General features: G+C 36.7%; 1 protein-coding gene across 1 annotated transcript; it reads left to right on the forward strand.

Moving 5' to 3' along the window:
• Positions 1-565: 565 nt before the first annotated feature.
• On the forward strand, positions 566-46,283 carry ERG28 (ergosterol biosynthesis protein). The gene is made up of 3 exons (XM_089810515.1): positions 566-828; positions 16,893-17,099; positions 45,889-46,283. Exons 1-3 carry the CDS (start codon positions 645-647, stop codon positions 45,966-45,968), a joined length of 471 nt encoding a protein of 156 aa, XP_089666641.1. The 5' UTR covers positions 566-644; the 3' UTR covers positions 45,969-46,283.
• The last annotated feature ends 25,806 nt before the right edge of the window (positions 46,284-72,089 follow it).

A 72,089-nucleotide genomic window follows, 5' to 3' on the forward strand; every position in this document is an offset into this window, starting at 1 on the left:
ATTAAGTTAGTAAAAAACTAAATAAATAGAAATAAAAGAAATATAAATAATTTTAGATGTAGTAAATTAAATTATAATTATTTTGTAGTAGATATTTATTAATTTTATATTTATGAAGAAGAATTTTTAAATTTTTTTAATATTAATATTTTAATATTTTAAATTTATTTTGTACATCATTTAACTTCAAATGTATAATTCACAATTGTACTATTATTTTAAATTAAGTTAATATTAAAAAAAAAACTATTCTTTCATTTGAAATATCATTAAAATAATAAAAAATCTAAGTTACTAAAAGAAAGCTAAAAACCTAAAATTATTTAAAAAGATAATATAAAAATATAATTTTTTAAAACTAATTGAAGATAGTTTTTAGTCAAAAACTACTATATTTTTTATTAATAAAAACTAATATACCTATTTTGCATTTCAAATCAAAATATTAAAAATATTAATTTCGTAATAAATTTAAACTTATCTTAAAAAAATAAGATAATAAGTATAATATTTGTTTTGTTTTTAAACAATATAGAAAGAAAAGATTACCGAGTTGTATTATTTCTAAAAATAAAAATCGACAATCTATTTGTAATGAATATTCAATGATGAGATAGTATGCCATGGTATGGCTACGCATATAGATGCTAGGAGAATCTGTGACGGCTCGTAAAAGGCACTGTGCGGGTGTGAAGATGAAGATGAAGATGAAGACGAAGGCACTTTCATGGTGGTTGATGTTTGTCGGCATTGTACGTCTCTCATCAGTTTGGTTTGGATTTTTCGACATATGGGCACTTCGTCTTGCTGTTTTCTCTCAGACTAATAGTGAGTCGTCCCTCTTTCTTTTCAACCATCCAATATAGGTTTGTTCGTTTTGTCATTATATTTCTGTAAGCTTGATTTTTTAAACTACTGTAGAACACGAGACAATGTACTAGAAGAATATCAATTCTGGACAATTTGAAAAATCTGATATTTGGAGAAATGCTAGATTTGTTCTCATGTTAAGCAGGAAGCATACTAATTTCGATCGCATGATTAATAAAAATGCCAAGTTCGGAGATTACAAATTGGGTGCCCTTTTTAGTACTCTCAACCTGCCAGCTGCCAAGTATAGTAATATCAACATTGAATTTTCCAGAGCCAGAAATAATACAGATCATCGAAAACGCCAAACGATCCATATCAGCAAGAAATTAATATAGAATGAGCTTAAATAAAGGGCGAATCTGTCATTCAGATAATTCATTCACGCATTTTATTACCTTCTTGCCACTCTGGGTACACCATGTGCTTTTTAACTTTTGCTGTTGCATCTATGTTCGAGTGTGACGGAGAGACATCCTGCTTCGAACGCCTCAGATTTGGTAAGTCTGATAAGGATCTACCAAGACAAGACATTTCATTGGCGGTTCTTGTGATTTGACTATCTAGCAGTCACTGTCCCAACCCCTTTATTACATTATAACTGTTTCAAGTGTAGTTGTGGCACCTGAGTTGGAATATGAACCCAAATATTCAGTTCCGAAGTAGGATGGGTGTTACAAGACACTGTCATCATGCAATTTCTACTTTGCCATTGACAATGGCTCTCATTTGGTTCTCCTTCGCCTGTTCAACTTGCAGTCTTGCATAAAGAGCCCTTAAAGATTTCCCTTTTATTTTTGTTGCATGTACTAAGCCTGACATTCTTGCCATTATCTTTTCAATGTTTTTTAGAGCATCTTCTTTAATTATTGTTCTGTCAAGATTCATTCTTGAATCTATCATGTTTGATATATCTTTTATACAGTTAATTGTTTCTGATGGTGCCCTAAGCAAAGTGAGACTGTTCAGAAGTTTCATTTTGTTTGCTAACAGGAGATTGTGAGGACCCTAAGAAACCGAGGACATTGTATTGTAACAAAGACATTTATTTTGCTGGTTGAACAACTTATTTTATCCCGTGCCTTGATGGCAAGGCTTTTGCTATAGAGATGGTCAAGATCAATAATGCTGCTTTGCAATGTTATGCCGTTATCGGTTCAAGAACTTGCACAATGCTTGTATTTTAATTTTAAGTTGTAATACTCACCTCTGACACGTAAGTTCCCTAAATGTACAGTGAGCATGCAACTTAAGCAACATTTGCTTTTCTTGCTGGGTAACAACTGGAAACAAAATATATGCTTCAATAGGACATAAATCTTTGCATATATTCAAAACTACAAGACATTACTTTAGAAGTATAGTTCCTACAAACTTATTTTTAGTTTTCCAATTTGTATGAAATCTTGCAAGACATTGAATTCCTTTGATTCAAAACAACTATCACCCACTTAAGCATTCAAACCTATTTCTTGGTTGCTATCACTTTTTGACATATGAATATTTAGACATGTATATACAATAATCTTTTAAACATATCTGTAATCTTTGCCAGTTAATTCCAGCAATCTATTCACAATTCTTTTGCATACAATCTTTCATACGTTCTTTCTTCAACTCTCTATCTTGACACAATTTTTTTTTTCAATGCCCTTTCCCACAACAATAAGAACATTGTGTTTTATAAATTGAATTGTTAGCACAGATAGCTGAATAGTTCTTTCGAGAGGTTTTCAGTTTGCATGGTTTACCCCAGAGCATTGTGAGTGACCGAGAATGCCGTTTTATGAGTCACTTCTATTAGGAGTTGTTTAGATTGTGTGGGATAGAGTTGACTGCGAGAACTAGTTACCGCCCTTAAACTGATGGTCAGACAGAGATTGTGAATAAATGGGTGGAAGGCTATCTGCGGAATTATGTATCGGCACAACAATGGGCTTAGGCGAAGTGGATATACTTATGTGAGTATTGTTATAATTCCACTCACCACATGTCTATCTAGAGGTCCCCTTTTAGAGCCTTGTATGGGTATGATCGCCCAAGCTTCATGGATTTCCTATTCATTGACAGTAGGGATACCTAGTGCGGGGGATTTACTGCAAGATAGTTAGGATGTCATGAGGACTGTGAGAGACAATATCTGGAGGGCACAAAATAAGCAAAAAACAGTGTTTTGATCAGAGGAGGACTGCACGTTCTTTCTAGGTGGGTGATATGGTGTACCTGATGTTGCAGCCCTATCGATAGTCATCTATTCAGAGGAGTGGAGTTGACAAGCTCAAGCCTTGCTATTATGGTTCCTTCCGTGTGGCTAGATGCATGGGTGAGGTAGCCTATGAGCTTGACTTGCTAGAGGACAACTGAGTTCATAATGTGTTCCATGTTTCATGCCTCAAAAACACATTAGATAGACATGTCTGATCGTCTACTTTACCCCCACTGGATGATGAGGGGAGGTCAGAGTTGATCCCTGAGGCTATACTGGGTACTAGTGAAAGGTATTTGCGTCAGAAGATTATCATAGAGTTTTTGGTGAAGTGGTAGGGTCTTCCAGATGAGGATGCTACTTGGAAGCCCGAGGATATATTTTAGCACCCTAGATTGTGATTGCTTGGGGACAAGCAATCTTGGGGAGGGAGGACTATAACACCCCCAATTTAGCAGGTTCTGGTAGCTTGGCATTGTCGGTTCATCATCGCGACCCTTGTGAGCTGACACTGTGTTTGGAGGGTCTTAGTGGTGTGGCTTGCTATTTATAGCAAGCTAAATATGCAAAGTTTCTATTTTTAGCAGTGCAGTCATGGCACCTTGGGACTGACTTCTTCAGTGATTGATTGGGTTTCATTGTGAAATTGCATATTGCAAGCTATTTATGAAGTTATACTTAATGAATAACTTATAAGTCTTCATTTAATTTAATGGTGTGAAGTTGGTGAAAAGTGTAACTAGGAAGCGAAATGACGTCTAGTGTCTTGGTGAAGATTGGGCTTTGAAAATGTTATAAAAGGACTTCATGAAGCAAGTCGATCCATCTCTATTTTTGTATTTGTTTTTATTGAAAGTTTCATTCCAAGGGTTTGGTGGAAATCTGGTTTTCTCCACAATTTGTTGCACTTTGAGCTGATCCTGATATCAATTATTTGTGTCTTACTGCTGAAGAATTGAACTGAATCAATTGATGACTTGGATGTTGCTGATGTACGCCATTCCAAATCATTTATTTGCTGCATTTTGAGGAAGGAAAAGATCTTATTATTATAATAGCGATAATAACGGGAGATTTGAAATGATTTCTATAATCATTTCAAATCTCCCATTATTATATGACTTTTGTATTAAAGTCATTTCTCTAACATTCTTTATTTTATTTTTTGAGATAAACTTAGACAAATGTAGTGTGGAGGTATGTATAAAGCACGAGATTAGAAAAATTGATATCAAAACTCTATTTTTCTATACATTTATTAATAGAATGGAATTGAAATTGATAAATTTTATTGTTTTAGAATATATATAAATATATTGTTTTAGAATATATATAAATATAATATATAGAATATTGCTTTGTCTTGGTGTTGAATCTGTGCATTTCCCTTGTAATCAACATCATTTCTTTCTGAGTTTATAGAGGCTGCAATTTACCTAGCTGTGGCAGCAATTGAAAGTATACTTCTGCGTGGGATTATTTGGTGCCTTTATTCACTATTTGGGAGCCGTGTTTTCAAGCAGTGAAGATGCTAGTGTCTGGCATCAGCAATCAAGTAGCAATTTTGGAAAAAAGGGCAGTGCTTGGATTGCAATCTGCTTAGCAACATCATTGATTACTTCCTGGTTCCCTTAGTTAATTTGCTTATACATCTGTGTTGATATTAATTGCAGATTCATAGTTGCAATTGAAATTCAGTATACTGGCAATCCATAATAGTTTCAATAATTGTATTTGCTTATTTTCCTAAGCATTTCCATATATTCCAAGAATACAGAAAAAAACACATATCAATCAAAAACAAAAAAATTGCAAAAACTTTTAAAAACCAAAACATTTCTCCAGCATAGCTACAGAGCTACAGAGTGAGCCAACAGGGCTCTTACAAAACTCTCAAATTCTTGCGTGTAACCTTCTTGATAAAATATGTCCAAAGGTCTCCCAAATGGAAATGGTATTGCCTTCAACCTGAAATAACCCCAAGTCCTAGCTGTTTGAAGATTGCATTGATTCCAAAACCTGCAAACAAGCTCAGTGATGAATATTGAATGAATCCACCTATCTACCTGAAGTTGGTTTTCTGTCCACTCCACTAATTTCTGAGGGTTTCCATCCCAAGAAATGGCTACCCTTTTCATGACCAGTAACTATGGAGAATATCAAATGGCAATCACACAATCACCAAATGCAAATGAAGAGATAGAGGTCCCTTGTCTATTAATTTCCCAAACCACCCTAGACCTTAAATCTGAATGTGTGATTTTTAATGAATTTTCCCCTCTCCAAGGGGTCTGCCCAGACTAGGAGGAAAACTAATTTTAGTTAAATTTTAATTTTTTTTCCTAATAAAATCAGTTTGACTTTATTATTATTATTACTTATAATGTAAGTCACTTCAATTTTCTAATATTTTCATTTTATAACAAAAAGTAACTCTTCCCTTCAAATTTAAATCAACCCAATAAAATAATTACTAATATTTCACTTTGTTATTTCTCCACTAATAAAAATATTCCTAATGTCTCCAAATAAGCCTATTGGGATGATGTGGAATAGGCTAATTGACTCACATGTGATCACCAAGGAGAAGGGGACATTACATGTGTTTACGATATCAATGGTCTAACGGTTCAGTAATTTTGAAGCTGATTCTAACATGTGGCTAAAATAGAAGATTCTTGGGTTCAATGTGTTAATGAATATGAGGTGAGGAGGTGGGAACATAGTTGTTTGACTGTTAAGCAATTCTCTAATATTCCCATTTAGGAGGCACTAGATGTTCTTTCAGGTTTATAATCTACAATTGTATCTTGAAGATTGTATTATCACAAATTGGATCAACACCCTTTGCCAATGGTTAACTGGCCTATCAAAGAAAGCTGTTCAATTCAAGATGTTAGGATTAAACCACAGACAAAAATAAAAATTATATGCAAATATAAACAATATTAGAAAATAATAGATCGCACAAGACACCAAGATTTAACGTTGTTCACCCAATCCTTGGGCTAAGTCCACCAAACAGCAAGTTCAATATTATTACGATCTAGTGCTTACAACCTGATTACAATCCGTAATCCCTTACAACTCAATACTGCCGCAAGAAGCAATTTTCGCTTCACACATTATGAAAAACCCCTAACCCTAAGCCCTTTTATACAAGTATTTTTACCGCTTTAGGGTTATAATTAATAATTACATGTTGGCCCAAAGAAATATGAAGTATGTACAATACTACCCTGATCAGTCACCACAAACTAACACAAGACAATAAATCCAGTGATGGACCAAAGCAATAAGCCTTTTCAGGCAAAGGTTTCTTTGAGAGTTTTAGGAACAACTAAGAATAAGAGTTAAAAATCAACCACACAATGCAATCCATTCATATGAGGGTCATTACTACATCTTTGTATTGCGATATAAATGGAAGCTATTGGAGGTACTAGACATGATGAAGAAAAAAGGAAGGGAAAAGCTCAAAACTCCTGATATGTAGATGTAGCTCCCAATTGTAAGTTGGTAGCAAGGAGGAGCATGAAATCTCCTCATTTATAGTTGATTCTTCAACCTTGGATTATCTCTTTGGTTTTTGTCTCTTCCCTTCCGACTCTTGCTTCTCCTTCTAGGTCTCCTTTTCATTAGTCCTTGCCATCCACACTCAAGGATGGTACTTCTACATTTGCTGTTAAAATTCCTTCCATTCTACTTAACCTTCACCACCTCGTTCTCAAAACTTCCAATTTCTATTCCTTTGATCCCTTCTCTTGAACCACTTATCATCACTATCCCTTCTATTAACAGAAATATTCCTAGAGGACAAGCATAATTAGGAGACCCACCCAAATGAGAAATAGAAAGAAGGTACTTTCTCACTCAATCAACTTTCAACTCTTTCCTCTCTTCTTATAGAGCTAGCTCCAGATAAGCCAAAGAGGTAGCCAGGGGTGGAAAAATATTGTGGAGGACTTGATAGTTGAGATAACTGTTCCTTTGGACATGAAGATGATTAGGATTTTAAGGCTATTGGTTTGAGCAGGTTGGACAAGGCTGCCTTCAAAGCTGAAAGTAAGTAACTTTGAGAGTTTATTACTTATCATTTGCAGTCCACACCTAGTTCTTTAGTTACTGTGCCATAGGTATAACCCTCAAATGACTCAAAACATAGCCATTGGTTGCTTATGGGAGGGTTACACAGGAATGTACAAAATATGCCAAATATATGAGGTAAGCAAGGTGTGCAAGATTTAAAATGAAAATTTGAACATAGAGCCTATGATGCTTAATAATGTTTCTATGTACGTTCACTTCATAGAAACACTCAATAGGATGCACACCATTGGCTCACAAAGTTGATAGACATGGGAATTGTTGCAAATGCAAGAGAGGATCATTCTTTTGAATGGGCTCTTATTCATCTTTTTGAGTTTGTTGTAAGGCATTCAGAGAGCTGAAAAATAAGCTTCGGGACTCTAAGTAGAACATTTCTCCTTCATTTGTGCTATTACTTGAAAGTTTTATGATGAAATAAATGAGGAAATTGGGCATCCAGAAGTCAGGGTTGAATTTCATAGGCAAGTGAAGGAAAAAGAGGGAGGAGCAGTTCAGTCTGAAGTCCGAACCATAAGAACATGGATAAGTTGTTTGGTATTTTGAGGTATCTTTAGAGGGCAAAAGAAAGATTTACACTAACCACTTCTAATTGTTTCTATTTCTTGCATTTAGAATTCACAACATTAACATACACATAAGGGTGCTGCTTGTCATTAAAGTGCTGATATGAAATTTCAATGATCAATAGCTGCTGTTACAAAGTGGCTGGTAGAAATCATTACTTAAAGCTTGATACATAATATCAGTACATAAAATGCAAGCACATGGAAGGTACCTCCGACTCATAAGTGGGTATAATGATAAAATCATTGAAGAAATGGTAACACAGTTCAATTGCTGTTGTTGATGTTGCAGGTCTTCTGTTAGGAATTTGCACGTCCTTGCAGCTAGGAAGCTCAACAAAAACTCCTCCCAACCATCCTAGAATGCCACCAAATAATAGCATCAGCATCATATACTTCAAAGCTTTCCATCACTCACCAATAGTCATAGAAATAGTGAGTTACAGGTCTGAAATAGCTTATCAATCACTCCCAGCAAGCTTCCTAATTACAAAACCACATCCAATCTGAAGTAACAGTCAGTGAACACCTCCAATCACCATTCAACTTGCTGTTTTGAGATATAACAGGTCCGTCTAGCAGAAAAATGCATTGTAGGATTATCACACCACTGTTACATAGCAAAACTACCACTTTAACCCTTCAAAAACTCGTCCATGCAGCTCAAACAATCTCCAAAACAAAACCAACTAGCAGAAAACGTGCCAGCAATTTCAAAATAGCCTTCAAATTCACCCAGCTCCACCAAACCATATTGCTGGTCTCAAATTTAGTGCACAGCAGGTCTGAAACATCATTTTAGCTCCTCAATGACTAACCAATCATGATAGCAAACCGTTATTTCAATTTGCAATCGTATTTCATTTGGCGGGTGGGTGTCTTGACAAGGTTAATGATTGTGTTGGAAGCACATTGACATCTTGGTAGGATGAATGTAGTGCATTTGACATGGCAATTATGGTGTCGCAAGTTTTTTCTAGGCAACTTCCAAAGCTTCTACAACATAATTTTGATGTGAAAACTCTATTTTGTAGCTTCTTCAACATTATTTTTGGCATCTTGAAAATTTGAGAAGATGCATGCCATGGAGTTTTGTGTGGTTCCAAAGGTGTTAAATTGGTCTTAGGGGCGGGGACACTGCCCCTCAATTCCACTCTGTAATGTTACAAGGAGCACGCCCAAGGTGTTGCCCCATGAGGGGAATGCCCCCAAACTCCCGAAAGGGGCTCTGCTCTTTGACCCCATTGGGGGCGTTCCTTAAGACCCATTTAAAAAAAAAAGTACACTACAATGTTGATTTTGCACAATACAAGTCATTGCCTACACTTTTGCCATTATTCTCCCCAATTATTACTTGATGTACACTTTTCATCTCGAAGATGACTTTTTCTATTAGTGGAGATGATGTAGTACAATAGTTAGTGTACAATACCCATTGTTATGTTTGATAATATTGGTTATCTGTCAATGTATTAATTGTCCATTGAGCTGTAAGGGGTTACATATTGTAACTAGGTTGTAATTATTGGATAATAAAAATATTGGGCTCGCTATTTAGTGGACATAGCCCATGAATTGGGTGAACCATATTAAATCTATCTTGTGTTCTCTTCTGTGTGTATTATTATTTTTTGATATTGGATATATTTGCATGTAATTGTTTTTTGTGTTTCGTTATTCTTAACAAGTGGTATCAGAGCCTAGTTGTTTCAGTTATCCTCTGCAGGAAAGTCTCACAGTTGAGTGGGAGTCTCATGCTTGAGTGAGAGTGATGGTAGATGAGGGTAAGCCGAAGGTTGAAAAGTTTAATGGGCAGAACTTTCAGTTATGAAAAATGCAAGTGGAGGAATATCTTTATCAGAAGGATTTATGGCAACCATTGCAAGGAAAATCCAAGAAACCAACATCTATGACAGATGAGGACTAGGATATTTTGGACAAGAGGCACTTGGAAGAATTCGTTTATGGCTGGCACAATCGGTGGCATTTAAGATTATGAAAGCAAAGACGACTGAAGAGTTTATGCAAACCCTAGCAAAGTTGTATGAAAAGCCCTCCGCTTATTTCTCTTGAAGTGTTTATTTAATATGAAGATGCAAGAAGGTGGATCGGTTGCTGATCATTTAAATCAGTTTAATATGGTTACTAGTCAGTTATCTTCTATAAATGTCAATTTTGATGATGAAATTAGGGCTCTCTCGATTTTGTGTTCTTTGCGTGGAAGTTGGAATGCGTGGTAATGATTGTGAGTAATTTTGTTTCTGGTTCTAATGCCTTAAAATTTGATGATTTTATTCTGAGAGAGGGAACTCGTAGGAAAAGCTCAGGTGGATCTATATTAGGAAGTGTCTTCAATGCACAAAGTAGAGGTAGAACGAATGAGAGAGCAAACAATTTTGGAATTCGTGGGAAATTAAGAGAAAAATCAAAGAGAAAGATGTTTAAATCTAGGGGACCAAAAGATTGTTGGTACTGTGGGAAACTAGGGCATAAGAAGAAAGATTACTGGACTTGAAAGAACAATGAAAGAGACAAATAAGAAGGAAACAAGGAGGCGAATGTGGTAAGTAACAAATCTGAAGAGGATGCTTTGCTTCTTTCTTTAGAAAGTGTTGATGATTCATGGGTTTTAGATTCAGGGGCTTTATTTCATGTTGCACCCCATAGAGGTTATTTTCTTGATTAAGTCCAAGGGGATTTTGTGCTTGCTTGTTTGGGCGATAATGGAATTTGTCAGATTATTGGAAAGGGCAAAATTAAGAGTAAGTTGTAGAATGAGAATCATTGGCTACTACAAGAGGTAAGACATGTTTCAAGGCTGAGTAGGAATTTAATTTCAACAGGGCAATTGGGTGATGAGGGTTGCACAATTACTTTTAATAATAAAAATTGGAAGGTTTCAAAAGGTTCCTTAGTAGTAGCAAAAGGTGTGAAAGTAGCCACCTTATATCCTTGTACATGTCATACCGTTCCTTTTACTTTAATTGTTTAAGAAAAAAATGAATGTTTAGGAACAATTGCTGCAGTTGAGTAGTTAGAACAAAAAGTTGTAGATATTGAAACTAACTTGGGCACATGAGAAAGCTATGAAATTATTTCATTCAAGGAAAGTTTTACCAAGTTTGAAATGTGTCAATATAGATTTTTGTGAAAGTTGTGTGTATGGAAAACAAAAGAGAGTTAGTTTTGTGAAGAGTGGGAAGGAAAAGAAAAATGAGAAATCAGAGCTTGTGCATACAAATATATGGGGACCATCTCAAGTATCTTCCCTTGGTGGCTGTCATTATAATGTTATATTCATTGATGATGCAACTAGAAAAGTATGAATTTATTTCCATAGTCAGAAATGTGATGTATTTGTAACTTTAAAAAAATGGAAATCCTTGGTTGAGAATGAGATTGGTAAAAGATTAAAATGTTTTAGATCTGATAATGGTGATGAGTATTGTAGCAATGAATCCGAAGATTATTGTTCCACTAATGGTATTTGTAGGTAGAAAACTGTTCCAAGATGGAGTGGTTGAATGCATGAACATGACAATAATGGAGCGTGCAAGGAGTATGAGGTTGCATGTTGGGCTACCCTTAAATATGTGGGAAGAGGCTATCAATACTATTGTATATTTGATTAATAGAGGTGCCTCTACTCTTTGGGTTTTGGTATTCTAGAGGTAGCATGGATTGGTAAGAAGGTGAGTTATTTTTTTCTCAATACCTTCGATTGTGAAGCATTTGCACATATAGATTTTGAAAATAGAACCAAGTTAGAAGCTAAATCTAAGAAATATATATTTGTTGGATATGACATTGATGAATTTCATTATAGGCTTTGGGACTTCGAAAATCATAAAATTCTTATAAGCAGGGATGTCATATTCAATGAGAAAGTGTTGTATAAAGATTTGTTGCAACAACATGAAAAGAAAGAAAATGATTATGTGGTGCTGGATGATACTCAAAAGGATGATGTTCTAGAAACCTCATGCTCCACAACAATCGCAATAATAAATACCACACCCTAGTGAATGTTAGATGATTAACAAGGCTAAGTAGACCTCCAGAAAGATTTTCTCCTTCTTTATATTCTATTTTATTAATAGATGCTGGTGAACTTGAATGTTATGATGAAGCTATGTAGGTGGATACAAAGATTCAGCGAGAGTCTGCAACGGCAGATGAAATAGACTCTTTGTTGAAAAATCAGACATGAGATTTATGTAAGTTGCTTACAGGTAAGAGGGCTTTACAAAATAAATGGGTTTACAGGCTGAAAGAAGAGGATGGAGGTAAGAAAATACTTAAAACCAGGTTAGTTGTAAAAGGATTTGCACAAAAAACGGGCATTGATTTTGATGAGATATTTTCTCTTGTTGTTAGGATGAATTCTATTCGCACAATTTTAAGTATTGTGGCTACTGAAGATTTGCATTTGGAGTAGCTTGATGTTAAAACAACTTTTCTTTATGGTGATTTGGATGAAGAGATATATATGATACAACCACACGGATTTGAGGTCAAAGGTAAGGAGAATTTTGTGTGCAGATTGAAGAAAAGTTTATATGGCTTGAAGCAAGCACTTTGGCAATGGTATCTTAAATATGACAGTTTTATGCATGAGCATGGATACATTAGGTGTCATTTAGATCATTGTGTTTATTCTAAGAGGTTGGATTATGACAGCTACATTATTTTATATTTATATATTGATAATATGCTTGTAGCTGGGTTTAACATGGATCGCATTAAGGGTTTAAAACAACAGTTAGCACATTCATTTGCTATGAAGGATTTGCAAGCAGCAAAACAAATCTTTGGTATGAAAATTTGCAAAGATAGGTAGAACAAAAAAAAACATTATCTCAGGTTGATTATATTGAGAAGGCGTTGCAACATTTTTCTATGGACAATGTCAAAGCTATCAATGTGCCTTTGTCTGGTCATTTGAAATTGACTAAAGAGATGTGTCCAAAGTCACAAGAAGAGGAGGATAAGATGTCCAAGTTACCTTATGCTTAAGCTGAGGGAGCTTGATGTATGACATGGTATGTATTAGGCCAGATATTGCACATGCAGTGGGAGTTGTTAGCAGGTATATGAGTCATCCTGGGATTGAGCATTGGAATGCAGTCAAATAGATTCTCAAATATTTGAGAGGAACATTCAGTAAATGTTTACATTTTGGGGGCTCTACAGCTGATTTACAAGGCTATGTTGACTGAGATTTGGTAGGGGATCTTGATATCAAACAAAATACTACAGGTTATGTATTTACTATTGGTGGGACAATAGTGAGCTGGGTTTCTCGGTTACAGAAGGTGAATGCTTTATCCACCACAAAGGCAGAGAATGTTGCTACTACAGAGGCAACCAAAGAGATGATATGGCTTCAATTCTTCATGGAAGAATTGGGACATCCATAGAGGGATAATTATCTGTATATAGATAGGCAGAGTGTCATTCATCTTGCCAAGAATTTTGCTCTACATTTAAAGACAAATCACATACAATTGCAGTACCATTTCATTTGGTCAGTTTTTGATGATGGATAGTTAAAGCTGAACAAGATACATACAAATGATAATCCAACAAATATGTTTACAAAGGTCGTGACAAAGGAGAAGCTGAACTCCTCTTCAGCTTTGGTTGGTCTTCTAGGCTGAAAAAAATTTAAAGGAACAATTGAGTCTAGGGTGGTTTGATCTAGTGCGAGCCTCATGGAATAGCGGTATTGCTATAGGATCGGTGGGCATCACCCTAGAAAATTTGATTTGGTTGACTTGTTAAGGATTATTGGAGTTGACTCATCAACCATTTCCAAGGTTGACTCGTCAAGGGTTTTTTTAGGTTAACTTGTCAAAATTATCTAGCCCTAATTTTGTAAGTGGCAAACGCTTGTTTAAAATGACTTAGGGATTTTAGTAGGCGTGATGTGATAGTAGCTTCTTGCAGCAGTATTGAGCTCTAAGGGATTACAGATTGTAACCACTGGATAATAAAAATATTGGACTTGCTATTTGGTGGACGTAGCCCTGGGATTGGGTGAACCATGTTAAATCTTTGTGTCTTGTGTTCTCTTTTGTGTGCATTATTATTTTATGATATTGGATATATTTGCATGTAATTGTTATTCTATCACGCTAATCCTAACAAGAAGATCTTCATCCATGCTAAGATGGCTAAGGTTAAAGAGTGGATATCAATGGTGGCTAAAAATTTCTTCTACATCCAAAACAGGAGTTTGGGAGGCAACAAATTGTTTGCATGTTGTTATTCTTTAAATTGAGGCCTTTGTGAAAGGTGCCTCTAAGATGTGCCCATAGTTGCCTCCACCTCTATATTGGGCAGGTTGAACATGTGTTTGGGGAGGTTACTAACTAGCAAGTGGTCTTTCCTCTATTCATTACCATCTTCTTTGCATATATTTGTATTTTAAATTAAAAAATACATAATTATACAAAGGCTATTTAACACAGGAAAATGTTAAATACTTAAAAAGTTGAAATATTGTAGTTTAATGGTAAAAAAATTTAATTTTATTAGAAGAGATGATCAAATTGTATTTATATTTTATAATTGCCATCATGGAATAAATAGTCAAAATATAAGCGTAGTCACCCAGAGATAAGAGATTAGGTAGTCACCCAAAGATGAGAGATTGGGGCTTTGACAGTGATTCCAATTGTTTAAAAAGTGTGGTATGGGTACTCAAGAGATGACTATACAATATATGGATGTATCTATGTATCTATCTTAATGTAAGTTATACATGCATATCATGTAGTGTAATAGAACAATCTTTTATCATAAACTACCCCTCTACCATTTCAAATAATTGATAGAACTTCAATGCATGTGGATGTTAAACCTTTCATTGTTTCTTTTCTTATTGGTACCTTATTGGGATTTCATAAGAAAATTCTAGGCCACTAAAAATCTCATAACTTATTACATGACAAATAAGAAGATACAAGTTGATTGCTATATTTATATAGTTCTTTTAGCTCTAGTCAGCCAGATATCAGCTCAAGGAAGAAACCGATACAATCTATATGTTATATCTTGAGAAAATTTAATAGGAAATTCCCAATTTGCAAGGGATGCTTCTAAATATTGTTTATAAATTCTCAAAAATTAATTTGAAGTCTCTTCATCTCTAGATATACCCCTTAAGTGCTTTGACAGTGACACGTTACTGACATGGGAAGAGTACTAGGTGTCAGGGTATGGATCTTATGGTAACTATGCTAACGAGTTGCTTTGCAATATATAATGTATAATTGACAAAGTAAATTTTTTTTTTGATCAGTGAAAATAGATATTTTTATTAATAATTTGTAAAAGCTATTACATTCCAAATATCTAACTTTTTTGCTTGTCCTATTTTCCCTTTCAACCTTCACAATTACAGATAATACAAAATTCACTGATATAACCCAAAAATTCAGTTTGCCAGAACCTCTGCCAACACTATTGAAACTTAACAACATCCATTTTTTTATATTTATCACCTAATTTGGCCATTCGTATGGCTTAACTAGTAACCCTGGCCAGCCAACCCAAGACAAGCATACAGACCCAAAATCAAAAACTTGTATCATTTAAAAGACGGAGATTCAACCCTGCACATTTCCATTTTTTCCCTTCTTCTCCTTTGGTGTTTGCACAGGTCTGTTGACCTAATACTGAATGGGCTTGAAAGGCAGCTTGTTAGTTAAAGTTAGTAGAAGGGCCACGGAACAGATTAATGTTCTGCCAAGTGTTAATCAACACAGAGATCAAGCTACCTTACGCATAGGAAAACAAACTCCCTTAAAACAAACACCCTCCATGCGAGGCACAAACAAGAGGAAATAAAAATCCAATAGAAATTAAATAGATTTTGTACTTATGTGGTTATCTAAGAGATTTTTGTCCATGTTACTCATCGCTCCAACATGTCTATCATGAGACAAAGCAATTTGTTCCAACTGAGGAAGGAATGATTTAATTGAATTAGGGAACCAAGCATTTGAGTAATGTATCTGAGTTGGAGTGTATAAACATGAGATTTTCAAAATCTGAGCATCATATGATTTAAATATGTAGATTCTAGGTAAGGATTTTGGAGTCCAGGCATCTGATATTGTAAATAGTGCTCTCAGCAAAAGTTGAGTACATTGTTTAAAATTTAAATAGGCAACTAGAGTATGACTAGTGTGTCTGTGATTATGTTGGTACTTAGCTGGTATGCACATTTTCTTGATCTCTGTGGTGCTTGTAAACTGCTTTAAAAGCCTATTGATGACCAGTTTGGTAAGTTAATATGCCTTCTGAATGTTCATATCCATTCATCTTGGAAGATGTTAATGCTTGCATTGTCAAGTCAGAAAATAAGGATCACTTACATGAGAACATCACTTAGGCATCAATTAGTTGAGCATATTATTGTGCTCTGCGAAGGTAATTTTCTTTTAAATTTCTTTTATGTTTGAAAGTAAGGTTGTTACTCAATCCTTTTAGAAAGTAGCAGTGAGCTTTGTCAATCACAATAAAATTGTTGCAACACTTAGGTGCAAGTTGCAACTATTATTCTGGTCTATGCCTTCCACGTCTAGACTTAGTCTGGTATATTGACAAGTTATCCAATTTTTGTCTATTCCATTGCTAGGAATTGGATTTCTACTTTATTATTAATTTGACTGTTTTTAATTAGCGTAGCAGCACTTGCAGTCAAGATTTTCTATTGATTCAATCATTTCTAATGTGAAAAACAAAATTTGTTGTGCAAATTCCTTTTCTCCAGACTCTGGTAATGGACAGATGTATGCTAAATCATTTATATAAATCTCTTTGTATCAGCAAGAAGCAAAGTCATTCAATCTATTTTTACTTTTTCATATGGTTCACGCTCTTAGAATTGCCAATGAATTTTTTTCATAAGAAGCTCAGCCTCAAACAATTTATCTTTAGTTAATTCATGGGGTCTCTTCTTGTGGCATTGATATCAACATATGTCAATGTATTTAATTATTTCTTCTAAAGTTCTGCTTAAAATATCAACATATGCTTGTATAGTTATTTGTACATGAGAAGGTCCCTCTTCTTTCTCAATGTTCACATTTGTGACACACTTTGAGCTGATGCTCTGTTGTTTTGTTCACTAGTGACTGAAGTGCATGGAAGGACGTTTGGAGTTTGGACACTTCTTACATGCACCCTATGCTTTATGTGTGCATTTAACCTTGAGAATGGGCCTCTTTTTTTGGCTACACTACTGTCATTTTTCTACGCCCTTGGCCATTTCCTGACAGAATACCTTATCTACCATACAATGGCAATACTTAATTTGGCAACTGTTGCTCTCTTTGCAGGTATTTTCCTTTTCAAATTTCTTCTTTCTGCACTTTATTCTGTTGAACTTGAAATGTTTATTTTATTCAACTTTCTTTTCATATGTAAAAGGCAACAATATTTGCATCCCATACTGCTTTGATAGAAAAAGAACAAATTATGTCTTCAGTTCTAATTCTAAAGTATTGTTCCAACTTTTTCAAAGATAACAAAGGACTTGAATTAGAAATAGTAGATATTGTAGGAAACAAATACTTTCTCTTCCAAAGGTTATATAGGAGCTGGAGGTCCTAGTAAATGAGTTTACCTATTGTACATCCAGAGATGGCAGACAGGTGATTGACAATAAATGAGTTTAAAACATGCCTTTAGACATGAGATGCCGAAATGTTTCTCCAGATTTCAGTTGTCTGCCAAAGTCAGTAACTTCAGATCCCAGCATGTGATGGCAACAATAGTACTTTATTTCTTCCCCTTCTGAAGAATGGATTGTAGATCATCTCTAATTCTGATAGGAGTGATGAACTTTTGTATATTCCAACCCTAATATGACGAGCCTCTGACCATCTGGTAGTGGGTTCAAAGTTAGTAGAAAAAGAAGGAAATAAGCACAATTATGCTCAGAAGTATCTGGATAATAATTTTTTCAGAAAAACAGAAATAGATAACAGGTTTCAGATACAAGGGCAAGTGCTTGACAGTACTACAGATTGTACCAGACATGGATGGCAATGTGGGTGAGTGGATGACACTGGGTCTGCTAGTATCTAGAAAACAGCATAATGACATTAAAATGCAGCATAAAGAGCATACAAGTGTTGTTTGAAAATACAGTGATGGTTATTCTACACCCAGGGAGAGAGCTCAACTGTAAATGGGCAAAATTATTAATAAAGCTTGTACAGAAGCATTGGGATCGTCGGTAGGATAATTTTGGAATTACCGTGTGTTCTTTTCTTGTAGGTGAAATAAGAAAAATTAGAAGGCAAGACCGTCCCATCTCTGTGCTCATCTCTTTGCAAAGTAATAAAGGAGGGTAGCAAGGCACATTACCAAAGCTGGTTTTTCCTCTACTTTGGGGGTTTGGAAAAATATCAGCATGCTGTGAATGGTTTCATGTTTGTTTATGTTGAAGCACTGTGATTTTTTTACTCAACAATTTGAACTTGTATTTGCAAAGCAAGTAGGAGAATGCTAATATTTCATTGATTACTAAATTTCAAGATATAGATCCCTCACGATTGCCACCATGAAAGAAACATCCTAGCCTGAGTTCAAAGACAGTTACTTCATAGAGGAAGAAATGGAGTGACTGTCTTCCAACATATCTCCCCTCAAGCTCTCAGCCATACTCAACCCTTGGTCATCACCTCCCAACAACCTTTTGTCGTGCATTTTGTCACCACAAAATGTAGGTAACAGTGAAACTTTTTCAACTTAGTTTCACATTTCTCTGGGACAATTCATTATTTAATTGGCTAACATTGATCAATCCATCGACCACAATTTGTATAATAAATCCTTACATTGAAGGCTTTCGTCGAGTCTTTTTCATTTTTCATTTTATTAAGCCTTTGCTTGATTTTTGAAGCCTTCATTGTCCTTTCTTGTGCTTTTCCATGAGTGTTTAGTCTTTTTGTTTTGTCCAATCTCTTGCTTTTTGTTTTCCCTTCGATTCAGTAAATCTTAGGTTTTAATCAAACTAAGTAGTCAAAAGATATGACCATTTAAGTGCCCAAAAAGTGGACTCGCTAGGCATGATCGCATATTTAAAATATTAATGTTATATTTTAATGTTAACATTCACTTTTTGAAAAATATAACATAAATTGACTTAATGTTATGTTTTTAAGTTACTTTATCATTTATATTATCACTTGAGTGACTATAGTGCACTTTATGTTATCTTTTCGTGTTGAGTTGCTTTTTAATTTTTCACGTGACTTTATCACTATATAGTTTTAATTTAATGTTGAGTTCTACTTTATGTTTTATTTTAAAACATCTAAGTTAAATATTACTTTTTGAATCATACACATAAATTATATAGTGTAAATATAATTTTTGGTGCCTTTAAGTGATATTATGTAATGCCTTGCCTGGAGATCCTTGGAAACAAGGATAAATATAAATCAAGATATTTTTTTTTAAAAAACAAGTATGGATGCACATGACATACAACATACGAGGATCACAAAGATCGCAATGGAAGACTAAACAAACATCCAAATGCCAACGGATCTCCAAATGCCACTACTGACCAAAACGACGAACCGCAGAAGGATTCAAATGATTTCAAATTCTAATACATACCAAATTCGAAATGCAATTCCAAGGTATTCAAGAACACCGTAAAGGGTATCCAAAACACCTCCAAAAAACTACCGGTCAAACCGAAAGGTTCCTGCCGCCTGCTTGAGCAGGTTTTTCCAAAAACCGGGCGATACTTTAAATCAGCACAATACGATACTTTCCAGTATCATACGACCTTTCCATTGAAGGCATGCGATACAATCAGGGCTTGGGCGACACTTCTCAAGAAGGCGTGCGATACTTTACAATTATCGTACGACCTTTCTCCAAGAGGTGTGCTATACAACAGTGTCACACGATAGAGTTTACATGGGCGTGCAATACTTTCTAGCATCACACAATTCTTCTCCCTTGAGCATGCGATACTTTAATGTATCGCCCAATGCTGATGCATGGTCGCCTAGTGAAAGCAAGAATAACTCTAAGGACCAAAACAAGAGATAAAACAAGCAATCAAACCTTCGCACTAGGGAGTACTGAATCCATAGTCGAGGCAAAGACACACTCGAAACAATAGCTACAAGACGGGAACTGCATCTAACCATCTATCATAACAATGAAGGGAAAAAACTGAAAACAACATCACAATGTACTAAAACAACATCACAATAACTGAACAACCAAACTATGTACGCAGTTCCTCCCAACCGTAATAGCATCATGAGACCATCGTGGGTCCTAGCCATCCTCCTGTGCGTAACATCCCAAATCACCGACTAGATTGTCGGAGCTATCTTATGAGAACGTCAATACTAAAACGTGCTACAACATAAGAATAAGGAAATTTAACATGCTAAAAGTAAAGCATAAGATACTCCTACAAATCAACCTCATCATCTAACATCATATGCTAAACATCATAATAAAGGAATGCGTCAATACTAACATCATCTAAACATGATATACAAGCATTCCAATGAAAGCATAAATCACAAGGAAGCATACTTTGGAACCCAAAGTACCAAGTGAAAACATCTAGCAATGGTCGTACGGGACTAAAGAACCATCTCTGTACACCGGTCCCCAGCAGCGGTGAAGGTAGCTATGCCTCCCAACCATGTGGAACCCGTAGGTCCACTCCTGCCGTGCTGATGGAGATAATGATCCAACCACAAACACACATAAAGCAAACATCCATGGCTAACACTCACGTGAGATAGTATGATGACTGAAACCAAGAACATAGACAATGCATAGACTACAGGTCTTGGTCAGACACTTAATGGGCTACTAAGTAGGGGCTGACATCATGGAGAGTCGCTTGGCATCGACAAGCCCAAGCTAGTATTGGCAGTTGAACTCCCCAATGGGAAACGCACACTCTGGGCAGCAACTCTTCCCAACAAAAGGCGCACAAGCCCAACTTTTTAATTATCTTATATTTATTACCACCTAGTATTTTAATTTAGTTATCATTTATATAAAACTTCCTCTGCCAACCAACGGGAAGTAGTCACCAAGTTGCGAGATAGAGGCCCCTCCATGTGCTACCCTACCCCACCCATGCTCATCCAATGATGAGTGCCTGTAGGCATGCATATTCCCAACCCAACCCTAATGATCATAACTCCCGGAATTACCACGAAAGATCGGGCCTCGCAAGTCACTTGATAAATTTACGTGCATATACTCGTGTGGCACACCACCATCATGAAGATCATAACACAAGGACTTGATGAGAACACAATGTAGAAATATACTCAATCGAAAACAGACTTAGGAGAAAAGATGCGACACACATCCCAATGCAACATAAAAGTGCAACAATGGTTTGACTGACATCCAAACGGATGATCTAGGTCCACGAACAACATCATGCCAAGAAAACCCAAGAAAACAAGGCGACACACAAAACGAGGTAAAAACTCCCAAAATTGGAACACTTTGAAATTAAAAACCCATTTGGTCTCTAGGCACAAAAGCCTCGAAAATCCAATAAAATTTGGGTTCGGACACCGTATGCAAAACTAGCCAGCATAATGGTGCGAAACCCCAAACTCCCATCTCAAAAACAGGGAACATGTTCATACCCGACCAACTGGGCAGAACCAACAAACAAAAATAGAGGAGAACACTATTTCTCAGCCTCCTAACAAATTGCTACTAGAAATAGAAGCTGAAATGAAGCAGAAAGAAGAAAACAGGAAAGCCCTACCTGACAGCCAAAAGGGCTAAAACAAAAAACAACTAGATAAAAAATAAATAAGTCGCAGATATTGCTGAAAACGATGGCAAAGGAAGGTCTCCCAGAGCTGGATCCAACGAGTCCGTCCTTGCGAAGATCCCATGTTTGTAGCTCTCACAACGAACAGAAGACCAATCCTCTAGAAAAGGGTTTCAGAAAAAGCTGTTCAATTTCTAAATTGCAAAATTGAAAAGTGAGGAATTAAATTCCTCTTTCCATACTTATTCACTTTTCGAGTGAATAATTGATTAGGGCAAATAGCCAGTTAGACTAGCTAAACTCTGAATCCACCCAAATGAAAATAGGCTATTCCTAGAAATAGGAATTCATCTATGGCAAAGTTGCCAGAAATTAAATTCAATAAAAATCAAAGCCCGAAAACCCAAAATCATAAGAATTTCTTTAACAATTTTCGCGACAATGCGAACCTCTAAATGCATAGACATGCTCACTGGTCTAATCACATAATGTAGATGAGTTCGGATTTAATAATCACCGAAAAGTTTAATTTAAACAATTAAATAAGGATATGTCGACCATACAGGGACGACATTGGCAAGATATGAATAGCTGAATCACTAACTCCATGTGCCACTCTCAGGTATATAAATCCTACACACTAAAACACACGATCAAGCGCAATTGCATATAATATCATAGCTGAAGCAATAAATGCATTCAATAACTAATTTAACCATTTATTCAATTTATACCTAAATAATTCATTTTACATCACTCATGTTTGCATAAAGCATAATGGAACAAGAGTGAAGTAAATCATCATAGCATAAATCCACATAAAACCAAAATACTAGATAACCAGATATCATTATAAACCTACTATTATCTCAAAATGGCATCAGCATGCAAATATGATAAACTGAATAGTATAGCAGTATAACATCTATGATACTGAAATCAAAATATAACATCCGACCCTCAGGTCACCTCAAAGTACAGAAATAATAACAAGTGTATCAAGTATCTCTCGAGTCAAAATAACATGATATAGACTACAAACACGAGAGACACTACATATTAACTCCATAATCAATTAGACATGTGCTAAATTGGTCACTTAAGTTGTGCAACTCCACTACATGTCTTTTTTACATCTTTACATGCAAATGCATTTGTAGAATCCACTTTTGGCTTGAAAATGCATATTTTAAATATGTAACGGACTTCCTAGAGTCCACTTTACTTGAAAACTCTCCTTTACATGCAAACCACTTTACATGTAATAGCATCTTGAGAGTTCGATTTGCACTAGGAATGCAATTCTTGGACTTAGACAAATAAAAAGTGAGTTTTTAAAACATGTAAGTGCATTCCTAGAGTCCGATTTACATGTAAAAGACATTTCCAGCCAAGGCATCACATGCAAATGCCCTTCTAGAGTGCAATATGCACTAAAACATGTAAATATGCAAATACATAATTAGAGTCCGATTTTAAACATGTAAATGCACTTCCAACCAATGGATGTTACATGTAATATGCCTTGGAGAACTCGCTTTTGCATTAAAAACTCATTTAATCACCCTCCAAGACCCTGTTTTTATACTCCCAAGCCAAAAACTTCCAAGTATGTGATATGTAATGCCTTTTCTAAAGTGCGATTTGCACCTAGGAAGGAAAATTACCTATGCAATGACCCATCTAGAGTGTGATTTGCACCATTACATGAATTTTAAACTTAATGAAAATATGCAATGTCTCCTCTAGAGTGCGATTTGCACTTCCAGCCATCATATGGATACATTTAAAACATGTAAATACATCCACAGACCCCAACTTCGCATTCCAACACATGCAAATGCATTTTAGGAACACTTTTTATTACAATAATAGATAAGTCGTCTATTATTAGTTAATGGTTATCTATTGTAAATATCTTAAGCTTTAGTTTTTTGAGCTCTCTTCTAGGTCACTCTCTGATTCTTCCATATTTTTTACCTCGAAGAACACGCCTTCACAAATTTTCATTGAAAAACGTGCCATGGCATCTTTGACAAATATTCTGCTCGAGCATAATTCCAAATTCAACGGTTGCAATTATTGAACTTGGAAGCAGCGTATCATTGCAATTTTTGAATATCGGAACACTGATCAACTTGTTCTGGGTGTTACAAAGCGTGCGACTTCTCGGGTCCTAATCAAGATACATGGGATTTGAATAATTGAGAGGCAGTAATGCTTGTCAAATTATCCGTGGCTAATGATCAACCTTCTTAGATTCCATCTAGCAAGATAGCTGTCGAAATTTGGACACATCTCAAAAGTCTTCATGAGAATTCTGACAAGAGCAAAGCCTTCTTTCTGAAAAACACTGTTTTCTATTGTCATGGATGAACGCATCTCGCTCCAGGCACACCTGAATCGGATTTAGGTGTGCTGTGATCAGTTACTTGCCATCGGTTGCAAGATGGAGGAAGAGGATATTGTAGTTATCACTCTTCGGAGTTTACCCAAATCCTATGAGCATTTTATTGAGACTCTCAACATCACATCTATTGGAGTTAATATGAAGTTCACTGATCTCTACACCCTGCTGCTTCAGCAAGATCAGTGGAAACAATAATTCGGTAATAGCTCTAGTTCCACCTCCATAGAGTAGGCTTTTGTTGCAAAATCCTTTCAGAAGGATAAGGGCAAGTTTCAGCAACCATCTCAGCAAAAGTCTTCTGCTCCAGCATTAGATGGTTCTAGAAAGAAGAACATTCAATGCAATTAGTGCACCATCACTGATTAGGCGACTAAGTCTACTGTAGCAGTAGGTCTTGAGGATCATGGTCTTTTCAGACTTACTGATTCTGGTGATTCTTAGGACTTAGCTATGACTACTTGGCAATCTTCTGTCAACACACTTTGACATCAGTGATACGGGCACTTAAATGTGCATTATCTCTCACAACTTGCTCGGGATGAGCTTGTTCTTGGCTTGCCAGAGATTCAGATTGAACACCTTGGAGTTTGTGACGCATGCCAGGCTAGGAAGCAACATCGCACGCCTTTCACAAGTGGCAATTCTTGGCGAGCTTCTCAGGTACTTCAGCTTGTTCATGCCGATATCTGCGGCCCTATGACCACTCTTGTTCTTGGGTCCAGGTATTTTTTGTTGTTTGTAGATGATTTCAGTAGAAAAATGTGGGTGTATTTCCTTAAAAAGAAATAAAATGCATTTACTGTATTTCAAAAGTTTAAACCCTTAGTTGAAAAAGAGTCTGGGAAATCTATTATTACTCTTAGATCAGACAATGGGGGGGAATTTTGTACTAATGCTTTCTCCAGCTTCTTGGATACACATGGCATTAAACACCAGTTAACCACACCTGACACGCTACAACAAAATAGTGTAGTTGAGCATCGGAACAGGACAATCATCGAGATGGCTCGTTTCATGCTCGAACACAAACATGTTGCGAAGCAGTTTTGGGCAGAAGCAATTAACACTGCCGTTTATCTATTGAACCAATCACCCATAGTGGCGGTCAAAGGTAAAACTTCGAAAGAGGCCTGGTTAGGTCACAAGCCCAAAATCAATCACCTGAAGGTTTTTGGCTCTCTTGCTTTTGTTTGGATCCTTGATGTGTCACGCACCAAGTTGGATGCCAAGAGTCAGAAACTGATGCTTGCTGGATATAGCAGTCTTCACAAAGCCTGCCGCCTGATTGATGTTGAGACATCTCGTCTCATCTACAGTCGAAGTGTAGTATTTGATGAGCAACGAGGACCATTCATGCCTGTTTCTCCTGTTCCTGATCCAACAGACCAGCCTATGATGGCTCATGATTTGGGAGTTCGGCTTCCATTAGGTCCACCTGATGGGAGGGCTCTAGTAGCTCCTACAGCTCCAGTTATTCCAGTGGTACCTGTACAGACACCTCCGACTTCACTTGCAGGATCACCTCGCGTTGTAGATGCTTCACTTGAGTTTGATCTAGCTTCTTCTGATGAGGATCCTGTTGATCAAGCATCTCTTAGCACTATTGTTGGTCATTATCCTATCCGACCTATGTGGTGGGCTAAGACACTTGCTGATCTTCGTGATGATGAGCTCATTGATGGGAGAACTGCTCGGAAAAAAGAGCAAAACTATAGATTCTGTTAACTTTTCTCTTATGGCCAACATTCATAGTGTGTTTGAACCTCAAACATATTCCAAGGCTAAAGAAATTCTAGAGTGGGAACAGGCCATGATGTCTAAACACCAAAGCCTGCTGATGAACAACACTTGGGTCTACAAAACCCATTGGCTGCAAATGGGTCTACAAAATCAAATACAAATCGGATGGTAATTTGGATAAGTACAAAGCTCGTTTAGTGGCGAAGGGCTTTTCTCAACGTTAGGGCATTGATTATGAGGAGACCTTTGCTCTTACTGCAAAGATGAGCACCATCAGATTAGTCCTAGCCTGGCAGCACAGTTTGGCTGGAAGGTCCATCAGATGGACATCAAGAGTGCTTTCCTAAATGGTAATCTCCATGGAGAGGTCTACATGACATAGCCTCCTGGTTTCAAGGTTGCTGGTAAAGACCATCAAGTTCTCAGATTGGTAAAAGCTCTCTATGGCTTGAAGCAGGCCCCTTGGTCATGGTACATCAAGATTGATAAGTACCTCAGTGATCAAGGCTTCAAGAGGAGTTCTTTAGACTCAAATTTGTACATCAAGACTACTGATAGTGACATCATCCTTCTGGTTATTTATGTAGATGATTTAATCATCATTGGCAGTTTGACATCTTTGATTCAAGGAGTCAAATAGAATTTATGCCAGTCTTTTGATATGACTGACCTTGGGCTCATGCATTATTGCTTAGGTGTTGAAGTTTGGCAACAATCTTCTGGTATATTCATCTCTCGGTTCAAATATGCCAAGGCCCTGTTAGACAAATTCCGAATGCAGGATTGCAAACTTGTATCTACACCTATGGAGAAAGGTCTCAAGTTATCAGCAAAGTCTGATTCTCCTTCCGTTGATACTACATACAGGCAACTAGTAGGCAGCCTCAGGTACCTCTCTTCTACTAGGCTTGATATGAACTTCATAGTCAGCTATATTTCACGCTTTATGACAGCTTCTAAGGCTGATCATTGGATGGCAACAAAGCGTGTGCTTCGTTATGTGAAGGGCATTTCAGATTATGGACTTCTGTACTCTCGAAGTTCCAATCCTAAACTCAGTGGGTTCACAGATTCAGATTGGGCAGGCTCTGTTGATGATAAAAAGTCAACATTTGGATATGTGTTCAGTTTGGGATCCAGTGCAGTCACATGGACTAGCAAGAAGTAGCAGGCAGTTTCTCTCTCTTCTACAGAGGCTGAGTATAGAGGGACTGTTGAGGCAGGATGTGAAGCTGTTTGGCTTTGTCGGATGCTTGGGGATATGTAGATGTCACCAGTAGGACTGACTACTCTATTTGTTGATAACGAAGGCATTATCAAGTTAGCACGAAATCGAGTCTTCCATTGTAATAACCCTAATAGGTCATAACTTCTTCAAACTCCAAAAAAAAAAATCTGTATACTTAAGTTGTTTGACATTTCGTCAAACACTTTGCAAGCAAGCTCTGATATTATTGTAATAACCCCTCAAGGAACTAAAATTCAAATGCAATTCTTTTGGTATTATTAGTGCAAATACATGGAAACGAGATGTAACAATGATGCTAAAATTTTTGATTTTGAATTATTACAGCAAAATCATGTGCTGATGCAGTACAATGATAATAGTGATGTCTGAGAATGGAAATGAATCAAGCATAGACACTGTAGCGCGGCATCTTGCATGCGTACTGAAGCAATCAAAATTTATTCTCCAATTTAAGCACAAAATAGAACTCCTGAATTGAAGCTCTCCGAAATACCAAATTCAATGGATATTTCACCACTTCAAATGGTTGCAACACTGAAGAGTTGACGTTCTCTAGTGGCTGATTGAAATTGGAAACTTTAGTTTCTTTTCCCAACTTGATATCAAATGCAATTCACAAAATCGGATGATAAACAATGAAGCTCTCACCCCTTTTTATACTTTTCCTTGACCCTCGTAGAAGGAAATAAAATATTTAATAATTGCATTCTCTAGAAGTTTCCCCCTTCCAATAATTAATGCACTTGCTAGAAGCTTCTCTCTTGCAATACAATAATTAAATAAAATATTTAATAATTGCATTCTCTAGAAGTTTTCCCCTCCCAATAATTAATGCACTTGCTAGAAGCTTCTCCCTTGCAATAGAATAATTAATTGTGCTTCTAGAAAATTAAATTACTAGAAGCTTCCCCCTTCCAATAATTAATGCATTCTCCAATTAAATTAATTAAATAGTCTTTTTTTTTTTTGACTTTATAAGAAATTAATTTAATCAATTTCTCCTTATTTCTCCACTTAGCCTTCGGAGAATGTAAAGGCTAAGAACTTCACTGATATGCTAAAAAGATGGGGACATTACAGTCTGCCCTCCTTGAAATTGCTTGTCCTCAAACAACTTTAAGTTCGGATGCTGAAAAATCTCCTCATTCTCCCATGTCGCATCTTCGACTGGTAGGTCCTTCCATTTCACCAAATACTCCCTTATAGTGCGCCGCCTCAAGTTCCTTTCCCTGAAATCAATGATAGCCTCTGGCACCAATATCAATTTTCCCTCATCATCCAAGGGAGGTAATGTTGCAGAAGGCACCACATTCTGACTAAATGCCTTTTTGAGGCGTGACACATGAAACACATTGTGCATTCTACTGTCTGCAGGAAGCTCCAACTCATAAGCCACCTCACCAATTCGCCTGACGATTCTGAATGGTCCATAATAGTGCGGCTTGAGTTTCTCTGCACCACTCTTCTTGAGAGTGGACTGCCTATATGGCTGCAACATGAGGTAGACCATATCATCTACCTCAAAACTACGCTCAGTCCTCTACTGGTCTGCACACTGCTTTTGTTGGTTCTGAGCTCTAGCAATGTTGTCCCTGAGAGTAACAACTATATCCTTACTCTCTTGTAATAGTTCATCTACACAAGGTACCCGACTGTCACCCAACAACAAATCTAAGAAACTGGGTGCCTCGTAACTATAAAGTGCCATGAAGGGTGTCATTTGTATAGTCATATGGTATATAGTATTGTAGCAATACTCACAGAGATATATCCATCTGACACAAGCTCGCTGCTGAGCTGCCACATAATTCCTTAAATACTCTTCCGCCCATTTGTTCACAACCTTTGTTTGACCATCGGTCTGTGGGTGATAACTGGTGCTAGGTGTAAGCTCGGTGCCACACAACCGGAATACCTCCTGCCAAGAGTGGCTCATGAAGCGGTTGTCCCTGTCGCTCACAATGTTCCGAGGCAAACCATGTAATCTGAAAACCTCCCCGAAGAAAACCTCTGCCACCTGAGCTGCTGAGTATGTAGTAGTGATAGGGAAGAAGTGAGCATATTTTGTCAGCCTATCCACCACCACATAGATACAATCGCACCCTTGGGCTTTGGGCAAACCCGTGATAAAATCCATGGAGATGCACTCCCACTTCCTATCAGGCATAGGAAGTGGCTGTAGGAGCCCTGTTGGATAAGTGTGCTCTTGTTTGTTCTGTTGGCAAACAAAACACTCATGCACATATTGCAAAACATCAGCCTTAAGCCCCTTCCAAGTGAACTGCTCTGAACTAACCTGTAAGTCTTAAAATACCGGGATGGCCTGCTGTAGGTGAATCATGGAGTGCTCTCAAAATCAACTGCTTCACTTTCGATCCTGGAACTAAGTAAATCCTGTTCTTGTAAATGATCAAATCATCTACAATAGTGTGCCTGGTGTCGACGCTGTTCCCTCCATTGTTTCAGAGGCCCATGTGTCTCTGGCATATTCTGCTACAATCAAGTGTTGCCAATCCTCTGATATCTGAATAATAGAAGTGAAGTGTGGCCTGCGAGATAAAGCATCTGCAACAACATTCTATGTCCCCTTAACATATGTGATATCAAAATCATAGGCCTGTAACTTACTCACCCACTTCTACTGACGATCATTCAAGTCCTGCTGTCCCAAAAAGTGCCTCAAATTATTATGATCAGTTTTAATACAAAATTTGCTTCCCATAAGATACTGTCTGAATTTGGCCAAGGCATGCATGATGGCCAACATCTCCTTATCATATATGCTGAATGATCTCTCGGGCCCTCTGAGTTTCCTGCTCTCATAAGCTATAGGATGCTTGTCCTGCATGAGTACAGCATTGACTCCCTCTCCAGAAGCATCACATTGAAGCTCAAATGGCTTTGTGAAATCAGGCAATGCTAATACTGGGCATGTAGTCATTATTGCTTTGAATCGCATGAAACAGTCCTGTGCCTCCCGAGTCCACACAAATGCCCCTTTCTTTAGCAAATCTGTCATTAGTGCTGCGTGCCGTGAGTAGCCACTGACAAACCTGCGATAGAATCCACATAGACCAAGGAACCCCCTCAACTGTGTAAGGTTCTTTGGTGGTGGCCAATCAACAATAGCGCGAATCTTTTCAGGATCCATCCACACTCCCTCCACACTAATGATGTGTCCAAGATACAACAGCTCTGTAATCCCCAAATCACATTTGGACTCCTTGGCATACAAGGACTCCCTCTATAAAATCCTCAATACTGTCTCCAAGTGTTCTAAATGTTCCTGTCAAGTCCTACTATAGATCAAAATATCATCAAAGAACACCAACACAAATTTCCTCAACTGATGGTGGAAGACCCTGTTCATAGTGGACTGAAAAGTGGCAGGTGCATCAGTCAAACCAAAAGGCATGACTACAAATTCGAAGTGCCCACAATGACATCTAAAAGCAGTTTTCTCAATATCTTGCTCTCGAACTTTGATTTGGTGATAGCTTGATCTCAAATCAATTTTTGTGAAATAACAAGCCCCATGCAATTCATCTATCAACTCATCGATGCGTGGGATGGGATACTTGTTCTTTATCGTCCTCTTATTCAACACCCTGTAATCAATACACATCCGTAGAGTACCATCCTTTTTTACCAAAACAATAGAAGACGCAAAAGGTGACTTACTTGGTTGGATGTGTCCCATTGCTAGCAACTCCTTGATGGTCCTCTCGATCTCATCCTTGAGTCGTTTTGGGTGCTGGTATGGTGTGATCATGACAAGCTTAGCGCCTTCCTCCAACTCGATAATGTGCTCAATGCCTCTGTCTAGTGGCTCTGTAATGGACACCCTTGGATGTCCCAAAAAACTAAACCAAATTGCTGAAAGGAATTATGTCAAACAGTTTGCATTCAACTTCTTAAAACCTCTTATAACTCTGGAAATCAAACGTTTATTTGTTTGTTGTGTTTCGTGCATGGAATTGGTATCATACAACATAAACAAGAAAGAAACTACAATAATATGCAAAGTGGAAATGAACTGCTGCTAATAAAATGTTATTTTCAGAATTCATAAAACCAAATACATAGCAGATTTATCAACTCACTAATTACTTTAGCAATATTGTCATAATACTCCAGCCCATGCTTACGAACTTGCTGCTACAATACTTTGTCCTCCAATCAGTCCACTACCTTCATAATACCATTCCCTCCAAGCGGCATAAGCGTCGGACAAGTAGTGAAGAAGATATGAGCAAAATATCAAATCTGCCTGTAGCCGGAAATGCAACTAAACTGCCTGATAATGAAGCCAATAAGAAAGAATTCCAAAGGCCAAACCCCAAGGGAATGACGTCTAGAATGTTACAAAAGAGGATAGACGTCCTCAAATGCCAAGAACAAAGCTGCAACTCACACACCAATTTCTTCTCATATTCAACCTGCCTAATGAAGCCACAAATGCTTCCTTTTATTCTATTTCCAAGGGTCCGCTCAACTCATATGGGCAATGTGGGATAAAAGATGTGTACTATATAAAACATATATTAAAATACCCCTTATGTCTCCCTTAGGTACACACTACCATAAAATAAATATTAAAGTAACACTTTAATATTTTACAATTAACTAGACGTTACTTTAATAAAACTTCAGGCATTAAAATGTATTAGCAATCGGACTCCGAATAATGCGAGTGATAGCTCATCGGAAAGCTCTCACCGAGAAGTATCGAATTCCAATCACCAAAATTGACCTGCACTGTGTCCTGCCGACTTACTAAAAATAGTAAGTATGCCTGAAACTGAGTAAATCAACTTCGTTTTGGCCCAAACTGGACATGACTAGGCCAAAACACTCCAGGATCCCTTTAAACCCTTCGTTAGCCCTCGCGACCATGTAGAACAAGGCTAACGCACACACACTTGGTCAACTACTAAAAGAACGTGAAGGCCAAAAGATGGGATCATTACAGGCTTGCCTAGTGGAATCTCATTGAATAGCTTCTCATACTTGATTCTCAATTTTTGAATATTCGGATGATATTCAGTCTTATGCTGCTCCTCCTGGGTAGGCATCAAGGTGCATATTGCCGCCCACTCTATATCATCATGCCTGGCTAATCTCTCCATTTGCCTAAATGATATAGTCTTGACATCACCATTACGGATAGCCTTCAGCACATGAGTCCTGCCATCCACCTCGAATCGTATCTCCATATCATTCAATCTCAGGGTAACCTCCTCCAAAGAATGTAGCCACTGCATCCCAAGTACTATGTCCATGTCACCCATGTTGACTATATGATAGTCCGCCTTGAGCTCATAGTTGTTCAGGTGCGAAGGTAGATCTCGCACCATCCTGTCACAACAAAGAGTATATCCATTAGCTACCTTGACTCTCAATCCCTTGAACTCCTCTGTAATGAGTCCACGCCTCTCCACAAATCATGCATCAATAAAATTATGTGTAGCACCTGTATTCAACAGAGTAATAACCTTTTGTCCAACCAAGACTCCCAAAGTCTAAAAGATCCCTCTCTCTAAATACTAGATAGACGTGCCACCTGTAAATGTAGCGCTGGAGCCTCTTTTTTCTCAACACTATCTACCTCTTGTTCACCCTCTGTCTCATCAGGATCCTCATCATGGTGCTCTGAGCTATTTGAATCCGAACCCTCATAATAAGCCCACATCATCTGGTTAGCCTTCCCCTTAGGCCTCGTAGGATAGTCATGACCAAACTCATAGGGACTTTTGCAAAAGAAGCATAGCTTCTTATGCAGGTCATTAAGCGTCTCCTTATCCAAAGGTGCAACTGACTTGCCTTTTGAGTCAATAACCTTCTCTTTACCCTTGCTGAATCGCCCTTTGTTATCTCTAAATGATGAACCCTTCGAACTAAACCGGTTTGCCGGAGCTGCAAGTTCCATACTGCGGGCTTTCTTCATGGCTTCCTGTAATGTAGGAAGATCAAATGCCTTTACCCACCCCTTGAGTGGTTCAGTCAATCCCTCTGTGAATAAAATGACTAGCCTCCGTTCTGAAATGTCAGGCACCATCACTGCAAGCTTCTGGAAGTCATTGATAAATTGTTCTAAGCCTCCTGACTGTCTCAACTGGACTAACTCCCGGAAATAAACTTTAGGATCCTTTTTATCAAACCTTTCTATCAATCTATCCACGAACTCTCGATAAGTGGTTACCTGATTGTGTTGCAATGTGATCATGCCATGTGTCCACCAATCATGAGCTGCCCCGTCTAAGTGTAAAGTGGCATACTTGAGTGCTTCAAATTCTGTCATAGTCTTTAGAGATAGGAAAGTATCCACCTTATGAATCCAAGCACGAGCAGTCATTTTCCCACTGCCATCAAATGTGGGTAATGCCAACTTATTGGTGACCTGTTGCAACTCACTGTGTTTATCTGCTTACTTCTGCCTAGCAGTTTTGTAGTTCAGGTACCTGTCAAATGTCCATCCATCTTGTACATATGCTGGTAATGAATCCCACTCATTCCTTGCTTGTCGGAGTTCATTTGCAATAATTGTTACCATAGCATTAGGTGTGAGTGCTGGAGTTTCTTCCTTGAATGTAGGACATGTGGGTCTGTTAGCTGTCCTAGATTGAGTCCTATGTTGTGATCCTGCTATGCTCCTGTCATCCTGGTCATTATTATGATTATTTCTCTTGTTTTCCCCAATCAAATGTTGCATCATAGCCATCATTGCCTGTGTACTTGCCTCTATTGACTGTAGAAGCCTATTCTGACGCTGCAAAGCCTCATCATCTCTCATAATTCTGGGTGGGCTTTGAGAATGTCTATCAGCCATGTTCTCAGTTGTGCTAGTTCCTTGTGTAAATAGAGCCCTTTTGTTTTTGTTTTTGTAAACTAAATTGAATGGTGGCTGCATAAACCCTGTCAGGCTGACAGGAAACCGCTCTGATACCACTGTAATAACCCCAACTCTGATACCACTGTAATAACCCCAACAGGTTATAACTTCTTCAAACACCAAAATTCTTTATACTTTAGTTGTTTGACATTTTGTCAAACACTTTGCAAGCAAGGTCTGATACTACTGTAATAACCCCAACAGGTTATAACTTCTTCAAACTCCAAAAAAAAAAATCTTTATACTTCAGTTGTTTGACATTTCGTCAAACACTTTGCAAGCGAGCTTTGAAACCACTGTAGTAACCCCAACAGGTTATAACTTCTTCAAACACCAAAATTCTTTATACTTTAGTTGTTTGACATTTCGTCAAACACTTTGCAAGCAAGCTCTGATACCATTGTAATAACCCCTCAAGGAACTAAAATTCAAATGGAATTCTTTTGGTATTATTAGTGCAAATACATGGAAATGAGAAGTAACAATGATGCCAAAATTTTTGATTCTGAATTATTATAGCAAAATCATGTGCTGATGAAGTACAATGATAATAGTGATGCCCGAGAATGGAAATGAATCAAGCATAGACATTATAGCGTGGCATCTTGCATGCGTACTGTAGCAATCAAAATTTATTCTCCAATTTAAGCACAAAATAGAACTCCTAAATTGAAGCTCTCCGAAATACCAAATTCAATGGATATTTCACCATCTCAAATGGTTGCAACACTGAAGAGTTGACGTTCTCCAATGACTGACTGAAATTGGAAACCTTAGTTTCTTCTCCCAACTTGATATCAAATGCAATTCACAAAATTAGATGATAAACAATGAAGCTCTCACCCCTTTTTATACTTTTCCTTGACCCTCATAGAAGGAAATAAAATATTTAATAATTGCATTCTTTAGAAGTTTTTCCCTTCCAATAATTAATGCACTTGCTAGAAGCTTTTCTCTTGCAATAAAATAATTAAATAAAATATTTAATAATTGCATTCTCTAGAAGTTCTCCTCTCTCAATAATTAATGCACTTGCTAGAAGCTTCTCCCTTGCAATAGAATAATTAATTGTGCTTTTTGAAAATTAAATTACTAGAAGCTTCCCCCTTCCAATATTTAATGCATTCTCCAATTAAATTAATTAAATATAGTCACTAATTTTTTTTTTTTTTTTTTGACTTTATAAAAAATTAATTTAATCAGTTTCTCCTTATTTCTCCACTTAGCATTCGGATAATGTAAAGGCTAAGAACTCCACTAATATGCTAAAAAGATGGGGACATTACATCCATGAATGAACCAGGCATGTGGATGTTCACTGTCATTACATACGACAGCTGGTTGAAGACGAGACTATAGATTTGCAGTATGTTCCTACCATAGATCAGACTGCAGACATTCTCACCAAGCCTTTTTGTCCTGATAAGTTTGTCAAATTCATAGGACAACTTGGTGTGTTAGATAGATTAACCATTAAGGGAGGGTATTACAATAATAGATAAGTCGTCTATTATTAGTTAATGGTTGTCTATTGTAAATATCTTAAGCTTTAGTTTGCTTTCATTTTTTGCTTTCTCTAGAATAGAATGTTTCTATTCTTTATGATCATTTCCTAAGGAAACATCGTCTCATTCTTTTGTATATATAGACCTTCGGTCTCTGTTAATATCAAGCAAGTATTTACCAATAACGTCGTAATACTTTTTGCATTCCCAAGCCAAAAATGGCTCAAATACATACATTTTTTGCAAGTAATTACATGTAATTACCTCTAGGGAACCCAATTTTGGTAAAAAGTCACACTTTTAAACACCAAAGTTGCCATTTGCACACATCCATATGCATCCCAACTTGCATTCTTAGCCATACCCACAAAAGTATTAAGATAATATCTTATACTTTCTATTATAGTCAACTACTTGTCTATAGTCCGTCTTTCAGTCTAGATAGGAATGTTTCCTATCCTGTCTCTTTTGTCTTCAATCCAGATAGGAATGTTTTCTATCTTGTCTCTAGTTTTGTTTCTAATTCCGTCTTTAGTCTACGTTGTTTCTTTTAGAAACAATGTCCTTGTAATTCTTTATAAGGAACACATTTATTCCTCTGTTAATTAATCAATCATCCGGAAATCCGTTAATCTGCCAATTCTTGAATCTTGTAACATGGTATCAGAGCCAATTTTCGAAATTATTTTGTGATCCTTTCTTTCTAAAAACCTTGAGATTTCAACTAGGGTTTTTGTTTGAGGTTTTTTGTCTGAGATTTTGACCAGTCTGCCCTAAAAATCGTGACTTCCAAACACGTTTTTCTGCAACTCCCGTCATCTGCAAAACGCGTGGAAATCATGGACGATCATCTGCAACTCGCGGTTTTTCTTTTCTGCTCCCATGTTCTGAAACTCGCATTTGTGGCTAAGGAACTCACGTTTTTTTGCTACTCCTGTGATTATGAACTAGCGTTTGTTTTTAGAACAAAACGTGCATAGATGCAGACCGAAGCTGCATTGTTTCTTCTCGAATTTATTTTCGAAATATTTTGCTCACGCCTGCGTCTAGGGGTCTGATCACGATCGCGCCCGCGCTTGGTCTTCATTTCCGCCCACGTATTCAGCTATTGGCGTTCTTGATTCTTGGATGTGAGTTCTTTCAAATCTGGAGGTCGTTTTTCTCAAGTCTTTAAAAATGCGCGATTTTGGGGGCCGAACTTGGCAAATTACAGCTTAATCTTGGTTGGCCTGCGTTGGAACTCAGAAGCCATCATTAAATCTTGCAAATCCGACTACAAGCGCTGCATTTTTTTCACCAAATTCGCCATTTTTTTTGCAAATCTGACCTTCAAAGCTGCCGACTAGGGTTTTGCCCTAAACCCTAGTTTTTGGCCTTTGAAATTTTCTTTGTTTGTAGATTCTTGGTGGGTTTTTCGAGACCTCATCTGGGTCTTCGTTAGAATTTTTTGGGTACCTCATTTTTCGTGCCTTAATAATCTGATGTTGGAGGGCAGTCTACGATTCAATGGCTACAATTATAATTATTGGAAGCAGCGCATGTTAACCATCTTCGAATATTGTCGTTTGGATGAGCTTGTTCTAGGCGCAAAGACTCGTGCGACCTTCGACCAAGCAGAACAGGACAAGTTTGATGATCGCAATCGAGAGGCTGTTATGCTTCTTAAGCTCTCTGTTATCGATGATCAACTACCAAAGATTCCTTCCAGCAAGTCAGCTGCAGAAATTTGGAAATATCTAAAGGAGCTACATGAAACATCTAACAAAATTCGGGCATTCTTTCTAAAGAATCAGTTGTTCTCCATTATGATGGATGAACGTATGTCCTTACAAGAGCATCTGACAAAGATTAAGGACATTTGTGATCAGCTTGAAGCTATTGGTCGGAAAATGAAGGAAGAGGATATGGTAGTCATCACTCTGAAAAGTCTACTATCATCCTATGAGCACTTCATAGAAACACTCAACATTACGTCAACTAATGTTGATCTGAAGTTTCCAAAATTATGCACCAAACTTCTGCAGCAGGATCGTTGGAAACAACAGTTTGGTAGCAGTGTTTCTACAGCCTCGTCAAAGCAGGCATTTGCTGCAAAATCCTTTCAACAAAACATCGGCAACCATCAGTCTTCTCAACCTTTCCAGCATCAACCTTCTGCTCAATCCCTGGATGGCTCTACGAAGCAAAATGTATAGTGTAATTACTGTCACAAGTTTGGCCATATGAAGTTTGAGTGCTGGAAATGTTTGGTTGCGCAAGCAAGGCAAAATGCTTCCCAACCAACAGCACAAGTTGTCGAGCTTCTTGATCAAGGCGAAGCTGCATTTTTCGCCTTCTGAATCTGTTTATGTTTTTCATAGGTTTGTTGATTTTCTCCTCAAAAATCATTTCATGTTGTCTGTAATACGCAAGGTTGCGTGAGATTCTGGGTTTTACTATTTTTTCCACAAAAACGAAGTTTTGTAATTGCAACCTATTTTGAGTCATAGCAATCTTCTGGCAAAGCTTCTCGGTTTCAGCATTCTATAGATCCAGGGAGGGTCTCAGTTATCATAGAATGTTTAGACATCCATACATTGACCATTAAGGGAGGGTATTAAGATAATATCTTATACTTTCAATAATAGTCAACTACTTGTCTGTAGTCCGTCTTTCAGTCTAAATAGGAATGTTTCCTATCCTGTCTCTAGTTTTATTTCTAATTCCGTCTTCAGTCTACGTTGTTTCTTTTAGAAACAATGTCCTTGTAATTCTTTATAAGAAACACATTTGTTCCTCTTTTAATCAATCAATCATCCAGAAATCCATTAATCTGCCAATTCTTGAATCATGTAACAAAAAGCCCATCTTTACCCACAAGCAATCCATCTTCCTAAGTCCCATTTTGGTCCTCCTTATCCAAACGCATATGCTTTCCGTATCATTTCCATATCATTTGCATATGCTTTCCGTATCATTTCCAGCCACGACATGTGTTCCATAAGTATCTAATCAATATTTCGAGCACTTAGCCCTAATGGATTCGTCATTGTAACTCAAATCCCAAAAATTCTCATTGGAAGATGTTTTCATCTTCATATTGCGGTGCACTCTTCAAGATATGTCAAAACTTCTTCAAAGAACAAAGACATTCTGTTGAGAAGATATGCTTTGATTCTTAAGAAGCTTTATTTATATGGTCTCCATTTTCCCAATGGAAAACTTGGAACTTGAGTTCGTGTAGGAATGCGCCAAGTACTTTGCTTAAAAAAAGAGAGTTAAAGGTGCTAATGGAAAGTTGTTGTAATTTTACATCTAGACACCATCAAGAAGGTTTTCAAAGTGTCAGAGACTCTAGAATGTGCCAATCTACAAAGGAAAATGCACTACAACTCGAATTAGAAAAAGTTGGATCACATCAAGTTTTCAAATGACAACTAAAAACTCACCAAAGAGAATGCATTGGTGTAGAATACAAGAATTCTCGATCCCACGATCATCATGAAGCACAAGGCTTTTGCTGATAGTCTATAGGAATGATTCATTCAGAATCAACAGTTTCAACATTTTCTTCAAGTTTTTTCCAGCTTTATAGATGCAAAAGATGGGGTGCATGTAATCCAATCACATGTAACTCAAATGTATGTAATCCGATTACATGTCCTTTAGACATGTGATCCAATAATTCTTCTCACCTAGTTTGACGCTGTCAAATTGGTTGAGTTGCTCCCACTTTTTCCTTATTTTTCTCACTTCTTTTCCTATATAAGAAGTGCCCCCCTCATTGTAAATAACATATTTTGTTTTGTGCAAAAAAGCTCTGCCAAATTTGTGCAAGCATAACTTTGATTGTGTAGTACCAATTTGGGAGAAAAGTGAATAAAAGATTCAATTGGATGCGATGCTTTGACTGGAAGTGTAGTGCCTCTCCCGTTTGACTTTTGTAAGTCGTTCTGATGGATGCAACCTTGCTGATCTTTTGTTGTGATGGGATCATGATTGTGACCTTGAGTGGTCTACACCGTTGAGGTGTTTGGATTTATGTTTCTTTATCAGTTGCTTTGTTTATGCTTTTGTCTGATCTTTGAGATTATGATGTGATTCTTGGTTCACTGAGGTTTGTGCCAGTGGTTACCAGGATCGATGTGGTATCATGAGGTTGTTCCGTGATTACCTTGAGATGTGTGCAGAGATTGCACTATGTTCTTTTACCATGCTACACTAGACTAGGTTCCTGTAGCAGTGGTTAGTCATGTTTTTTACTGTGTTTGCTTATGTGTTTTAAATGCCTTTTTATGCAGAGTAATCAATCATTATTAAATGTGTAAGTAATTAGAATGGATTATTCTTGTTGGATTCTTTGGTTATGTGCTGCAGACATTTACCTTGTTTTATTTTGATCTGAGAGATATCTGTTCTCGTGTTATGTTTACATTTGAGATGACCTGAGGGTCAGATGTTACTCTTTGATTCTAGTATCATAGATTTTAGACTACTATGCTGTTCAGTTAATCATATTGCATGATGATGCCATTTTGAGATGACAGTGTGTTTTACGATGTTATCTGGTTATCTGGTATTTGGACATACCTCTGATTTTGTTATGTGATGGATTTAATGCTATGGTTATTTACTTCATTCCTGCGTTGCTATGCCTTTTGCGAACGTGAGTGATGTAAATAGATTATTTTAATATAATTAAATAAATGGTTAAATTAGGTGATTTAATGCATTTATTGCTTCGGCTATATTATTATATGCAATTGCACTTGATCGTGTTGTTTAGTGTGCAGGATTTATATCCCTGGCAGTGGCACATGGAGTTAGTGATTCAGCCGTTCATATTTTACCAATGTCGCCCTTGTATGGTCGACGTATCCTTAATTAAATGTTTAATTTAAACCTTTCGGTGATTATTAAATCCGAACTCATTTGCATTATGTGATTAGACTAGTAAGCGTGTCTGTGCATTTAGAGGTTCGCATTGTCGCGAAAAGTTATTAAGGAGGTTTATGTGTTTTTGGGTTTTCGGGCTTTTTAATTATTTTATTTTAATTTCTGGTAGCTTTGCCATAGATGAATTCCTATTTATAGGAATAGCCTATTTTCATTTGGGTCGATTCGGAGTTTAACTAGATTGGCTGGTTAAATGCCCTAATCGATTATTCACCCGAAAAGTGAATAAATATCCAAAGAGGAATTTAATTCCTCACTTCTCACTTTTGAATTGGAAAAATGGAGAGTAAAACCCAAAATCCTCTTCATGAGGATTTACTGTTTTGTTCGTTGTGGGAGCTACGGGCGTGGGATCGTCGCGAGGTTGGGCTCGTTGGATCTAGCTCGGGGAAACCTTGGATTGCCGCGATTTTCGGCTACTTCTGCGGGATATTTATTTTATGGTTCAGATTCCCGTTTTGCCCTTTTGGCTGTGAGGTAGGGCTTTCCCGTTTTATTGTTTCTGCTCCATTTCAGCTTCTGTTTTTGGTAGCCGTTTGTTTGGAGGCTGAGAACTAGTGTTCCCCTCCGTTTCTGTATGTTAGTTCTACCCGGTTGGGCGGGTATGAACATTTCCCTGTTTTTTGGGAAGAGGGTTTGGAGTTTTGCACCGTTATGCTGGCCGTTTTTGCATACGGTGTCCGATTTTAGTTATTTTTGGATTTTTGGGGTTTTTGAACCCAAAGGCCAAATGGGTTTTAATTTTGAAGTTTTCCAATTTTTGAGGTTTTTACCTCGTTTTGCGTGCCGCCCTGTTTTCTCGGGTTTTCTTGGCACAATGTGGGTCGTGGACCTTGATGATCCATTTGGATATCAGTTAGACCACTTTTGCACTTTTATGTTGCATTGGGATGCGTGTTGCATCCGTACTCCCGACGTTGTGTTCGGTTGAGTGATTTTATACCTGGTGGTATGGTTTCGTTTAGACCTTTGCTTTTGTTTCGTGAATGCTAGGATTCGTGTAGAATCCATACTCTCGGATTGAGGCCGATTGAGTGAGTTCATGATGTTTGGTCTTGTTACATCATTGGGATTCGTGTAGAATCCATACTCTCGGATTGAGGCCGATTGAGTGAGTTCATGATGTTTGGTCTTGTTGCATCATTGGGATTCGTGTAGAATCCATACTCTCGGATTGAGGCCGGTTGAGTGATTTTATGATGTATGATTTTATTGGCTTTGGGATTCGTGTAGAATCCATCCTTCCCGTGTTGCTTTTAATGGGGTGTTTTCTTTGCATTTTGTTCTCATTCCTGTCCTTGTGTTATGATCTTCGTGATGGTGGTGCGCCACACACGAGTACGTGCGCGTACATTTGTTGGGTGACTTGCGAGGCCCAATCTTCCGTGGATTTATCGGAAGTTATGATCATTGGGGTTGGGATGGGAGTATGCATGCCCACGGGCACTTGTTGTAGGATGAGCATGGGTAGGGTAGGGTAGCATCTGGAGGGGGCTTCTATCTCGCAGCCCGACGATCATGGCGTCATGGGTTGGCAGAGGAAGCTTTATATAAGTGATAACTAAATAAAATGTGTGATTGTTAATAAAACTTAAGATAAGTAAAATGTGTGAGCACCCGATTAAGTTCGAGGACACAACGTGTGAGCGCCCGTTTAAGTTTGAGGACACATGATCCGAGCTTGGGCTTTTTGATGCCAAGCGACTCTCCAGGATGTCAGCCCCTACATAGTAGCCTTTTGAGTGTCTGACCAGGACCTGTACTCCTTGCATTGTCTTAGGTTCTTGGTTCAGCCATCATACTGTCTGGCGTGAGTGTTAGCCTTGGATGTTGTGCTTTATGTGTTTGTGGTTGGATCATTATCTCCATCAGCACGGCGGGTGTGGACCTACGGGTGCCACGTGGTTGGGAGGCGTAGCTACCTTCACCACTGCTAGGGATCGGTGTACAGAGACGATCTTTGTCCTAGTGCGACCGTTGCTGGATGTTTTCACTTGGTACTTCGGGTTCCGGAGTATGCTTTCTTGTGATTTATGCTTTCATTGGAATGCTTGGATATCATGTTTAGATGATGTTGGTTTACTTGACGCATTCCCTTATCATGATGTTTAGCATATGATTATATGACGTTATTTGATTTAGTAGTATATCTGTTGCTTACTGTTGTTTAGCATGTGATAGGTGATGTTATATATTGTAGGATTATCTTTATGCTTTACTACTAGCATGTTAGATTTCCTTATGCTTATATTGTTGCATGTTTTAGTAGTGACATCCCTATTACGACAGTACTGACGATCTGGTCGGTGGCTTGGGATGTTACGCGCGGGGGATGGCTAGGACCCACGATGGTCTTATGATGCTATTGACGGTTGGGAGGAACCGCGTACTTAGTTTGGTTGTTTTGTTCTTGAGATGTATTTATGTACATTGCGATGTTGCTTTTGTTCTTTGCGATGTTTATATTCAGTGTGTTCTATGCTGCTGTAGTTTAGATGGTTGATGTTCTCCATTTTGTGTTGTTCTTGCACTTGAGTGTTCATTTCTCGAGCCTTTGTGGATCCGGTACTCCCTGGTGTGGAGGTTCTTTGCTCTATTTTGGTCCTTTTTGCTTCTGGGAGTGTTTTCGTGTTTCTATGGGCGACATTTGTTCAGCATGGTGCGACACTTTAAAAAGTATCGCACGCCCATGCAAACTATGTCGTACGACACTGTAAAGTATCGCACGGCTTCTTGAGAAATGTTGTACGACACTGGAAGAGTGTGGCACGCCTTCTTGAGAAATGTCGTACGATGCTGAAAAGTGTCGCATGCCTTCTTGAGAAATGTCGTACGACACTGGAAGAGTGTCGCACGCCTTAAGGAGAAGTATCGCCCTCCCTTAGTAAAAAGTGTCGCACGATTTTTGTGAAAAACCTGTGCGTGCCATTAGCGGGCACTTTTCTTCGTGATCCGATTTTTTTGAGAGTGGTTTTGGATACCCTTTTGGGCGTTCTTCGAGCCTATGTTGTTGCATTTTGAATTCAGGAGGTTTCTTTTGAAATTCAGTTTTTGGGTTTCTGTTGTAGTCCTTCAGGGTTTGAAATATATCGTTTAAGTATAAGTTGACGTATATTTAATTCCTTATACTTAAGATATATTTTAATATATGCGACAAATCGTTTGAGATAGGTTTCAGACCTCTCAGAGATAAGTTATGGATTCTAGGAAATTTCAGGGCTTCAGAAATCCAGACTTAGCCAATTTTCAGAGCTTCAGGATTTCAGGCTTAGCCAAATTTCGGAATTCTGCATTTTACCCCAGCTTGGTGTTTTGTTGATGAGTGGTCATTTCTTGTGCCCTCATCTTGTGCGTTGTCTTTGTTGGCTTTGTTTGTGTGTGTTAGTTTGGTAGTGGCGTTCGGAGATTCGTTGGTTGCCGGCATTGTGTTGAAGTCTTCCGTTGCGATCTTTGTGATCCTTGTATGATGTTGTCTTGTGCATTCATACTTGTAAAAAAAAAATATCTTGGCTTGATTTGAATCCTTGTTTCCAAGGATCTCCGGGCGGGGCATTACAGGAAGCGATTGTGATAGAGCAAATTAGAGGCTTTGATTGTAATTTGTGCCTATTGCCTTTAATTCATGTTATTATTGTGTGTTCAATAATAGAGCATAGTGAGTTAAGAAGCAATTGGAGCTGAAGCTTTGATTGAGAGTGATTGTGATGATACATAGACTCAAAGCTTTGACTGTAGTTTGTACATATTGAATTCACAAAAAATAGTTAGAATTCCCCTACTTTTGGAAGTCTTTACACCCCAATGGTAGAGCTTTTTCTTATAGAATAGATTAAAACTAAAAATAAGTTATAGAATAGAAATCATCTACTTCTAGAAGTCTTTGTGCTCCAATGGTAGTGATTTTTCTTATAAATTAGACAAATATGACCAAACCGGTACACTTTCAATCAGCGTTTGAGTTGGTGTTGGTTTATCGGTATCACCATTTCCAGCTATTAGATAAAAGTGTAGTTTAGAGATTTAATCTTGCCCATTACCCTTAGATAGTTTAAAGATTTAATCTTGCTCGTTACTTGCAGATAGTTTAAAGATTTAATCTTGCCCGTTAATTGCTTTGCGGGTACATGGATTCTATCTTGAAAGTGAAGAGGAAGGAGTATTGGTAACACCCCTTACAAAAATCTCTCAACTTCTTGCTTACGTTGAGTTGATCCAAGGAATGGTGAGAAGGGGCAGCCTTCCCTTTAAGGTAGTAGAGACTTTGTTTCATATACTGTGGCTGGTCTACCTATTTTGCGATTGAATTTGAACAAATCCTCGGTTGCAAAATGTCCACCCAACACAACCCCAATGTCGGACACCTAGGAAACACGACAACTGCCAAGATCAAAATTTAATTCATAAGGTGTTTGGAGTCATAGCCTGCTCAAGATATTTAGCATAATGTGATTGTTGGGTTAGCATCATATTATTTTGTGTGCATGTCAGGACTGCTTGTGGAGATTTCTAAGAGACAGGGAGTGTTATTAGTTCTGCCAATCCATTATTTCAAGCACATCTTGCCTTGAATTCTTTGACATAGATAGTGTCTAAAATCTCTACCCATGTGGAGACAATCTTTGAAGAGGATGAGACTCTCATAGAACTGAGCAAGTAAAAGAGTGAATAATTTTTGATCTAAGAACCTGCTCAAAGGTAGGGATAGCTTTCAGGACAGAATAGGGAATAAAGAGGAGATAGGTTGAAAATTCAATGGTAGTCCATAGTAAAGTAGGAAGAGGTTGGAGCTTTGAGATATCTTGTTCAAGTTCTTATTGGTGATGAATTTGATTAATGGTCTGCCACAAACTGTGTAATAACTAATAACCAAGGTAGATTTTTTTTTTCTTTGACAAATGTGCAAGTTCAACATACAACAGAAAACAATGATAAATTGCTGTTATAAGAGCTGATGAGAAGATTACACTGCTGAAGCATGAACTGATATCAATGGCACGCAAATCTCTTACCAAGTTTGGCCAAGTACATCAAACCCACACCAAATAAAACAACAATGATTTACTTTGCAAATAAGTGCTGGGACAAACCATGACAAGTGCAGAAGCTACCTGCAAGCTAGCAACATCAACTGCAGGTCCGAAATATCAATGTTTACTGCTGGTACAGGTATAGACAGCAAGCTAATACCCCAAACTCTCAGTAATTTAGCTATTACTACTTTGTTCTTTCCATGAAGAGTCTTTTGTTCCTTGCATTCAACATCTCTGCATTATCATCCCCTATCTTTACTCTGAAAACCCAAAAATAGTTGTACCCCAAATTACTTGTTACTTAAAATTAGTATAGTGTTTGTCTGCTGTTTGAACTGATGTATTTGTTGTTGTACTGCATTTCTTATATGCACTCTATGATGGATCGTACTCATCTTGAATCACTGTGTTCCTGGAGAAAAATATGACACTAATTTCTTGTTGCTTTTCTTGATTACGAATGCTATACTATTAATTAATTGGTCTTCTCTCTGGAATCTGTTAAACTAAGCATTGAAAATTCTTGTCCTTTTTCTTTTTACCTTCATCTTCACTGTATACATATCCACAGGAACGTCAATAGTATGGATGATCCTTCATTGGAACACACATAGCTATAAAGATCCTCGACAGATGGGCAAGGATGAATAGTCTGCAAGCTGTTTGTGCAATGAAGGTTCACCATGCAAACTATTGCAGAAGCTTGGATTGGTGGCATAGAACTTTTGCACATTATGTCAGGAATCTCATCTTATAAAAGATGCTATGAGATCTCTGTCTTTAAAAGCTTTAAATTTTCTATGGTGCTTTGCCTAACTTTTTTGTTATGTTTCTTAATAATATTGTATCTGTTTTATCAGGTAGGTTTAATGCAATACCTGTGCTTCTTTTGCAGTTATTTACAAAAGTGATTCTTTCCGAAGTAAATAAAATGAAATGCCAATGCATTATTTTGTTGAATGAAAACCTTATGCTTCAATGTATTGAATGATCACTCCCTGTGCTAAAAGACATGGAATTTCTGAACCAAAATTCTGCCTTTGATAAAAGTTTCATATAGGTCATCATGCACGATATCCTTTTGTGGGTGGGATTCCAATTTTAACAACTGTTCTAAAGTCTTGTAGATGCACTGATTCATTTTTCAATGGTATGATTTTTAATTTGTATTTGGTCATGTTTTCTTGGTGGGATGCCAAATTTAACAACTGCTGTGAAGTTTTGTAGACCCACCAATACATCTCTCACATGAGAATTTATACTTGACCAATGAATGTAATCAACGAAGTATACAGTTGCTTCTATAATACAAGACAAGCTGTTTCAAAATACATAGGTGAGGCGAGCCAGTAGCAGCCTAGGCTAACTTCGTGCACATACAGTTCCTAATCCATATGTCGAAACTTACCATTTTTTTCAGTGAACTTCCGTAGGTGATTGAAGAGCTTAAAGCTAACCTTTCGGCTTTCCTGCATTTACGAAGTTCTTTGTAGAACTCATAGAGTGTGAGGTGTTCTAAAAGTTTTATTTTAAAACGTTCTCCCGGAACTTGTTATGTTCACCCCCCAATAGCCACTTACCAAAAAAGTAGTACTTTTTATGCAAATGGACCAATGAGAAACCAAGAAAGCTAAAAACAATCAACTAATAGTGCATGTGTGATCAGCGATTAGTACACGTGCTATCATTTTTTAGGCTTTTTTTGAGCGGTAATTGGGGGGTGGGGGGGGGGGATTAGGTAATGATAGGACGTGGCGGTCATCGGAACATGGGTGGCAACTCGCTCGTTTCCCCTATTACATTAAAAAAAAAAAATCTATTATGTTTACAATAACCATATACTTGCATATGGTGTAAAATTCAAAACGTATTATTTTTACACATTTATATGCACATTTATTGGTTTTTACTTTGTCATAATGAATAGTTCCTATCAACTTTACGGGTTGTCTAATGCACATTGTCTCATAATTACTTTCCGATTTACATGTATTAACTTTGTTTACTACAAGAACTTGCACAAACAATAAACGGTGGAAGACTACCTCAATAAACATGAAACTAAATATAATGCACAATTTAGTCATGTCAGCATATAATTTGCACATATAGGTTTCTGAAAGCATGGCTCCCACGCATTTGCCAATTTCAAATGGTTGCGTCCCTATGTGTTAATTTGTTTCAAACGACAATGTCCCCAAGGTTGCAAATGTTCCTCTACCGCCTTAGCCTTCCTTTGATGCATCAAAGGCAAGGGTATCTTTGTTGTCTTCTCCTATGTCAGATGCCTCTTGATCTCTTGCTGCGTAGGGTGCCATTGAGGTTGGGGGTTTATCTCGGCTGCCACTGGTGGTTGTTGGGGGGTTTTCTTCTCTACCCAAGGTGCTCTCAATGTCGTTTTTTGTTTTGGATAGGAAGGGTCGTACTTCCCCATTGGGTGGAGGTGGTTCTGTTGGTGGCTTGTTGAAGAATAGATCTGATGAGAAGGGCCCCTTCCCTCTCTCTAAACCCATTGCCATCTCTTTGGAGGAGATGGTGAAATCACTCTTCCTTTGTCTTATCCTCACATGGTGTGATATGGAGGTTCAAGGGATTTTGGCCCATCCTTTTGGAGTCGACACTTGGATTTTTCATCATTGGGAGCCTATTATTATTGGTAAGGTTTATATCTTACCTATGTCAAGGGGTTTCTTTCTTGCTAAATTTGACAACACAGTGGATATAAACAAGATCTTGTGTGATCATTTTTTTGGTTTGGAAGATAATTTTTATGCTAATGGTAAAATCATGGCATTCTGACCTCTGCCCCTCCACTAAGACTTTCAACAAGATTTTAATTTGCGCTAGACTTTCCTATCTTCCACTTCATCTATGGGCATATTCTCTTTTGGAGGATGTGGGTGAGGCTCTTGGTGTATTTTTGACGGTGGATGAGGGATCTTCTGATATTCTTCTACACCCAAATATTGGTTGATTTGGATATTTCTAAGGGGCTTCTTGTAGAGATTAAGCTTGAATCCCCTACGGGTTGCTGGATCCAATCTTTAGACTATGAAGGGAACCCCTTTAGGTCTAGATGTTTTAAAATTGGTCATGTGATGGCTCATTGTGGTTTAGAGAAATTGAAAAAGCCTACTTGGCAGAAAGGTGCTTAAAATCAACACTATACAATTGACAAGAAATCTTTCTCTGAGGTTGTTAGGCAAGATCCTCCTAGCTCCGAGCCTTCTTCTTAAGTTGATTTGTTGTTGGATGATGGTCATGCTGAGTCCAACGTGGTGGATTGCTTGGCTCCTCGATTCGATGTTTATGAGATGGCTAGTGTTTTTGGTGCTGCCCCTATTGCATCATAGAATTTGGATGCCTGCGATAGGGCTTTTGTTGGGAGTCATGTTGATTATGTTGTCGATGCTGTCTCTGTGGAATCTACTAGCTTTCTCTCTCTAGTTGTTGCAACCCTTATCATTGGTTTTGTTGTGGTCAATGTTAACCCTCTTCCCCAAGGTGTGGGGTCTTCAGTGATGGATACGTTGGTTTGTCATGAGGCCGACGCTAAAGTGGAAGAGGACTAGATAATGATAAAAGGGAAAAAATCTAATAAGTCTTCAGCCTCTTTTGATATGACCCTTTGCTCCCAGAAGAGCAAGGTTGAAGGAAATTCTTAACTGTTTCTTGTTGTGGGTGTTTGGGCTAGAATTTGCTTTAGTGCTTTCTTGTGTTTTTTGTTGCATGTTGGTCCTAGTGCAACTTTTGTCTCAGGTTGTGGGAGCCTATTTGTAAAAACCTCATATTAGTCTTAATCCATTCCTTGTTGCGAGCTTTTATGTTTTATCTTTTGTGATAATTTTATTTAGGGTTTTGGTTCCCTTCAAAACCCACTTTTGTATTAATACAAAACACACAATTCGTACATAATTGCCGTAACAAATTCAAATAATTGAATCATCCGCACATATAATCAAATTTCACACCCAACTACCAAAATGAATGCTTTCATTTTGCAGATTTGAATGATTTAATAAGAGTGAAAGTAGTTTGTGTCATTTCCACAACACAACACAATCAAATTCTTCTAAATTTTTACTTACACTTGGTGCTGCCATCCGTTGCATACTACAATGCATCAACATTTTTTTATTGAATTTGTAGTTTCCAAAATTAGTTTTTACAAATTATTGATGTTTTTAGAGTTTTTCCCTGCATTCAACATCACAACTTGGAACTAATGTCTCAAATTACACGTGTGATTCAAGCTTAGAATTCTGAAATACACTAATGAAGGTGTTTAACATGGTTTTTTGTCAAGACTAAAAGTCTCGATCACAAATAAAAGTCTAATTCTTGCCTATGAAATCAATTTCTAGTTGATTTGCAACTTTTTTCATTATGAATTCATTGTGTGTTAATTAAGCTTTCATTTCTTCACAAATTGCTCATGTTCTTTTTACGGTGCGATAATTTAGGCTTTGGGGATGTCATACTCAGATTTGGGACCTACTTAGGGTCACTTGATGTATGATTGCTTTTGTTTCAACTCCTTCAAAGTTTTAAAGTTTTTTGGTTCCTTTTTCAACTAATTTTGAGTGCATCTTGCTGTTGAATTCACACTTGAAGTCTCTATGTGATATATTGGTTTTCGAAATGTTCATTTCATATGCCATTTTTCTATGCTAGTTTATTTCTTTTCAAGCATTTTGAGGCTTGAAACTCTAATTTCTTTAGAGGTTGATCTCCATATAAGCAGTTCTTGTTTTCAAGATGTTTTGAGGATTCAAAATCCTAATCCCTCAATCAAAATGGACATCCATTATGTGATATGTAATCAGATTTGTAAGATACACTTACAAGGTATGCGCCTTCTTGTCTTTCTCTAAATTAGAACTCTTGAGTTTTATTGTCGCTAAGATTGTATTATTCCCTTTGTGAAGCCAAAGTTCACGAGTTTTTTTACATATCCTTTTAAAGACTGTTGTGTTTTGAATAGGATTAGGATCACATTGGCTGCAACAATGAATGAGATGAATTTAAAGACAATTGTTTGTTATATTGCTATGTAAAATTCTAGGTTTTATAGGAGAAGGAATTTAGATAATGAGGATTTGCATGTATTAATGAAAAAAGATATCTATGTATTCAACACTTTAGGAGAGACAATGTTATTAGGGGAGTTCATTGTTAGGACAACGAATAATCAATCATTACAATTGAGTAGTAGTGTGCAGAAAATAATTCTTTGTGGCCAGAAGAAGGCAACAATCGATCTTGGGAAAAAACTTCACAAGATGGTAACAGGGCTATCTCGCATTTTGTGACAAAATTATTGGTAGTGTGTAGTTTGTTTGACACAATTATCTGCAATGACATGAGAGGTTGGCCAACTTCAAGGAGTATCACTTGCAAAACATATAACAAGATAGTGTGGTAGACTATGCTATTTTCTCTCAAAACCTAGTGTTAGAGTTTGACATTAGACATTGCTTAAAAGAGATGAGATTCGATCACATGCCTCTATTTGTTAAGTTGGACTTTACTTCAAATAGTGCACATGCAAAAGAAAGCGGTTAATAAAGACAAAATCCTCATAAATCAAGAGAAAATAGAAATCTTCAACGCTATACTTAAGGAACAATTTCATGAAATAAATAAATTGTTGGTGGAAGAAAAAGTGAATGAGGATTGTGGTTTTAGATTAAGGTAAAAACATGTTTTGAATGGACCCAAAAGATATTCCAATAAGCACAACCAGGTTTTACAAGGACTTGAAACTTGTAGTATAATAGTTACAAAATCAGGTTTTACAGGGACCTGAAACCACAAAATAAGGCCAAAAATGAAACTAGGTTTTACAAGGACCTGGAGCCTAGTGTTTGAACAAAAGGACCAAAAGAATGAGGATTGTAGTTATGCCCATAGTAGTTTGTGGATTCTTACAACCCACAAGGCTTTAAGTGCATGTAAAAGGTTGTGCAATGAGAAGAGGGCTACAAATACTTTTTCCATAAGTCTGTGGTACGATGAGGAATGTAAGGCAACAAAAAGATCTATAAAAGGGAGATACTTAAAGAAAAGAAATCAATAAGTACACAATTGATTCAAGCAAAAAAATAAGAGAATGTAAAGGCATGAAGGGAAGAGTTAATCTCACTTGGAAAACACAATCTCAAAAAGTTTTGATGGAACTATAGTGAAGGGAAAAATCAAACTAAGAATAATATGTAGATGTACAATGGATATAGTATGCAAAGCTATTATATGAAAAAATACAAAAGAACACTTGGCCTATACAGGATACATCATATGAACTCTTCACATTGGATGAAATAAAATAGGGATTAAAGAAATTGGCAAGTGGTAAAGCTAGTGACATTGATGGGCTTCAACTTGAATTTTCAAATGGGGAGCAAGACTCTGTACACCTCACATAAAAGGAATCTTCGATCGTGTCATTTGAGATGGTCTCTTGGTAGATTATACAACTAATGTGGTTATCCACCCTCTTTAAAAGTGGGGTTACCAATAACCCATTCAACTATTGCACTATAATGGTCAATCCCTTTTTGACAAACATTTTTGGAGCATGATAGAACATAGAATCAATAGTTGGGTAAAAGATGAGGGAAAACAAGCAAATGAGGGAAAGTCGGTTTCAAACTTAGACATTCCACCATTGACCATTGCATCACTCTTCGACATTTGAAAGAGAAAACATGGGACAATCAAGGAGAAGAAGCATATTGTAGTTTTTTTGAGTTTAAGAAAGTCTTGGACATAGTGTCTAGAAACAAGCTATGGAACAAAATGGAAGAGTTGGTTATCATTGATGAGTATAGAGTGACAATGCATAATTCATGAGAGAGTTAGAGCCAAAATTAGAACTAGTGAAGGTATGTCCAAATATTTTGGTAGTGATATTGATGTTAAGCAATGATTTCCTTTATCCTCCACCTTGTTTAGATTATACATTGATAAATTAGAAACTTGGTTATACAAAACATGTGCAGAAGGTTTTCAATTGGAAGGCTATGTGGTGAACCATATATTATACACGGATTATTAAATCTTAATATCAAAAGCAACTCAAGGATTAAGAGATCATTTAAGGGCCTTAAAACACCTTTTCCAGGAGGTAGGAGAACATTATCAAAACTGACATTATTTCTCTCTCTTTAAAGAGGAAATGAAAGATTACCTTCCCTTTTAAAGGAAGATGTTGGAAATTGTAAAAGAATACAAGTTTATAGGGATTGACTTTTACTTTAAGCTTAGTCGGGAGACTTGTCGAGTGAGAGTGATATAGGGAATGAAAAGTGTTGCATTTACTCCAAAATATATGCATAACAACTAAACTTTTGGATTGGAAAACCAAGAAAACTCTTTTTGGTTTGTTGGTCAATAGTGGTGGTTTTGTATGACTACAAAGTTTGGGGAGACCTATGTTAAACTGTGGATGGAGACAACTAAAGAGAATTACAAAACACATAAGCATAAGAAAACTCAAAGTTAAAACTTCTATATCACATGCAATTCTTTTAGTAGAAGCTAGTACTTTTTTATTGGAGGTATCAACGATAACTTGGTTATCAACTTATTTAAAGAAGGTTGAAAACATGCATAACCGATGCTAGGAAAATTACAAAGAAAGGCATTTTGACAGTGGAAAGAAATTTTGGATGGAACAAAAAAAAAAGTGGTTGAACAAATGGAATATCGAACTACATATGTGTCCTAATACGAATGAGAAAATAAGAGTTTTTTCACAAAAAAATTTAGAGTGCCATGTCAACTAATAACATTGGTCATAAAAAGGCTTACAACATTCGAGAGTTTAACCCAACTTGAGAGAGTGGAGAGAATATTTAGGGGAAAAAATTAAAGGAAAAACAAGGTTGTTGGTGACACAATTGAGGAAATGATCACATCATCTTAAGTACAAGACAGGTAGATGGAAGAGGCCCAAAGAGGTACGAGAGAATAGAATTTGCATGGATGGGTTCAATTAAGATGGAATGAAACTTTTCTCACAAAATGCACAACATATGATATTCGTACTCAATATGAAATCATCTTAAAGGTTGAAAACATGCACAATTTATTTGAGGAGGATAATATCAATTGAACTACTAGTTATATGGTTCATATTTACTACAAGAGATCAATTATGGAAAGGAGTATGGAGATAATTAAGGATGGAATATTTTTGCCCCTTAGACCGATTATTCTCACATACATCATTAAAATCATTCATTCATATTATAGTTGCAATGATACAATGTGTGATCAAGCTTATTGACAATGATTACATATATTTGATATTCACATTATAGTGTTATTAGAGATTTCAACCCTATTTGCATTTCTTAACATATTATTTTACAATATTTTAGTGCTAGTGGGCCTTTTTTCCTTCAATAACACTAAACATATATGTTTACTAAATGTTTTGTTGGGGGTTTTTACCTTGGGCAACACAAATATTTATGTTTGATTACAAGGGGAATCAAAGGTCCTCTAGTTGCATCCAAAACACATATAATTGTGTGGTTGGATTTTTTTAAAACCCGAGGACATGTTTCATTGCACTTTAATTTACAATATGGCAATTTCAAAAGCAACCATGGGTTGAATTTCTAACCGCATCCCAACAAACACAATTTTACCATGTGTTATTGGGATTTATGTTTCAACAACACTTCTTGCCACACCAATCTTTCATTGTGTAATTCAAACTTTTTATTTTAATACACCTTGTATAATATTACACTTGCGATTTTAGGCAAGAGCCTACAACGCATTAGTAAATTGCGAGCCTCTCATCGGAGAGGTCTTGGGTTCAAATCTAATCGTGATTAACACATAATAATAATTAATCTTAATAATAATAATAAATAACCTAGGCTTCGGCTGTTTACCTATCAAAAAATAAAATAAAATATTACACTTGCAATTTTAAGTGCAATCAATACTTTTTGTCTCGATTGTAAATTAATGTGCTACATTATATTGTGTATTTGAGAGATTTCCTCCTAATTGCATAACATATTTACTTTCACCATAAATTAGTGCAATCAAGAGTTTTAGTCCCAGTTACACCTATCATGTGTATATGCCATCCCCTCATATGCAATATGGTCATATAATCTAGAAATCACAAGTTTTCCCATTTTTAGTCATTTTTTCTCCATTTTTAGTAGAGATTTTTATCCATCATCTTGTGTGTTGTGTCAAGTTGTTGTCCAACATGTAAATTTTGAAAATCCGTGCCACTTCAACTCCATTTCAAATGCACTCATTCATGTTTTAGGGTTCTCACTTCAACTTTATATAGAAGACTTCCCTTGAAGAATCAATAGTACACCAAGTAGAGATCGAGGTTAGACTCCATCAACAAAGTATACCAAGTAGAGGTTGAGGTTAGATTCCATCAACGGAGGGCACAAGAACCATCAAGGATGCAATTTGGTGTTCTTAAAAAAGTGCCTTTACCAAATCTGGGAGCTTTGACCATAGGCTGTTATGAAGAAACATGAATACCTTTAATAAAGGATGATGTAGATCGTGTATTGTCAAACTCTTATAATAGTTTCAATTATGTATATGTAATTTAGTTTTTGAAAGATAACATATAAAGTCAAAAAATTCTAATTACATGTGATCACATCACATGCAAAATTGTAAAATGCAATTACATGGAATCACATTACACATCAAAATACAACAGGACTAAAATGTTGAATAAGTTAATAATTAGTTAGGTTTATCCCATAGGAGAGTGTGCTCAATATTATACCAAGTAATGTTTTGTAAGGGCAAGCATGGAGACCCCAATATAAATACAAAAGGGGTAATTGTAAATAAACATCTTTTGGCAATACCACAAAGCTTGGCCAATTTGTGTTTGTAGTCTAAAACTTTGAGTTTAGATATAAATCAAAATGTAGTCAATAAAGGAAGCAAGTTTCTTTTAGACTTTGTGTTGAAACAAATTTTCATATGATGACATTATCTAGAGTTGATTGCGAGTGTTGTTCAATTTTGTAGACTGTGAACTAATTGTTGGGTTTAGAGTTATACTTAGGTTCTTAGACTTGATCTTGTAGAGTTTGAGCTAATTATTATTTTTAGAGTTATCTCTAGGTTTTCAGGCTTGATCTTGTAGACTTTGTGTTGCTAATTACATTTGAAACTAATGTAGTATGCTCAAGTAAGTATATAACTTGCAAACTTTGTGTTGCTTCTATTTTCTACGTTTCTGAATATAAGGTGAAGTATATGTTGGAGACTTTGAGCTACACATATATTTTTTATTTTTGTTCTTGAATTCACATAAGGAGATGTAAGAAGACTTTAAGGTTTCATGATCTTGTTATTAACTTTGTTAAATTGTATGTGAGGTTATTATAAAGGCATAAATCATGTATTCTGAAATAAGAGATACAAAAAAGGAAGACCACATACTTTGAAAAAGAGAGTAAGATGAAGGTAACACTCTGTGAATTAGCTTAGTGTACATAATCTAATGTCTTATTTTAGTGTAGGTTTCTTTTATCAACAATAAATAGGGGGAGGCTTCCCTTAAAGTAGGAGAGATTTGCTTCACACACTAGGCTAAAACTACTATTCTACAATTGATCCCAAAGTTGTCATTTGCAAAATATCCAATTGTACCATCTTAAAATGGAAGCACCCCATCATTTAAGATCTTTCCATTCCCATCCTTTAGTGATTTTATGGACCATGGATGCATTTGTTCTCGATCTATCTTTTCTCTTGCTCAATTCCTCCTTTTTAGATTTCATTAGTGTAGTTCCTGAGACCTCAGGGCTACCCCTTCTTGGAATAGTCCTGGAATAGATCGACCCACTCGACCTTTACTAGTATAGGTTGACCGAGTCCACCTGTACCTCAAACTGTTTGATCTCGAGACCAATTTTGTCTCAGGGATTTAATTTGGAAAATCGGGTGATGTTGTCAGCTAGCTTCATTTTAAATCCCAAAAACTAACATAAAAGGAAGTGTAGGCACCTCATTTTCACATCACAAGACATCTCTACATGCATGAAGGACAACCAAGAAAACATATTCAATGCATTCATCAAATTTTCAAAGCGATTCTCAAGCTCTTCTAAGGTTAAATGATTCTTTGTGAGCATTTCCTCTTCAAGACCTAGTGTTTTGTTGTTCATCAAGGGAGATCTACATTGTGGCATTTATCTTCTTCTTTGGTGCACATTTACATCCATGGCTCCATGATTTGATTTTGTTAGATCTATTACATTTGTAAATATTTCCCACATCCTTCATTGAAGATTCAACATCAACAACTTTCAAGCATTGCAAAATCCTTATTGGTAGGGGTTTCATCGAGCAAGGTGAATATTTACATTTGTCTTTCTTTCTTACTTGCTTTATATTTCATTTCCTTTCAAAGTTGATTCCTAAATGGCTGCTTGACTTGTTAATACATGCTTGATTACTAAGAGTTCAGGTGGGGGGATGAATTAATAATCACCAAATTCATTGATTAAAACTTCCTCAAACTTTAATCATCAAAACATTCAATCAACATTGAGGGTAAAATAAACTTCCTAATTTAAGGGAATGCTAGGAGGTTTGAAGAACAACTCCAAGACCACTTGCAAGAGTAATACACAAAAGCATAAACTAAGAACAACAAGATTTGGAGGCCAAAAATGTATATTCAATGATAATTTGATCAAAATATGGTCGGCATAAGGCCTAGCTGGTTGCAACCTTTGATTACAATAGAAAATCACATGCAAGTTCTCTAGCATTTCAAATTCTGAAGATGTTCTACCAACCATTCTTATCCTCAACTACAACTAGATCTCAATATATAGCCATCAAGACACATAGGTTGGTTGACAGACACATTTATTACAAAATTTAGGTCATGTTCGAAAGAGAAAATTAATGACCACATAATTAAGCAAACCAAGATCAACGAAATTAGGAATAGGTCCACATGTGATCCGAGAAGGTACTTCCAAAGCCACAATAGGTCACAAGATTACACAAACATTGCTGATGCAAATTACCACATATTACTCGATGTGACAACTAGGAACATGCGTCGAGAAAGAATGAAGCATAGCTTCCAAGTGATGAAACATTAAGATCCGTGAACATAGGCATGAAATCCATGATAAGTCCACATTATAAATATGTGTCTATAGAAGAAATAAATACAAACAAGAAGGTTGACCTCTTGATCAATAGACTGAATGCAAGAATAAAGGAAATAGTTTTTTTAGTTGATGCAAGATTGCCAAGGAACCTAAGGTGCTCCTACATCACACACCTGAGGTAAATAAGAAACTGATGGCCACATCAGGGAACATAATCACTTTGAGAAAAACTATAACGATCTAACTCAGATTGAGAAACCCAAATGTTGTCTTCAAAAAATTTATTATGCCATTAAACATGATACTCCATATAATCCTTGCCTTTGGTGCTTTTGCCCACGTTGGTGTCAAAAATCCTCTCAATGCTATTTGTCCTCTTCTTATGATAATCAAAACTATCAAAACTACCAACTGTTTCATCATCAGACTCACATTACTCATAAACACTTGAAATATTGGTGAAATATCCATATCCTTAGGTAATTCAACTTCAGAAGTACTACCATTGTTAAACTTCTTCAAATGAATCATCACTTCATCTCTAACCTCAAAAGTCTTATGTCTCTTCCTCTTATTTGTCTTCTCTTTATATTTATGATTATTGTGTTCCAAATTATACTTCACTTCTTCGTGTAAAGATTTCATAAAATCTATGTATACCTTTGCTTTAACACTACTCTTTCCTTACCTCTGTAACAAAAAGTGAAGACCTTTTCAATGAAATTAGGCATGAAGAATCTCGCTCCTCTCGTGAAGACTTCTACTTAGGCTTTGGTGTTTGCTGCTTTGGCTTCTGCGACAACTCAGAAGCCTCTTGTTTAGATTGTTGCTCACGCCCTAGCTGCTCCCGCCATCGCTACTCAAGCTTCTGCCGTCGGTGCTGTTGATTCTCTTCACCCTCTGGTTGTGGTTGTTGCACCTTGGGTTTTTGGCCGTGCACTCATTGCTCCAGCTGTGAATGCTTCTCTTGTTCGATCTTCTCTCTCATATGCGGATGTGGCTGCGTATGAGGCAAATATAATTGCTTCTGTGAGGAAGGGGCTCTGTTCGGCTATGCCTTCTATCAGTCAATTGGTTGAGCCTTTTCCTATAAGTAATCCACTTGTGCTTCATCTTGAACAAGATATTGTTGATGAGATCAATACATATGAGGTGGATTACTCTTCTACGGCTGCTATTTTTTGTTTTAGAAGTTTTTGGCCCTCTCTTTTGGATTTGCATGCTTGGATTTACAAATATTGGGAATCAATCATTTTGGATGTAGTGCAAATTTACCCTGTGGCAAGGGGATTTTTTATTGTGAAATTTGCTAATGTTGATGACAGAAATGCCATCTCGTGCTGTGGTTTTTCTTGGGAGGAAAGGTTTCCCCTGATGGCCAAACCCTAGTACTTGACATTTAATCCGACTATTGAAACCTTTAATAAGATGCCTCTTTGGGTACAATTGTCGAATCTTCCCCTTCACTTTTGGCAGGATTCGATTTTGGAGGCTGTGGGGGATGCCATTGGGGATTTCATATTGGTTGGTGCAGTTTCTTCCAATGTCTATAGGACAACTTATGCTCACATCCTTGTGGAGATGGATGTCTTCAAGGAGTTCCCAACATTGTTGAAGTTGGCTTCCCCAAATGGTTCTTGGATTCAGTCTCTTGATTATGAGGGTATTCCTTTTAGATGTAGCAAATGTCATAAGACTAGTCATATTGCTACACAATGCTCCTCTAACAAGGTTAGATCAAAGAAATCATCTTCTTGGTGGTTGGGGGTTTCAGATGATCACTATATGGTTGAGAAAGTATCAATGAATGTGGATGGGTCGAATATCTCTTCTCATACTAACACTGTGGCTGAGGATTCTGTTGTTGTTTCTGATGATTCAAAGGTTGTCCTTATGACGAATTTGAATAAGAATGTTGTTTTTGACCCATTGCCTGCTAGTGTTTTTGTTGATTGCTGTCCCTCTGGCAACTTTGAGTCATAATGTTGATGCTATCCCTTTTTTTGTTGCTGACTCTGTCTAGAACACTATTGCCGGTGCTTCTCTTGCTATGGGGGTTAGTGGGGATTGGCAGAAGGTTGCTGGAAAGGTGGAGGATGGTTGGACATCAGTTAAAGGAAAAAAAGAAAATCCTCCAAACCCTCACTTGATATGTCTTTATGTTCACAAAAGACTGGAGCAAAATGTAAATCTTGATGGTCTGTGGCTTCTTGGGCTGTTTGCCCTCTAGTTTGTCGGGTGGTTTTCCATAGTTGTTTTAAGATCCTCATTGTTATATCTTTCTTGTCCTTTGTAAAAGGTTTCAGGTCCTTTTAAAACCTGTTTTTACTTAATCAAAACACTGCTCTTTCCTTCATGATCCAAGTTCTTAATTCATTAGTCTTTGTAGAATGTATCCCATAAACAATTTCAAAAGGTGTCTTTTTAGTACTTCTATTGATTGAATTGTTGTAAGAAAACTTTATTTGTGCCAAATATCAAATTTCAGTTCTAGGTTTATCTCCTATCAAATATCTCAACGAGTTACCCAAGCTTCTGTTTACAACTTCAGTTTGTCCATTTGTCTGTAGATGAAATGTAGAACTAAAATTCAATTCAATATTCAATCTTTTCCAAAGTGTCTTCCAGAAATAACTTCTAAACTTAGTACTATATATATAAAAAAAAGATTTAGGTAATCAATGCAATCTCACAATCTCCTTAAAGAATATATCTTCCATGTGAACTATATGAGATGTTTGCTTACATGGTATGAAATGTGTCATCTTAGAAAATCAATCAACCATAACAAAGATAAATCATTACCCCTTTGAGTTCTAGGTAACCTAAGAAAAAAATCCATATTGAGATCTTTCTAAGGCTTACAAGGAATAGGCAAAGGTATATACAAGCCAATATTTTGGCTTGTTCCCTTAGCAACTTGACAAATTCTATAACATTTCACAAATTTTTGAAAGTCCTTATATATTTGTGGCCAAAAATATCTTTTAGAGATCAAACTCACTGTCTTGTCAATCCCAAAGTATCTTGCAAGTCCTCCACTCTATTTTTCTTTTATGATATTATCTTTCATAGATCGTCTAGGTATGCATAAATGAATTCCTTTAAACAACACGTGTTTCTAAATGAATTAATCAACCCACTTACTCTATTCATCTATCACATATGTCTTACAAGCTTTCCAAGGTTCTTCGAAATTAGGGTCAGATTCATACAAGCTCTTTAGATCATCAAAACCAAATACTCAACCCATTTTATGTCTCTTATTCAACTTATTCTGACTACCCAAGTATTGTGAATCTTTATGATCAATATACAACACAAATTCCTTAGGCATCACACAATGTCTCCATTCCTTCAAAGTTGAAACAATTAAATAAAATTCTTAATTATAAACTGAATATTTCTTCTTAGAATCATTAATCTTCTCACTATAAAAATAACAGGTTTACCTTCTTGACTCAAAACAACTCCTATTGTACTTCCACTAGCGTCATAATCAACTTGAAAATCTTTAGTGAAATTAGGCAAAGTAGGTACATGCAATTATGCGACCTTTGGTTTCAATGTTTCAAAGCTCTTATTTGCACCATGTGTTCATTTGAATTCCTTTTTATCTTCTCTCATTGTCCCTATCACCATATTTCAAAATTAACTAAAATTTTTGATAAATTTTGTATAGAAACTAGCCAAGCCATGAAAATATCTAACCTCACGCATATTCTCAGGTGAGGCCACTCCAAAATGACTTTTGCCTTTTTAGGATCCAACTTCAAGCCATAAGAAAAAACAAAAAAATAAAGATACCCAATCTCTTGATTCAGTACAGAACACTTCTTCAAATTAATTAACAACTTTTTTTCCTTAAGCCTCTGTAACACTTGTCTTATATGCGTCAAATATTCCTCTCTAGTCTCACTGAATATCAAAAAATCTTCAAGGTAAGTAATCATAATATTGCCCAAGAACTTCTTCAGAACTTATTCACCAATCTCATAAAGGTACTAGGTGCATTAGTTAGATCAAAAGGCATAACTAACTATTCTTACAAACCTTCATTTGTCTTAAAATTAGTATTCCATTCATCTCCCTCTCTGATTCTAATACCATGATAGCCACTTTTCAAATCAATCTTTGTAAAGTACCTTGATCTACTCAAACAATCCATAATATCATCCATCTTAGGCAAAGAAAACCTATATTTTGTTGTTATCTTGTTTATAACTTGAGAACCAATGCACATTCTTCATTCTTCATTCTCCATTCTTCTTAGGTGCCAACACTATAGGTACTTCACAAGGACCTAAAATTTCTCGAATCAATCCTTTTTGCAATGATTCTTGGACTTGTCTATCCAATTCTTCATTCTCTGTAAGTGTTAGTCTATGTGGTGCTTTGTTAGGAAAACTAGATCTAGGAATAAGAAACATATAGTGATTAATACTTCTAATAGATGGTAATCCATCAGGTACATTATTTGATATAATATTTTGAAATTTTATCAAGAGGGATTCAATCTTAGGTGCATATTCAAGTTCATCTTTCCTTTCTAACTTTCTAAGAATCAAATCAAAACGTACATTTTATTTGTTTAGATCCTTGATAACTGATTTCCTTTAACCAAACAAACTCTAACTATTGTACAAAGGTTTCTCTATGAGAGGCAAGAAGAATTGGTTCTTTCCATTAGCTCAAATAGTGTATTAACTCAATCTACCATCATGCAAAGCCTAACTACCATATTGCCAAGGTCTTCCAAAAAGAACATGGCAACAATCCATAGACATAACATCACACAAGATCTCATCATAATAATTCACAATATTGATTTTCACAAGGCATTTCTCACTTTGTAGTAACTTGTATTCATCCTTGATCCAGGCGATGTGATAAGGCGCAGGGTGCTTTAATCTCAACAACAGAACTTGGTGACCATTTCCTCAGATGTCAAATTATTAGAACTACCACTATCAACAATCACCTTGCAACATTTTCTTGCAATCTTACATCTAGTCTTGAAAATATTTTTTCATAAAGAAAGTTCCTCTTTCATCCCATCATTCCACAAAGTTCCCCTAATCATCAGATTCTCTCCTTCCTCAGATCCATAAGGGAAATTAGATGTATCTTCTTGAAGCAAAGCATTTATACTACTATTACTTATCTTCTTGTTATAATCAAGACTTTCAGAGGCTTTCTGACCTTCTTCTCCACACTTAAAAAAAAATTCCATTAAACTAAGATCTCTTCCCTCTCTCTTACTATTATTGCCATCTCTAGTGTAGCCAATATAATTACCTCTTCCTTCGTAAGCACTATCCTTTTTCCACTTTGATTTACCTTTATCTTGAATTGCACTATTAGGCTTGCTACCTTCCCCATAAAACCTACCCGTTCTCTCTGAAACCTATTTCCTCTTTCTCTTTGTCTGCATTCATACTTCTTTGTCATTTTTTACTCATCTTTCAAGGCAAATTAATATGCTTCTTCTATACTATCCATCTTCACCAGACTAATCTCATCTTGTATGGAAGTCCTCAAACTGTTGAGGTACCTTGCAATTTTCTCTACTTCATCATCAACATGTCTAGATCCGATGTGTAACTTGTAGAATTCTTTATTGTATTGCTTCAGAGTCATGTCCTTTTTCCACAAGTTTTTTATTTTCTTAAACAAACTAACCTGATATTCAATTGGAAGGAATTTTGTGTTCAATTAAACAATAATCTTAACCAAAGTTTAATATTTTATTTTCCTCTTCTCTTTCTATCAACTTGCAAATGTTTCAACAAAGGAGATGCACGTCCTTTGAACTTAGTAGTTTCTATATTCACTTTCTTATCAACAGAAGTATTGTCATACTCAAAATACTTTTCAATCTTAGAGATCCAATCAAACAAGGCATCAATATCAAGGTTACCCCAATAATTAGAAGGAGAAAAATGATGTCTAGCATTTTCTCTAGTGAAATCTCTAAGAAATCTTTCATCACCTTGTTCCAATTCAAGGTTAGGTTCAACTCCAACTTCAACTTGTTCATCACTAACATCTTCAATATGTCTACGTCTTCTCTGGGTTGTCTTAATTGCTTCAAGTCTATCCACAAGTTGTCTCAACATCCATAAGAGAAAGGTTTGCATTTTATCCATCTCAAACCATTTTGACAAAAGTTCTCGTAAGAATCATAACCCTCTACAAGTTATATTTCAAAATAAAGTCTATCACCCTATAACCAATCAAAATGCAAGTTCCACATGATCCCAAAAATTTGCAAGGAAAAAACCTTGCTCTGATACTATCTAACGCAAGGGAATACTACAAGGTTCCAAGAAAAACTCCAAGGCCACTTGCAAGAGTAACACACAGGAGCACAAACCAAGAACAACAACAATTAGAGGCCAAAAATGGAAATCCAATGATAATTTGATCACAATATGCTAGGCATAAGGCGTACTTGGTTGCAAACTTTAATTATAATGGAAACCACATGCAAGCTTCATAGCTGGAGAATTTTTAATTCTAAAGATGTTCTACCTGTAATCACCTAAAAATGGTCATCTAGACTATTAGCCCCCTTCTTAGCATTTTGGCTAAATTAATTTAATCATTTACCTAGACCAAATTGCTAATAATCAATTTATTTGATTATAACCTATAGTTTGACTATGCTATCCTAAGTTCATTATTTGATTAAAAGAACATTTCCCCTTTTAATTAAATAAAACACCCCATTCTTCTAACCCACTTAAAGTGCACACATAAAGTCCTTTTTCTATTTTACAATTAAAAGTAAAGGCTTGTGAGACTTTTGTCTTATATGACAAGTCAACTTATATTCTATTGGTTGCCTTGTGTGTGCACATGGATCACACCTATTTTCGAATTCCACCGTTGATCATCCACCATCTTCATCTTGATCTCTACCGTCCATACATCTTTAAAAGGGAGAGAGCTTTCCCCCTCAATCCATCCATCCTCATTTTTTTTGAATATTGTTATGCTACAGGTTTTCTAACAGGTTTCTTTGGAGCTTTGTGGAGAACTTTTCATTTCTTGTCTCATTCTCTCATTCCATCACATTAGCATAAGATCATATGGCATTCTTAGCATAGTTGCATTTTAGTTTAACTTTGATTTCTTGCAATAATCTCACATAGTTTAAATATTTGGTTTTGTAACAATCCCATACATGCTTAGTATAGCTGCATTTTGCATTATCATCTTAGCTTAGTTTCCATACTTGCATTGCATTCTTGAGGGATTCCTTGAAGATATTTGCACTCTTGCTCTTGTCTCAAAGAACCTCCCGTTGCATGGTTTACTAGAGGGAAGTACATTTCTAAGGCTTGGCTGAGAGCCTTCATGCTGAAATACTAACTCCTTGCACTCCGTGGATAGGGAGCTCTAAGCCGGCATCCAAGCATTCCAACTCATGGAATCGTTTGGATAGAAGGGTTTAGAGTGTGACACAAATCAAGTGTACATTTTTGGCGCCCACCGTGGGGCTTGAATCAAGTTTCTAGCTCCATTTGCTTTTATTTTTCATCTCTAGTTTTTTACAGCAGCATATTGGATCTAATCAAATGCTTTTGTAGAATTATCACTTTGGTTTTAAGGCCAACCCATAAGTAAATTGGTTTGAAGGCCAAAAACTTAGTTGGTTTAAAGATTTGATCATATCTTTTAAACCGCTTGAAGTTTGGTTCTGAAATTTTTTGTGCAGGTTGGGTATATGATCAAACCGTCCCAGTCCGATTTGCAGAGCATTTTGACATGATTTTCGAAAGTTATGAGTTTTTCTTTTTTTTTCATAAAAAGCCATTTTTGATCGCAAATCAGCAAATTTTTTTAAAAAACTTACATTTTCAGAAATGGTTTTCAATTCTAATGGAGGTTCTTTTTTTGTGTTTTGAATTTTGAGTTCGTATTAAGGATCAAAAACTTGATTTGATAAATTTGGTCTTTTTTGACAAAATCGATCTCTAGGGAGAAAATGAAGAGTTTTTTTTGAATTTCTTACATTTTTGGAAAGCTCTCTGATTTTTAGTAGGGGTCTCTTCTTTTCATTTCTATTTTTGGATCCGAAATCATAGCAAACAAGTCCAATCTTGTTGACTAGGTCAAAATCAAAGAGTAAAAATGAGACCATTTGTGATTAACTTGCACTTTCTTTGCATGCACTTGGTTGGAAGATAAATTGCATTTTTGAGGCAACTCACCACTTTTTATTGCAGATTTTTATATTATTTCACACTAACTTGTGGTGCTAACAAGTTGTGATTATAGGTTGCCATCCTTATGAAAAAAATTGAAACATTGCATAAAAAGAACGCATGTCAAAGCTTCAAATGCACAAGGGCTACTAACAATTGTTTGCAGGGCTGCCCAATGCATTAAAACTCAATTTTTCTTGTTCTTTCCTTTTACATGTGTGGCATATACTAGTTGTTTATTTTTAGGCACATTAAAACTTACAATTGGGATTTTTTGGTGATAGGAGAGTATGCTCTTCACCCTTGTGGTGAATCAGAAATCTTGACTTACCATTTGATTTCAAGAGTAAGAGGTAACTGAATCTTTTTGGCGTGTTTGGGAGAAAACGATTGGAATAGGAGAGTATGCTCTTCACCCTTGTGGTGAACCAGAAATCTTGACTTCTAAAAGTTGATCCACTTTGTATAGTTAGAATCCTTTAGAGGGCCTGCTCTTGGACAACCTGAGAGGGACGACCCAAGTGGGGACAAGCTGATTACCTTGCTCTTCCAACCCACTATAAACTCAAGGCTACCAAGGACACAAAACTTTGGTAGACGTAGTGTTTATCTTCACCTAGTGTGATCGCTTATGGGATTTCGACTATAAGGAGATCACTAGGCAAGAATGCTTAAGGTACTCTTGTGATCGCGAGATCGGTTACTCATCGCAAGGTGAGGTGTCTCGTAATTGGGAGCAAGAGGAACACTATGAACGAAAGCCCTATCTAAAAACCCTAAGTTAGTAACTACCTTTTTTAGCTGCTCAACTTCTTGGTGCAAGGATTGATCCTAGTGGACTACCCGGATCACCCTAAGATTTACACTCACCATATGTGTTCCCTTGGTTATGCTTATGGCATTTCCATGAAAAAGTCAATATCTCTCTTGTGGGCAACCACTTGGTGTGAGGCGAAGGAGCATCAAGCGTGGGCCAAGTTGTTGAGTAATGAACCATGTCCTTTAGGTAGATATTGCTTGATATGTTCTCAAATGTGCTAGACCTATGGAAATCTTTGGAACATACACATGATGATAGTTATATGGCTTTCTTTTGAGACCTCACATATGTTTGTATCGTGCAAGGTTGCTTTGTCCCTTGCTTGATTGTTTGAAGAATACTCCATGTGTCACTATCTTGCTTGGAAAGAAATTATTTTTGAACATCAAACTCGCTATGCTATCAACTATTGTCAAACTTTGTCAACCAAGTAAAAACATCAAATGCAAACATTTTCTTGTGTTTCTTCCTAAGGGGAGTCTCATCATTTGGTTGTGATTTGTTATGTATCTAGTGCTTAAACATGCTTAAAGTGGCTCTTTGGTCTTAGCACTCTTGGTCTTTCTATCTTCATGGTCTATGTCCACTTGCTAGTTATCTTTTTGCTGAAATGGTTGCCTTGATTTCTTGACTACACTCTTGGGTTGGGAAAGTTGTTCACTTGTCACCCCGCTTGATCTATCTATTTGGCTATTTGGGCATCTTGCCTAGCTATTGACTTGAGTCATTTATGTCGTAAGTTTCTTGGACATATTGTTTGACAAGTTGCTTTAATCTCTCTCTACTATCTTCACAAGTGAACACTCTACCTCCTATAGTTTCAACATCAAGTTATCTTCTAGGCTCTTTTATGCTTGGCTTTGCATCTAAAACTATGGGATCTAAACCTTGTGCTACCAAACTTCAACCAAATCTAGATGATCATGATATCCTCCATGTCACTAAAGAGTTTCAAGATCTATATGCACAATACAAAGAACTAGAAGAGACAAATGATCTTTCTTACCTTCATTTCTCTAAGCGCATGACAAAAATGAAGTCTAAACTTGAGAAAAGGTTAGAGGAGAAGATTGCATCATTACATGAATCTTCCTTAAGGTCTTTACATGCATCTGAGTCACCTTCTTTGAGGTCATCCTCTTCTTCTAGGTCTACATGCTCTACTTCAAGACATCAAATGTCTTCATCTTCTAGATCTAAATACCTCTTTAGAGAACAAGCAAATGATACATCCTTGGAGCATACGTCAAAATTTCATGATAAACCTATCTTTGACCAAGACAATGATGAAGACATGTATGCATGCTATTCACTTGGGAAGCAACCAAAGGACTCTAGACATACTTTTGAGAGAAATTTTACTCCCTTGGGGAATTCTTATGATGACATTTTGAGAACACTTCTTGGAACCAAGCTCATCATGTTGCCTAAGTCTAGCACCTATGGAAATCCATTCTTGGATACCTATTGTGCCTATCATCAATCTAATGACCATGCTACTTCTAATTGTATAGAGCTGAAACATAAAATCCAAGATCTCATTGATGATGAGATTGTTGATCTTGGAACCTCTAGTGACTCATGTGCTGAGGATACTTCTCTTGAGCAAGATTACATTGATGAACCTATGTCTAGTAGTGGCTCCATTACATCTTCCACTTCTTCCAACACTCATGCATCTCCCAACACTTCAAAGCTTTCCAACATGCCTCTATCAAAAAAGGAACCTAATGCTTTCCACATTGACTACGTGTATCCTCAAGGGCTACCTCTAAAAGAAACTCAAGCTAACCTTCATTTGGCTGCAAACCTTTTCCATGCTACTAATCCTAAACATCCTCAACCTTCATGCACTACTATGCCTAATCCAAGCACTACTCCATTCACTCTTCATTCTCCCTTGTCCTTAGAAGTGGCTCTATGTCAAGAGGACTCTCAAAAAGAAAAAGCTATAAATGTTAAGAAAGATCAAGATCAAGCACCCTTTCATCTCCTTCAAAATGTCACTCCTCCATATCCCATATCTTGTCCACCTCCTAAGTATGATGAAGATATCACTTCCATTATCTCCCTTGAGCTTACTGAAAATTATGAGAAAAGTTCTCTTCATATGCTATCCAAGGCTACTTGTCAAGATCAAAGCATCCCCTCATGTTCTACTTCTCCATATCCACTTCAAAATTGTGCTCAAGCTTCAAGTGCTACTATTAAAAATGTTGTTCCTATCAAAGCTACTCATGAGTCTATTGATGGATTTGACTATGTTGCTCAATCTAAAGATGTTGATATCCCTTTTCACTATCCATTTTCATCTCCTAAGTCTATCCTTGGTCCTCATCCATCAAAGCTAAAGTCTTCAAACCTTCCATCTATATTGGGACCTTATGTTCCTTCATCTCCTACATTCACTCCTAGCTCATTCCCTAGCTCTCCTATAATACCTCAAGATCAACAAAGACAATCATCCTGGATGACTTTTCACCCATCTATCCATCTAAACCAGTCATATAAGCCTTATTCATCCACAAATCCCAATTCCTTTGGAAGTGAGAATAAACATAAGAATCCATTGAAAAATGAAGATCACTATGTCCCATCTAATCGACATGTGAATGCTAAGAAGGAAAATGCACAAAAGAGACTACAAAGGTCCACTATTAAGAGAGCTAAATCAAATCAAATGTGGGTTCCTAAATCCATCATTGAAGAAATGCACTCTCAAGCACCCAAAGAACGAGGAAAATCTAAAGCTATGTGGATTCCCAAGTCTCTTTTAAAAGACTTGAATATTGAAAATATTTCAAAGTTGACATTCAAGCTTCCAAAGGTTTCCATTCCATCTTCTTCCAAAAATCTTCCTAAAATTATTCCAAAGCCTTCCACTCCAATTTTTTCCATATCTCTTCTACCACCTCATACATCTAAATCTCTAGCTATTTCATCCATGATTCCTCCATCGTTCCAATACCCTTCAAGGTGTGTGTCAATGTTGATCTTGTCCAATATTTCAACTACCCTCATGAAATTCTCTAAAGCTTACACTTACTTTCTATACCTAAACTATTATCCTCGATATACTCTTCCTACTACCATTTCTCTTTCATCACCCTATCAACATCTTTGAGCATACCTTTTCTATGGTCTTGGCTTATCATGGCTTATCTTTCCTGTAGGAGCACTATCTACATTCAAAAAGCTTGAGCTCTTTCTAAAAAATCCAAAAAAAAAAAATAGAAAAAGAGAAATTTTTTTAAAAAAATGAAAAAAATTGAAAATGTGCCTTGGTGAAAACCACTTCTTGTGGCACCTTGGTAGCAAAAGTAAAGAGAAATAAATTTATCCTATGGTGAAAACTACTTCTTGTGGCACCTTGGATAAGTACCATGATGAAAACCTAGTAAATAGGCATCATGCATAATTCTTCCATCATCCATCTATCCCCTCTTCTCTCTTTGATCTTGACAATGTTGAGCTATCTTTGCATATTGGCTATCTTATCCACGAGATTTTCTATTGTGCTCTCCCATTCACTCATAGCCTCCATCTTGAGCTTTATTTTTATTGCTCTATCCCATTGCTATCCTATCTAGTTGACCCCTTGGTCTTGATCATAATAAATAAACATGGTTCTCGTAGGCCTCTTGACATGTCTGCTCTCTTGGATTGCACGCTTTCATGTTATCTCTCTCATTGGCTTCCACTGCTTATCCTACATGCTATCTTACTCATTGGCTTCCATCCCTTATCTTATATGCTATCACACTTGTTGGCTTGACCGCTTATCGTACATGCTATCTTTCTCATTACTTCCATTGCTTATCCAAAACATGCTTCATATGACTATTTCACCTCTTTCCCTAGCTTGGGTACTCTTGAGGAGTCAGTCCTTGAGGATCGCTTTCACTTGCTTCATACTCTTTTTTTTTCATCCATCTTTGCTTATCCACTGGCTTGTTGCTCCATCATATCCTATAACTTGCTAGACATTAGGAGAAAATGATGTGATCTTGCTTGAGAACTAGTGATATCTAAAACCTTCTAAAAAATCCTAAAAATCAGAAAATGTCCTGAGAAACAGATCTTCTTAGTGAAAACCTAGCAATAGGAACTTTGATGTATCACCAAAAAAATCAAAAATACAAAAAAATTGAAAAAAATCCTGAAAAAATCTTTTAAGTGGTGAAAATTTGGAAACAGGCGCTACTTGAAACCCTTGCACCTATGTCTATCAATCTCAATCATCCACTTCGCTACACATTTCCTAGCTTGGAATTGTTTCTTGTCCTCATCTTGGGGGCATAGCTACTTAGCCTATTGAGGTATTCTTGTGCATTAGGGTTCCTTTGACAACTCACAAAACAGTGTTTCTCAACACTTCCCCCACTTTGACATCAAGTGTTTTTTTAACACTTTACAGATAGTTTACCTACAGTCTCCGATGTCGCGATATTTCTCACTATCAGAATCAAGTCTTGAAGAAATGGCCAAGTGACTTGCACACACACACTTTAACACTTAAACGACTGAGCTATGCTGATTTTTATCTACTTTGTGTGTTGTCTATGATGATTTCTTTGCCATGTGTTCCCTCTCTAATAGTCTTTCAAGGATGTCATTGACTAGAAGACTGGGGGCATGGGACATATTTTCTTGATTTCTACTTGTGGGTATACTTTTGTTTTTCTATAGTGTTATAAGCATTTATGCTGGTCCTATTCAACATGTTGACTTACAAATGTATCATCCTTGACTGTTTTGCAAGACCGCACTCAGGGTTTATCCTGGCGCTTATGCCTTGATACAGGTGTAATCTTGCTAAATTAAACTTAGGGAATCTAATCGTGTAGTTATCTTGACTTACATGTCTCTGATGCTTAGATTGGATTTCCACATACCTATCTAATATCGATCATATTCATATCCTCATAGTTATACTAGTGATGGTTGTATGATCTCATGATGTCCCTAATAAATGCTCAATGATGAAATTAAGAGTCTAAATGTTATGCACTTCTTGCTGGTAAACCACTTTGCATATTAGCTTGCATTTTAGGTTCATTTTCTAGCTTAGTCTTGCATTCTTGCATATGGGGAGAGCTCTCTCTTCATGTTTTTGTGGACATATCAGCTAACTCCTTTCATATATTTCTTTACTTTCTTCTTGTTCATGTCTTTTCACCTTCTTAATCTTTCGCTTCATCTCTTTTCTATCTTGTCATCACATTATATAAAGTTTTGACATCTTAAATAATTTTGACGTCCTAGATTCATTTTCGGGATCGAAATCAGAATTCGAGTTCATCTTGATGGTCAAAATTGTCTTTTAAAATTCTACTTTCTTCTGAGCAGTTAGCTGACCTTTTGAGGTCTAATCTCTGAATCATCACTGGGGCATCTTCATTTCTTCATGTATTCATCATTTCCACACTTCATATCTACTTAAATTCACTATTTCATGTCTAAAATCACCTTTCTGCTCATTTTGACCTAATTTTTATGCTATATCCTTCAAGGTCAACTCTAGTCAAACTGGGGCATTTTATCAATTTTTTTATATAGTCATTCTTGGGTTCTAATCATCTATCTGTCATCT

The sequence above is a fragment of the Cupressus sempervirens genome, chromosome 11 (assembly GCF_028749045.1).
Source record: "Cupressus sempervirens isolate cs-2001-9-10 chromosome 11, ASM2874904v1, whole genome shotgun sequence".
NCBI lineage: Eukaryota > Viridiplantae > Streptophyta > Pinopsida > Cupressales > Cupressaceae > Cupressus > Cupressus sempervirens.

Bases quoted from the DNA above. Each gene is read 5' to 3' on its own strand.
- ERG28 (XM_089810515.1), top strand. From the start codon at position 645: ATGCTAGGAGAATCTGTGACGGCTCGTAAAAGGCACTGTGCGGGTGTG. The intron at 829-16,892 runs GTGAGTCGTCCC...TTTGTTCACTAG, and splicing joins TGTTTTCTCTCAGACTAATA to TGACTGAAGTGCATGGAAGG. The intron at 17,100-45,888 runs GTATTTTCCTTT...ACATATCCACAG, and splicing joins AACTGTTGCTCTCTTTGCAG to GAACGTCAATAGTATGGATG.